General features: G+C 37.6%; 1 long non-coding RNA gene across 1 annotated transcript; it reads right to left on the bottom strand.

The window, feature by feature from the left end:
• Positions 1–14,609: 14,609 nt before the first annotated feature.
• LOC138167301 (uncharacterized) lies at positions 14,610–38,110 on the bottom strand. Its single transcript, XR_011169859.1, has 2 exons — positions 37,828–38,110; positions 14,610–14,955 (listed from the first exon to the last, which is right to left on the bottom strand). It is a non-coding gene; the product is annotated as an uncharacterized lncRNA (long non-coding RNA).
• Positions 38,111–72,089: the final 33,979 nt, after the last annotated feature.

The raw sequence follows: 72,089 nt of genomic DNA, 5'->3' as shown, positions 1-72,089 counted from the left end.
GATCCTCATCGGTAGGGAAGTGATGGATCAAGTTATGGTAGATGCATATAACAGAGTATTACTGTGTAATAAGAAATAATGAAATAAGCAATTTCAGAGGAAGCCAGAAAGATTCCTATGATCTAATGCTGAATGAAGTGAACAGAGCTAGAAGAAGAATTTATTCAACAAGATCATAAAGAAAGACAACTGTGTGAGACTTTAGAATTCCAACCAATGCAGCAATAAAGTCAGAGGGACCCGTGATGAAGGACTCTACCTACTTCCTCAAAGAAAGGTAATAGATTTAAAATGCAGAATGAGATATACATTTTTGGACATGGTCAATGTGGGAATAAGTTTAGCTAGACTGCATATTTGTCATGAGGGCTTTATTTTTCTCCTTTTATATAGTTCAATTGGCAAAGGAGGAAAGGGAAGCAATGTCAGTGAGAACTAATAAAATACTCTCTCATAAATAGACACATAAATAATCAAATAAATAGATTAATATGTAAATATATAAAGGAATAAGCAAATAAATAAACCTAAATAAGCAAGTAAGTAAATGAATGAATGTATAAGTGAATGATTTCTTTAATAGGTGCTATTTTCTGCAACCAAGTTCCTAGGCATTGCCTCATCATATCATGAGATGACTCTGTAATCTTAAAGTATCACAGGCTCTTCCAATTCTTGTTCTTTCCATTTATAATGCTGTGTATCATTTATAATTCTACTTATTTGCATCAGTTCATGTAAGTCTCCCTATGCTTTTCTGTATTCTTAATATTTGTTATTTCTTATAGTACAGTAAGGGCAGGCAGGTGGCACAGTAGACAGAGCACGATGCCTGGGGTCAGGAAGACTCATCTTATTGTGATCAAATCTGGCTTCAGATATTTACTAGCTATGTGACCTTGGACAAGTCACTTAATCGTGTTTGCCTCAGTATTCTCATCTGTAAAATGAACTGGAGAAGGAAATGGCAAACCACTCCAGTATCTCTGCCATGAAAACCCCAAATTGGGTCACAAAGAGCCAGATATGACTGAAATGACAACAACATAGTACAGTAATATTCCATTACACTGATGTATACAATTTGTGTTGCCATTCCCAAATTGTTGGGAATCTACTTTGTTTCCTATCCTTTACTGCAAAAACTGCTGCCATAAAAATTTTGGCATGAGACTTTTCTTTTTACCTTTGACCTCCTTGAGATATTTCTAGCTGTGACATCAAATCTTAAAGATTACGAACATTTCAATCACTTTCTCAGAAAAAAATAAGAGTCTTGGGAATGCAGTGTCCCCCCAGTTCACTGGACTTACTTCTAGCCTAGCCGCACAGACATCATTTGCAGGAGAAATCATTATGGAGTTTCTTTTTCACCTTCAGCCATACATACTGACCAAGCACCACCAATAGATAAATTAAAGATCCACGAGGAGTGGCTGGCAGCACCCCATAGACCACCAGTCCTGCTTTTGTCCCATCTGTAATGGGAATGCAAATTTGGAAGATCTTCCCTGCCCCTAGGCTAAAGTGCACCTGAAGCCTGGGGTGGGAGGCTTGTTTTTCAGTAGATACTTTTTGATTGGCCAGTGTGTCAATAAGGTTGTTACATTCTCTGAGACAGGAGAAGGCTATATAAGCCCTGATGTGAGGCTTTGTTTTGGGGGCTCACTTTGAGAAGTGTTCTGTGATTTGATCTGGATTCTGGGAAGCCGTTGTCCAGAGCCCCCCCCGGCTTTGAAAATCCCAGATGTTGAAAGCTAGATGTTGATTTGGTATGGGTGTAATGGTTGGACAGTTTGAAATCTGTCTACTAGATCTGTTTCTGTCTTGATAATTCTGCCTGTGTACTTTGAAGTTCGGGGTGCTGACCTTTTCCCCTGAACAAGGTAAACGATATGTGTCTGACTGATTAAAGTAAGCTTGTTAACCCATTTTGAGTTGCTTTCCTTTATCAAAGCAGATCCAAGAACCTGTATGGGCAGCAAACCCTGAGGACACTTGGGGTGCTTGCTGCTATACCATCCCTCACAGCAGCCATTTTTGCATGTGTGGGGGGGGAGGGAGCAGTGATTCCTGTGACGAGGGGACTGGTCATGCAGTTGCCATCCAGCTGCTACTCATAGGGAAGGCAAGCCAGACAAGCTGAAGCAGCAGGGGGCCCTGAGGGGAAGAGAGGAGTCCAATAAGTGCCAGGAAAGTCAAATCAGTACCATCACTACCTTGATTACCAACCTGTAAGACTTTGGTTGAGACAATCCAGGACTCTGAATCTAGAAGCTGGTAGTTAGTAGTGGAGTTTCCAGCTCACTGTTGTGTCCGTCATCCTGGGAATCCCCTCCAGTGGAGACACAGACTGGAAGTTGCTCCCACACAATAGCCACATCTATTGAAGACCCAGAAAAGAAAGCTCTTGTCATGAAAGTCCTGGGCATTGCAAAACGGTTCAACATATAGATGTGATTTTATCAATGGAAATACTGTTACAGAAGAGTCATTAACATCTGCTGTGCTTCTGGGCCCTAAGGACCATGGGACAATGAGACCTTTCCATCTGACTTGCAGCTGAAACCTTCCATATGTGTCATCTCCCCTGATAGAATGGGAATTCCTTGACATCAGGAACTGTCTTGACTTTTCTATTCTAGTACTTAGCACAGTTCTTGGCACATAATAAATATATCTTGGATATATTTATATAATATATAAAATGGATAATGCTTTGTCCATTTGTTTATAATTAAAAATTGAGCAAATAAACACATAATTGCATTTCTTCTTGCCCACTACTCCAGATGACCCTTGGTCTGACTTTGTTTTACTGTTCAATGCTCCTTCTGTTTCACTGGCCTAGGTTTAGTATTTCCAGATTAATACCCTGAAGCATGTCGTTAAGTGCCCTGGATGTATAAGGGATGTACTGAAAGTTGGGTACTATAGCAGAATCTGTGAGACCCCAGCTATAACATTTAAGTATGAACATAAGCTCTGGGCCTTCTATCCAACTCCCCCAAAGAAATGAACAGTGATTACATGGAAATTATGAAATTACCTAAATTTAACTTCATGATTTATTGTTGCTGTTGTTTGTTTGTTTTACTTCTGCTTTTTTAAAGTCTGTTGTTATTCCTGGGTTTGGGAAGTCAACTCCATTTATCTTCATCATTTTGACTACTGTCCTGTCAGTTCAATCCAACCAGAAGTCATGGCAGTCAGTTATCAATGGGTTTTTCCCACTGAACTATTTTGATGTTCTCAAGAAGTAACCTTTAAGTCATATTGGCACACAGCTGCACATATATGTGTGTGGGTCTGTCTTTTTATCCTAAGATTGTAGAAAACAGAAGAAAAAGGGCAAGCAGACATAATAGTAAAAAGAATCTCCCATAAATGTATGTTCAACAAAAACATGGTAGTCCTTCCAGAAAAAAACAAACTCACCAAAGAATAAATCCAAGTTGAGTGACTTCAATGTTTCTGTTTTGTTTTGTTTTTGAAAGCTGGTTTTGTTTTGATAGGAGAGAGGTAAGCTTTCACTTAAATAATAGCACTCATCCTTTATTTCATCCTACTATTCATGAAGACATAGTTTATGTGGCAATAAACTGACAGTAAATTTCATAATTAAATCAGAATTCCAAACACTCCGATGCTAAGGAGGCAAAAGCCTATAATGCAACCATGTCTTCCACAAGAATATGTGAAAGGATCTGCTTCTACTAGTCTTTGAGTAGAAAATAAATCAGTAAAATTATAGATTGGATTTAACCCTGGTAGGGCACAATGGTACCACTTATTAAATTATTTTCCAGTAAATTAAATCAATCTGCAGAGCACTGAAAGAGTTAAGATTATCCTTTAAAGTAAGTAATTTATTTATTCCTTTCTCACATATAGGAGCAGGTCAAGAATGTACAGCCTGGCTGGGACCAAAATGGAAATGTTTTAACTACCCTAAACAAGAGTAATCATAGAGGCATGAAGGAACCCTGGATTGGGGTGGGGTGGGGTGGGGAGAAGTACAAAGCAGAATGTTATAGCAAGAAGAGCTCTGGATCTGGAGAAAGAAAATGAGGAATCAAGCCATCCTAGAGCTAAAGCTAGAATACACATTTTTGGGGGGGATGGAGTATCTGGTCCAGTGTCCTCATTTTACAGATGAGGAAACTGAATCCCAATAAAACTCAATGTCTTGGTGAAGGTCACAGGTGGTAAACATCAGAGGTTGGATTTCAAATTTGTGTTCACTGACTTCAAAGCCAATGTTCTTATCATTATGCCCTGCTGCCTGGTTTTGTCAATTCAACTACTTGGTGAGTGACATTTGGCAAACTTCTGGACATCTACAAGACTTATTGGTAAAATAAAGAAAATAATCGTTGTGTGATTTATCTCAAAAAGTTGTTAGAATAAAACGAGATGGTGTATAGCAGTCAATCTTTAAAGCATACTATTCGCTTTATTTTTTTCATGATTTTTTATTTTCCTTTTGGATGACTAATATGGAAATATGTTTTACATGATTGCACATATGTAACCTATATAAAATTGTATTTACTGTTTTAAGGAGGGGTAAAGGAAAGAGAGAGGGAGAAAATTTGAAACTCACAATTTTTAAAAAGTGAATCTTAAAAATTTTCTTCACAAGTAATTGGTTTTGGGTTTTTTTTTTCTTTTTTGGAGATGGGAAGGAAGGGCAATTGGAGTTAAGTGACTTGCCCAAGGTCACACAGCTAGTAAGTGTTAAGTGTCTGAGGCCGGATTTTGAACTCAGCTCCTCCTGACTACAGGGTCAGTGCTCTATTCATTGCATCACCTAGCTGCCCCCTTTACATGTAATTGGGAAAAGCAAAATACTATTTATTAAAAAATAGAACAGAAAAGTGGAATTTTATTTACAGAGTTATATTGTTATTTATAGAGTTATATTGTTATTTACAGCTTGGTTATCCTTTTAAGTATATAATAAATTCGACAAACAACTTTCAAAAGAACCCAATCAATCTACAAGCAATTATCAGTCACACATTATATGTCAAGAGATGTGTGAGGTGCTAGAGATAAAAATGGAACAGTTCCTGCTCTCAAGGACCTTATCATAAAACACTATGGAAACAAATAACTTCTCTGCTTCTTCTAACTTGCGTGGAAAGTAATGAAAATACCAGTTAGGTTATTTCTGAGGAGCTCCGTGCATATTACATCTCAATCCTATCTAATATGAAATTTCATAGGTCATTTGGAATAATGAAAAATTTAATTGGATTTGTATTGACAGTAAAATCTAGATTATCACAAATGTTGCTGTATGATCTTACTCTATTAAATAGCACAAATGTCTGAGAGGATACACAAAAGTGATTTACAAGTGTTAACTAATAACCAAATCTCCAATGGTAGTCTTTGCTCTCAGCCCATTGTCTTGTCAGTAGCCTATTTTTTTTTTAAAGCAATCAGGGTTAAGTACCTTGCTCAAGGTTACACGGCCAGTTATTTCTGGGTGTGGTGCTAAGTATCTGAGCCCGGATTTGATCCCCAGGTCATCCCAACACTGGGGCTGGTGCTCTTACTTGCTGAGCCACGTGGCCACCCCTAAGCAATTGGGGTTAACGTGCTCAAGGTTACACAGCCAGGTGTTTCTGTGTGGGTGCTAAGTATCTGAGCCCGGATTCGATCCCCAGGTCATCCCTACACTGGAGCCGGTGCTCTTACTCGCTGTGCTACCTGGCAGCCCCAGTAGCCTATTAAAAAAAAAAAAAACTTCATGTCTTTTTCCTTTTGGTCACTCATTTTTCAGTCATTCTTGGCAAAGATACTAGATGATTTTGCCATTTCTTTCTCATTTTCTAGATAAGGAAATTGAGGCAAAGAAGGGTAAGTGACTTGCCCAGGGTCAAACAGACAGTAAGTGTTTGAGGCCAGATTTGAACTCATGATGAAGACTCTTCCTGACTCCAGGTCCAGCACTCTTTCCAATGTGCCACTAGCTGCTCTAATTTTTCCTGCGTAGAATTAAAACACATTGTTATAAAAGGATACTTCTGATCAAGCAATTAAAAGGTTCTAATACTACTGTCAACCTCAACATTCCATTCTCATCTGGAAATTATGGAATAAGTGGATGAGAATGTTTGCATTAGAAGCATCTTAGAGATCACAAAGGGCAACATGCTAACACCTGACAAAGCCAGAGAAAACAAGAATGGTTCACATCTGCTTCATGTTTTCAGGGTTACAAAATCTTTTCACTCTATTAGGCAATGCATAAAGCATTTGTTAAGCACCTCTACAAAGACAAAAATGAGACAATTTCTTCATATGGCTTAAAATCTATGGAAAGAGGAAATACGTACATATACATGAGAATATACAGAAGACATGTCTATGTACATATGAATGCATATTGTGAGAATGGGGTTGGCTATAAGAGAAAATCATTGAGGTGTATAAAAAATTTGGCAACTCATTGGACACGGGTGAGGCTAGTGAGAATGAGGACTGGACAATAATGCTAAGATTGCAAATTTGGAAGACAGAAGGATGGTGGTGCTTTGATAAAAATGAGGAAGTTCCAAAGATGGACGAATTTTTCTCTTTTGGGGGGGAGGGAAGGGAGATAATGAGTTCTATTTTGGAAATGTTGAATTTGGGATGTCTATGGAAGAACCAGCTTGAAATGTACATCTCATTACATGGGACTAGAACTAAAGAGAGAACCTAAGACTGGATACACGGATCTGATAATCATTTACATAGAGATGATTAAGCCCTGGGGAGCTGATGAGATCACTTTCCTCCCCTAAATCCTATAGGATTGATAGTACAAGTATTATTACTTTAATTTTACAGATGGGAAAACTAAAGATCAGAGAGACTAAGTGATTAGCAGCAGTCTCATATCTGGTAGGCATCAAAAGTCCAGATTCAAGTCCTGAGCATTTCGGCTCTGTAGCCAGTGGACTTTGTAAAACCAGTTCTGGGGTGATACGTGATAAATCATATAAAATGGTAATGTAGACCTCAGCTTTCCCAGTATTGTAGTTAAATATGACCAGTAAGACCAAATTCAAATTCAGCCTCAGACATTTACTAGCTGTGTGACCCTGGGCAAGTCACATAACTCTGGTTGTCTTAATCCACTGGAGAAGGAAATAGCAAACCACTCCAGTATCTTTGCCAAGAAAACTCTATAGACAGTACTGGAATGTTATGATCCATGGAATCACAAAGAGTTAGACAGACTGAAAAACAGCAATGACCAGGAGCAGGAGAATAGGAAGGAAGAACACATCATTCTTTTGTACACCTTCTTACCAGGTGATAGTTTTCTCAGTATTGTCAATTTGAACTAATTAACAGACATTTATTAAACTGGACCCCTCTCTGCTAGAAAAGGAGCTACTGCTAAAACTAATATCAAGTTTATTTACACAGGTCTCCTGAGAACAAGATGTTATCACTTCACAAGCCATTCCTCCCATTTTGGGCAAGAGGGACACCCTTACTGCTGAAACCACATGCGGGAACAACAATTGCTAAGGTCAGCCTGGGGAGCCTCCCAGACGGGACTCCTTTTGTCCAGGAGACGAGATAGCCCTTGAATGCTGAGAAATCCAGCTTTCAGGAACTCCAAGACACAGCCCAACTACTCTGGTTCACGTAGCAGCAGAGAGAACAATGATGTGAAGCCCGGTGACCTCAGATGCTCAAAAAGCTCATAGGCTATTTATGAATGGAACAGGTGCTCAGAAAGCCTATGCAGGAGAAGGAAACAAACCCCTATCTATAGGAAAGAGCTCCATTTAGCTCCAGTGGGGGCTGGGAGAATGGGGTTGTGCCCAAAGCTCTCATAAGAGAAAACAAATGCATATACAGCAGTAAGCACTTCCAAGGTAGGAGAGAGATTACATTGTTTTGGCTCAGTGGGGCAACTAAAGGATCTCCAGGGATTCTTTGCCACAGGAATGAAATTTAGAGGCACATGTGTTTTTAAGCTCCTTTTCCAATGGACTCTTTTTATAAGCCTCTTTCTCCTAAAGGTGAGAATCTCTCCAATTAATTCTAATTGCAATAAAAAGATACTCTGTTTATCTGCCAAAACATAATCACCTTATCATTAGTTTATCTTCCTGGGCAACGCGTCAAGGGCCACAGGCCCCATTTCCAGCAGCTTGACCACTGGCCACTTTACCCAATCAATCTCATTGCATTTTACCTTTATAACTGGGTGATACTGAGCAAGTGACTTAACCTCTTTCAGACTCAGTTTCCTCAACTGTAAAATGGAGGTAATAGCCCCTACCTCCCAGGGTTGTTGTGAAGGTCAAGTGAAATAATGTTAGTAAAGTATCTAGCTCAAAGTAGGCATTTAATAAATACTTGGTTCTTTTTTTTTCCTGGATTGAATTTAGTCAAGTCAGAGGGCATATATATTTTCTACTAAAATCTTAACTGAAAGATAGCGGAAAAGAGCATAGAGCACATATTCCAGGTTGGATCTCCATTAAAGAAGGATGAGAGAGTCAGGCTCAAAAGGCATGCAGCATCGCCCTAGCAGGCAGGGCGGTGACAAGGGTGGGCCAAGCACTGGTTGTGTTTCTCACTTAAATGCCATCCATGGACAATACTGTTCCAGTAAGAGCTGATTCATCCCTACATGCTAGAGGAGGTACATGGTGTCTCATCAATTAAAACACTCTGAGGCTGACTGAGCTCAGCAGCCAGGGTCTGGCTTCTGAAACTGTCCCATCTTTGGGGAAAGAAATGGAAGTCTTCACTTTGCCTTTTGGGTGATGCTCTGCTTTTGTGTTATAGAAAGGTCTCACACATGTTGTATAGGAACCCTCAGGACAAGAGACTGGTCCCTGAGAAGGTCATCTCTGCTTCCACACTTCTCTTCATGACACAAAGCGTGTGTCCTATCCAATGAAAAGTTGCTATCATTTAATAGGAGCTCTCATTATGAAGTTCTTTAAGGTTTACAAACTTGCATACATTAGCTCATTTTATTCTCACAACCTTGCAAGGGAGATCCTGTTATCATCCCTATTTTACAGATGGGGAAACAAGAGTTTCAGAGAACTTAAATGACTTATCCAGGGTTATCAGAACAACACGTTTGAGGCAGTTTTTTTTTTAATTTTTTTTTAAAGCAGTTGGGGTTAAGTAACTTGCTCAAGGTTACATGGCCAGGTGTTTGAGGCAGTTTTTTAACCCAGATCTTCCCAGACTCGAAGTCCAGCGCATCATCTGTTAACATGGGGACAGTATTTGACAGTTTTCAGACTTTCACTTTCAAATACATTATTTCATCTGATTGTCAGGAAAGTAAAATGCCTTATACATATTATGCAAGGAGGTAGGCAAGAAGTACATTATAATTCCCATTTCGCAGATAAGAGTAAGGTTCATTGAGATTAAGTGACTCGTCCTAAGTCACTCACCAATAAGGGGCAAAGTCAAGACTAGACTCTAGGTCTGCAATCCCCCCAAGCCAAAATACCTTCCATACTGGCGGCCATTGGTACAAGAAAAATGGCTGACATCCTTAGTAGGGGTCTGGCCTTTGTGTACTTTAGAGGGGTGATGCTGGGCCTTTGAGAGTGGTAAAGTTTACCTGCGCATAAAGGTGTTATTTATGAGGTAAACCTGTTAGATGTATGTTCTATACATGTAAATGTGAGAACCTCATTAGAGGCCAACCTTCTATGAATACCACCTCAAAATAAGGAACCCAAATCCTTACTCCAAACCTACAGATAGGTGTATTGAAATGTGGGGGAAATTCAGCTGATTCGAACAAAAACATGCCTTTTGGTACAAAATACATATTTGTGTATTTTGTTTTGTTCAAATGTGTGATTTCTTTATTGTGGGGAACACCGAGTGTTGTGTTTCCTTCCACTGATACAGACTGGTGACTTCTCTGTAACTATGGTCACAATGTGTTGCCTAGGTTGCCAAGAGGCTATGGACTTGTCCAAGAGAACACGAGAATGTTTCAGAGTCAAGAAATGAACCCAAGACTTCCTAACTCTAAGATTGGCTTTCTGCCCACAATGTCATGGTGCCTTTCATATGTTTGTGCATATATGATATAAATACGTGCATATTTACATGGGTAACATTTATATACATACAGATGTATGTTTGTAACACATATGTATACATCATGTATCTATGTCTCGTGTGTGTAATCAAAATTATCATTGCCTAAGGATATTTGCCAAGATAGCATAAAGACTTCCTAGGCACCAAGCATGATAACATTGGGTTTGGATCCAGATTCTTCTACTTACTAACCTGTATGACTCAGAGCCTCAGTTTCTTAATTTGGGAAATCAAAGCACTGGAGTTCTAAGGTGCCTTTTAGCTGTAAATCTATGATCAGGTTGTAATATCTTCTGTTAAATAAAACCCATTCATTCATTGTTCATGCGTTTATTGTCTACCATGTGAAAAACACTACACTATTGTGGTTGCCAGAGATTACACACACACACACACACACACACACACACACACACCCTGCCCTCAAGGAGGTTCTAGTTTCTTGAGAAGTTTACAAAAATCTACCCTTGGAGACTTTGTGTAAACTGAGCATAAATCAATGCTTTTCAACCCTAGTAGTTGGTTCAATTTTACAAGAGAATCAACTCCACCTATCTTTCTCCTCTTTCCTTTCTTTCCCCTTTTCTCTTTTTCCTTTCCCTTCCACTAATAGAGATCAAATCCATGCCCAGTAAATGGAACAATTCTGTGAAACAATCTAATTCATAATAGCACAATGCTCCTTAAAAATAGAGCTTTCCAAGGGAGGAAATGATATCACTTTCAGTTTGGTCAAAGACTTGCTGTTTCATAGGCCATATAGATAAAACTGCATTCCAGAACAAAACAGACTCCAAAGCCACAGTAGGATGTGGTTTGAACATGAAGGAGTGGTCAAAAAAGGGCCTTCTCATTCTTTCACTTACTCTGTATACTCAGAATATTTATTCTGATGGTTTCTAAGGTGATTAATGTCAACAGCGCTAGAAGCTTGACCCACCTCTGATTATTGAGGTATTTGTGAGGGAAGGATTTTTCAAGAGTAAAGACAAGGACTAGAAATGGTCATATTCAAATTAGTAAAAACAATCATAATAATAACAACATTTTAACAGGCACTGCTGAACTGGGGCTATAGAAAGCAGGCAACTATGATGCAACACTCTTTGTTGTTTAACAATTTTAATTGTATCCAGCATTTCACTACCCCATTTTGGGGTTTTATTGGCAAAGATACTAATGTGATTTTCTAATTCCTTCTCTAGCTCATTTTATAGACAAGAAAACTGAGGCAAACAGGGTTAAATGACTTGCCCAAGATCACACAGCTAGCAAGTATCTGATGCCAGATTTGAACTCAGGAAGATGAGTCTTCCTGACTCCAGACCCAATGCTCTATCCATTGCACCATCTAGATGTTCATGTAACACCCACGGAGAAACAAAGAAAGATACCTCTTAATATTTCTTTAGTCATCAGTCCTCTTCACATCCTGAAATTACATTCAATTACTTACAGTTTTCTATGTCTATGTTGAATCCTCTACCAGTAGAATGGGAACAGGGACCAGTCTTTTCTTTTCTTTTTTTTTGTTCTTATATCCACAGCATTTTGTACCATTACACACACAGAATTAAATCAAATTTATGCTATTCACTAAATAGGTACTAGATTCTTTCTAAGAAACAACTTGGAATCCCAATGCTCCTTGTGATTAGGGACACACAAGAGATGTAATTTTCAAATAGGAGGGGATAGACGTAAGGGAGGGAAAAATGAATGTAATAAGCATTTATATAGTGCCACTTTGACCCAAGTACTGTGTGTATATGTGTGTGTGTGCTTTAACAAATATTGTCTCATTTGATCCTCACAACAACCTTTCAAGGTGGGTGCTATGATTATCCATATTTTTAAATTTAAAAAAAAAACCTGAGACAAGATAGAAAATTTTAAACTTTCTCCAAGATTCATAAATGTCTTCTGAGGAAATATTTTAAGATACTTAGTCAAATCAAATGAGTGAATCTTTGATAGAAATGATTGGGATTGGGTCCTAGTAAAGAAAATGGATTTTAAGGGAACCAGTTCATTTTCTTTCATAAAAGGAAATACTTTAAGTATATATTAAAGCATGCCAGAATGATATGAGAGACCTGTAATATCTTGAGAAACAGAGTATTTAACAGATGCCAAGCATCAATGTAAAGCATCCTGAGAAGAGATGGCCATCTACAGCTGTTACAGCCATAAACTGAAAATCAGTTTTCATATGCAGACAGTGTGGAGAAAAACAATGGTCTTTTACTGGTCTTTTCCTGCAAACTTAGATGTTTGGATAACCATTTTGTCCAAGAACCAAAGTCTCTGGACTATGGGGTGAAACTTTATCTTTTATATAGCTAGATTGGCTAGAAAACCAACATTAAACATAATAATGTGCCAGTCACTAGGCTAAGCACTGGGGTTACAACTACAAGCAAAAAGGAATACAGTCCCTGACCTCAAGGAGTTTACATTCTAATTGTGGAAGATAACATACAAAAGAGGTCTGAAAAAGTGAAAGGAGTGAGGAGGAAGGTTGTTGTCCACATCTGGAAAGTCAGAAGCAGAAGTGAATGGGGAAGGAAGGATGGCAGGCCATGTCCTTCCTCAAAACAAAGGTCCAAGGAGGAACTTACCAAGTGGGAGAAGGGGACCAACATGGAGGAGAGATGTTTCAGCGTAAGGAGGCCACAGGTGCTGATGAGATGAGGACCATTTGCCAAATGAAGGCTGTGGGAAGAACTCATCAATGGAAGAAGGGGACCAGCATGGCAGACGGGTATTCCAGTTTCAGATGGCCCCAGGGACAAATGAATATTCTAGGGTGAAGAAGCCCAGGTGCTGAGGGACATTTTGGGGTGAGGCAACTGAAGCATTTTGGCAAAGTCTCAGAAATCAGTAGCAGAACCAGGAGGGGAATCAAACTAGAACTATTCTCTTCCAAGTGGGGAGGAACATTACTGAGTTCATGAATCTGAGTTCTACTTATAGTTCTATTACAAGACCTTGTGCCTTGATTACAAGCATCAACACGTAAAAACTGATTGAGTCTGTGTCCCTCCTGAAAAATGCAAGGAAAGAAAAATTGGGACATCATAATGGAAATTCTAGCATATCATCTTTAACGGAAAGGTACTAATACTTTTTTCAAGAAAAAAATTAACAGTAGAAGATATGTGTAAACAAGGTCCCGTTAATGTTTTATTTCAGAGCACTTAATTGTTTTTAGGAGACATAGGCATCTAAAAGAAAGGGTTGAACTGTATACATGCATATATGGAAACATAAATATGACAAAGATCCACTTACTCTGACAACTTCCTGAGAAAACCATCTATGACTTAGAGAAATCCTAGGGAGTTACATGAAGCTCATAGAGGTTTTAAGTGACTTGCCTAGGGTCAGACACAGAGTTAAAAAATATCAGAAGTGTGATCTGAAACCAGGTCCTGACTCACAGTTTACCCCATCTCACCTCTATACATACATAGAAACAGGCAAATTTGTCTTTGTAATTATTTTTCCCTTGCCTCATGCCCAGGAAGCAATTGGGAACCACTCCATATGTTAGGATGGATGTGTTTTATTTTGTTTTGTTTTGTTTCTCCCGTCTCTCCCCCAAACCCATTCCAAATTTCACTTTTCATAAACCTTTGCCAATCTGAATTGTTACAGAAAGTTTACTCATGTGAAAGTTCCATAGGCTAGTGAAATCACAGGTCAAGTCCTTATCCACTACCATTATATATCTAGGGAAATCATGGCTCCTCGTTTTCTATGTACCCTGTAGAGAGGACTTAACACATTATTTGTCTCATGTTTTATTTTTTTTGTCACTTCCCAGCCAACTCCATGAAAACTGTATTAGATAGATACAAAATGTTACAGAAGGTTTGAGGAGGAAGTGAGTATTGACTTTTCATGGAGGAAGTGGGATTTGAGGTAGATTTCAAGGGACTCAGGGTAGGAATGCAAGGAGCCCATCTTGGGTAGAAATTTAGGCACAGGGACTAGTATGAACAAAGGAGGAAGGGAATACACATTTATTAAGCATTCCAAACATGCCAGACATTTTACAATATTATCTCTTTTGATCCCTTTTGAAAACCCTGGGATATAAGTGCCATTATTATCCTTTTTTGTTGTTTTTTAACAGATGAGGAGACTGAGGCACATAGAGATTAGAATGTTAGTTGTCCAGGGCCTCACAGTTACTAAGTGTCTGTGATCACATTTGAACTCAGATCTTGACTCCAGGCCCAAAACTTTACCCACTTGCTACCTAGCTGCCTCTAAGGCACTGAGGCAGGAGAGTTCAGAGCATATTTGGAGGACAAAGAGGTTCAGTTTCTTATTCTAATTCCAGGGACAAAATTAGGCAATTCTATACTGATGGTGGTAGTGAGAATAGAGAAAAAACGGTGGATGCAAGAGATGTCTGAGATGGTGTCTGATAGGACTTTAGAGTGAGTGAATATAAGAGGAAAAAGAAAATATTTCAATTCTAGAAAGCAGGCTTTTTTCAAATTTGAAAATCTAATGTTATTTTTAATATTTTTAACTTGTTTTTTAATATCCACTTTAAAAATTTTGAGATCCAAATTCTGTCTTGCTCTAGCCCCTCCCCCACTCATTAAGAAGACAAGAATATATCAATTATACATGTGAAATTATGCAAAACATATTTCATATTAGCCATGTTGCAAAAAAGCAAGAAAAATATATATTTCAATCTGCACTTAGAGTCCATTAATTCTCTCTGAAGGTGGATAGCAGTTTTCATCTTTATTTTTTGGAATTGTCATGTATCATTGCATTGATTGGAGTATGAAGCTTCAATTTTCAAGATAAACTTCTGTTTCTCTAGAAAAAAATAAAGAAGAGGTATGACTATTGTGGGCAAATAGTAAAGATTATTACTTTGTCTTTATTTTCTCACTCTTTCTAGGATTGCCAGGAGAACAGAATTAGTCAAATGAAATACGTGCAGAGGTTCAGAACTCATATTTACCTTAGACCACCCAAGGAGAAGCTCAAAGGCCTTCAACTGGGCTCTAAATTTAGAACATGCAGTTTTCCAAGAGGTTCTAATTTTGGTGGAAGGAGTTTTTTTCCTTGTCTGAAAATACACCCTTTCCGTTACACGTTGCAGAGAAATAGATCAGAGGGGACAAGCCGTGTCAACAGTCACAACACTTTGTTGTTATTCAAAGTTGTACTAATTGAGAATTGAATTTTTTTTTCTTTAAAACTGTTTTATAGCTTAATATTAATTCTAAGTCACTGGAATGATTTGTGGATTAGAATGTGTAGAAATTTCGAGAAATTGATTTTAACCCCTGGGAAACCTATAACTTTTCACTTTAGGCTTTATCTTTTTTTCCATAACAGCTTGATTAAACCTTCTCAAAGTCAGATTTTCCTTTCTGACAGTCCTGTTTTCCCTAATGGATGAATTACCTTTTTGTACATTATGGAATAAAGAGGGACAGCTAAGCCAATAGCTACAGATCACTCTAACTTCCTTTGGAAATTACTTCATTGATTTTTAAGATGACGAAGTACCTGTAATGTGCCTATAAATATACTCATTAGGCCATAAATTGTGCATGACAGCATCTGAAATCTCAATGTACTGTCCAGACATCTTCCACTCCAAAATACATTTGGTCCCTGGGGAAGGCAACTTGAATCCATTATCATAAGTGCAAAGGCACACGCTGGAGTCATGAATCAAACCGTGCCTTTTCCAGTTCCTCTTCCTTCCAGTGTTTACTAGAACGGACATATTTTAAGCTGATGAGATAGCTCTGATCCAAGAGCCAGAGTGCTCATTTGTATAAAATAAGAATGTTATGTCACTGAATTTAGCCCTTCTACAAAACACAGGAAAGACTCAGGAGAGACTCAGAGAGAAGTCTCACTTTGAACCAAGAAGGTGCAAGGTGCAAGAATGCAATCAGGTCAGGGAGAGAGGTGCACTCCCAGGATCCAGAGAGTGAAGTTGTCCTGGGCTGTTTATTTCAGGGCTTAGTCCTAAAGATGTCAAGGCTTCTGTCCTCCCATCTCCCCTTCCCCCACAATGGGACTGTTTCACTCTGACCTGTGAAAGCAGGCCTGCCACAGGCTACACCTTTAACTATTGCTAAATTGGAGTTAAACTTGAGAAAATGTGAGTAAATCAATGCAGTTCAAGATAAAATGGATGGAACAAGGCATATAGGCCCCTGATGATGCTGGATATGACCGTTTAAAGCAATAGATACATTGGGCAAGATAGCTGTAATCTCTTCATGAGTAAAGAACGTCCTCATTAAACCACAGGTTGAGAGACAGAAGGGCCCTTAATACTCATCTAACTCAACCCTTTCATTTTACATAGGGGGAAACTGAGGTACAAGGAAATCAGGTGACAGCCAAGATTGTTGTTGTGTAGTTGTTTTTCAATTGTATCTGACTCTTCATGGACCCATTTGCCGTTTTCTTGGCAAAGACACTGGAGTGGTTTACCATTTCCTTCTCCAGCTCATTTTACAGATTAGGAAATTGAGGCAAATAGAGTTAAGTGACTTGCCCAGGGTCACACAGCTGATTGGTATCTGAGCACAGATTTGACCTCAGAAAGATGAGTCTTCCTGACTTCGGGTCTAACACTCTTTCCACTATGTCACCTTACTGCAGCAAAGTATTACCGTGTTTCCCCGATAATAAGACCTATCCCGAAAATAAGCCCTCCCCTTACTGTGTAAGATTCCTCTAAAATAAGCCCTCCCCAAAAAATAAGCCCTATTGAGGTTGCTACTGTAGTAAAGGTTATCCCCTGCACTACACACTACACTTTAGTGCCCCCCCCGTCAACACCCCCCCCCCCCCCCCGGTGAAACGCATGCCGCGCTCCAAGCTGCATCCAATCAGAGCTGCAGCAGTGAGCGCGTCATCCTGTTCTTCCCCAGTGATTTGCTTGCTGGCGCCATTGAGAGCAGTGCCGCGGAGGAGAGCTGAGGCAGGACAACATAAGCCCTCCCCTGAAAATAAGCCCTCTGGTGTTTTTCTTTCCAAAAAAAAATAATAAGACAGTGTCTTATTATCGGGGAAACATGGTATATTGACCTCAAAATGTCTCCAGTCCCTAGCTCTTGTGTAAATTTAATGATCAGAGAAGAATCTTAGTGAACCGATTGGATTTGTGGGCCTCATAACACTTGACACACACTTTGTGGAATCATGCTAGGGTAGAAATGGCTGAACCAAATTTTAGTTTGAACTCATTGACATTTTTAGGGATCTTTAGTCAAATCTTTTTTCCCTTTTTTCCACCCTTTTGGTTGCTTTCCTTTTTTTCCTGATCAGTTTACTTTGTCCAATTCTAGCCTCCCCTCACTCACTCCTCATGGACATCCATGCTCACAAATTTTGGGATCCCCAAGTATATTTCTACTTTGTATAGAGAAAAAGATAGAGTCACTGTAAGAAGAGAAAGGAACACTTGTTTGGAGAAGCAATTGATTTGGAGTCAGAGGACCTGGGTTTGAACCTAATGTTTTATGTGGTCATCTTTGTGGCTTAACCTCTTTCAGTTTTCATCTCATCATCTGTAAAATAAAGAGATGGATCGAATGACTTTGAAAGTCCTTTGGAGTTATGATCCTATAAACTTAAAAAAGTACTCAGTTCCAAGTTCCTATGAATAGACATATTCCTTCCTGTGAGCAATCCCAACAAGGATCTAATCGGGAGGGATTATCCTTATTCTGCTTTTGAAATGTCTTGTGTGAATCCAAAGAGTGTAACTAGGACCAATTGGTAAAATGTAAGAGTAGGTAGATTTTGGCTTAATATAAGGAGTAACTTCCTAAGAATTAAGATTGTTCTGAGGTGGAATGGTTTGCCTCAGGAGGCAGTGAATTAGGTAGAAATTGGAGGGGCATGCATCTTCTGAGAGATAATGTTGAGAATATTCATGGTTTGGTCTCAGGTCACATAGGGTTATTTGATCTCAGAGGTCCCTTCCAATTCTTAAATTCCAAGAAAACTAGTCCATCTGCCAATAGGTTATTGCTTTAACCATAAAGTATTTCACATTGAAAAATAAGGAGGTTACCCAAGCAATGTAACTTGATCCTGCAGGAAGGTTTCTCTTTGATATCTTATATTTATTTTTTTAATGTGCACTATTTGAACTTTTAATCACCTAGAAGGAATGGGGATAAGGATAACCCCTCTTTATTTTTTTTATTTTTTAATTAATTTGTTTGTTTCATTTTAGTTTACAGGATTCAATTCCACAATTTCTTGAGTTTCACATTTTGCCCCCCTCCCTCCCCTCCCCTCCATGGCGGCATATAGTCAAGTAAAGGATCTGTAAATATTTCACATTATACATTAGTCAGGTTATAAAGAGGGATTGTATCAGATGGAATGAAAAATGGTAAAGAAGACATAAAACCAAACAAGAGAAGGAAAAAGATCAGGTATTTTGCTTCCACCTGGATATAAACTCAGTTCTTTCTAGTTCTTTCTCTGGATGCACATATTTCTCTCCATCATGAGTCTTTTGGGATTGATTTATATCACTGCATTGCTGAGAAGAGTCCAGTCTATCAAAGTTGATCATCACACATATGTTGTGTCTGTAATTGTGTACAAATTTCTCCTGGTTCTACTCTTCTCACTCAGCATCAGTTTGTATAAGTCTCTCCAGGTAAATATGAAGACCATCTGCTCCTCGTTTCTTATAGTACAATAATATTCCATAACATGCATATACTACAACTTGTTCAGCCATTCCCCAATTAATGGGCACCCCCTTAATTTCCAATTCTTTGCCACCACAAAAAGAGCTGCTATAAACATTTTTGTACATATGGGTCTTCCTCCCACTTCTATGATCTCTTTGGGATATAACCCTAGGAGTGGTATTGCTGGGTCAAAGGATATGAAAGTATTTATAGCCCTTTGAGCATAATTCCAGATTGCTCTCCAGAAAGGCTGGATCAGTTCACAACTCCACCAGCAATGCATTATTGTTCCAATTTGCCCACATCCTCTCCAGCATTTGTCATTTTCCTGTTTTGTCATCTTAGCCAATCTGACTGGTGAGATGTGGTACCACAGAGCTGTTTTGATTTGCATTTCTCTAATCAATAGTCTTTTAGAGGATTTCTTCATGTGCTTATAGATATCTTTAATTTCTTTCTCTGAAAATTGCCTGTTCATATCCTTTGACCATTTATCAATTGGGGAATGACTTGTATTCTTATAAATTTTACTCAATTCTCTATATATTTTAGAAATGAGTCCTTTGGGGGTGGCCAAGTGGCTCAGCACGTAAGGGCACAGACTCCAGTGTCAGGATGACCAGGGGATCAAATCCAGGCTCAAATACTTAGCACCACACCCAGAAATAACTGGCCGTGTAACCTTGAACAAGTTACTTAACCCCAATTTCTTTAAAAAAAAAAAGAAATGAGTCCTTTGTCAGAGACATAGGTTGTAAAGATTCTTTCCCAATTTCCCACCTCCCTTTTAATCTTGGTTACATTGGCTTTGTTTGTACAGAAGCTTTTCAATTTCATGTAGTCAAAATTATCCATTTTACATTTAATAATGTTCTCTAATTCTTGTTTAGTCATAAAGTCTTTCCCTCTCCACAAGTCTGACAGGTAAACTATTCCTTGTTTTATGAGACTTCTTACACTGTCAACCTTTATACCTAGATCATGCACCCATTTAGACTTGATTTTGGTATATGGTGTTAGATAATGGTCTATGCCCAGTTTCTGCCATACTATATTCCAGTTTTCTAAGCAGTTTTTGTCAAATAGTGAGTTCTTGTCCCCAAAACCAGGGTCTGGGGGTTTATCAAACAATAGATTACTATAGTTGTTGACTTCTGAATCTCGTGTGCCTAATCTATTCCATTGATCCACTCCTCCATTCCTCAGCCAGTACCAAGTAGTTTTGATGACTACTGCTTTATAATACAGATTGAAATCTGGTATAGCTAGTCCACCTTCCCTAACATTTCTTTTCATTAATTCCCTTGATATTCCGGACCATTTATTCTTCCAAATGAATTTTGCTACTATTTTTTCTAGCTCTATAAAGTAGTTTTTTGGTAAATTAATTGGTATGGCACTAAATATATAATTTAATTTAGGTAAAATTGTCATTTTTATTATATTAGCTCGACCCAGCCATGAGCAATTGATATTTTTCAATTAGTTAGATCTGACTTTATTTGTGTGAAAAGTGTTTTGTAGTTGTGGTCATATAGGTCCTGAGTTTGTTTTGGCAGCTAGATTCCCAAATATTTTATAATGTCTACAGTAACTTTAAATGGGATTTCTCTTTCTATCTCTTGCTGTTGAATTTCATTGGAAATATATAGGAATGCCAAGGATTTGAGTGGGTTTATTTTATATCCTGCAACTTTGCCAAATTTATTTATTGTCTCAAATAGTTTTTTACTTGATTCTCTAGGATTCTCTAAGTATATCATCATATTATCTGCAAAGAGTGATAGCTTGGTCTCTTCTTTGCCTAATTTGATTCCTTTGATTTCTTTTTCTTCTCTAATTGCTACTGCTAATATTTCTAGGACCAGATTGAATAAGAGGGGTGATAGTGGACACCCTTGTTTCACCCCTGATCTTATGGGAAATGCTTCTAGCTTCTCCCCATTACACATAATATTTGCTGATGGCTTTAGATAGATGCTACCTATTATTTTAAGGAAGGCTCCATTTATTCCTATACTTTCTAATGTTTTTAATAGGAATGGATGTTGTATTTTGTCAAAAACCTTTTCCGCATCTATTGAGATAATCATGTGGTTTCTGCTAGTTTTATTGTTGATATGATCAATTATACTGATGGTTTTCCTAATATTAAACTATCCTTGCATTCCTGGAATAAATCCTATCTGATCAAAATGTGTTATTCTTGAGGTAAGTTGCTGTAGTCTTTTTGCTAGCATTTTATTTAGAATTTTTGCATCTATATTCATGAGGGAAATTGGTCTATAATTTTCTTTTTCTGTTTTATCTCTTCCTGATTTAAGTATCAGTACCATATTTGTGTCATAAAAAGAATTTTGTAGGACTCCTCCTTCACTAATTTTCCCAAATAGTTTGTAGAGTATTGGAATCAATTGTTCTTTAAATGATTGATAGAATTCACTAGTAAATCCATCTGGCCCTGGAGATTTTTTCCTAGGGAGTTGACTGATGGTTTTTTCAATTTCTTTTTCTGAGATTGGGTTATTTAAGTAATTTACTTCCTCTTCAATTCATCTGGGCAACTTGTATTTTTGTGAATATTCATCCATTTCCCTAAGATTGTCAAATTTATGTGCATACAATTGGGAAAAATAATTCCTAATTATTGTTTTGATTTCCTCTTCATTGGAGGTAGATTCACCCTTTTCATTTTTGATACCCATAATTTGGTTTTCTTCTTTCTTTTTTTTTTTATCATATTGACTAAGGGTCTATCAGTTTTGTTGGCTTTTTCTTAAAACCAGCTCTTAGTTTTATTTATTCAATAATTTTCTTAATTTCAATTTTATTAATCTCTCCTTTGGTTTTCAATATTTCTAATTTAGTATTTAATTGGGGATTTTGAATTTGTTCTTTTTCTAGGTTTTTCAATTGCATGCCCAATTTGTTGAACTCTCTTTTCTCTAATTTAATCATGTATGCACTCAGGGATATAAAACTTCCCCTAAGAACTGCCTTTAATGCATCCCACAAATTTTGGTATGTTGTTTCATTATTATCATTCTCTTGAATGAAATTACTGATTGTTTCTATAATTTCTTGTTTGACCCACTCATTCTTTAGGATTAAATTGTTTAATTTCCAATTAGTTTTTAGCCTGTCTTTCCATGTCCCTTTATTGCATCATGGTCTGAGAAAGATGCATTGAATATTTCTGCCTTTCTGCATAGAATTGTGAGGTTTTTATGCCCTAGAATGTGGTCAGAATGTGGTCAATAACCACTCTTTAGATTGCTTTCGAAACAGCCTGTTGTTCACTTTCTCTGCGCTTAAAGGGGTGCATATTGAATTCCAGCTTTCACTGTCACAATGAGTCCCATTTGAGGAAGGAAAAGATGAAGACTGAGTTGAATCTTGTTTAAACCAATAGTGGCTATCAAGAGAGATCACAGTCTCCTGTGTGTGTGGCCTGTTGAAACCTACAAAAGGGAGGAGGACTCATTATGCATGACCCTGGTGGAGGTGGCTCTTTTCTTTAGAAAGCTTTATCAAGTGTTTTTGCTTGAGGTTTTTCCCTATTTCCTTTGTAGAGGACACACTAGAAGCCTAAACCTGTTCTTCACGCCACTCCCTTGGAACCTGCCCTGAGTATTTCCAGGGATCACTTAATCACTTTACTAAGTGACTCATCAATGAAAATTGATCTGAATGCCAAAGTAAGAGGTAGCTTTTTTTTTTTTTTGGATTGCTATCTTTTCTTATGGTTCCATTTCCCCACCTACATGAATCTTGAAACAACCTCCTCTCACTGGAACTGTGACTCAGGCCTGTCACCACCTGCTCAAAAAATTTCCAGATGGGATGCTAGGTAAATATGCATAGAATTGTATAACTGAGTCGAGAGGTATCCCTTTGCTTTGCCTCATTGTTCTGATCACTAGTTTCTTTCAATAAGTCAGAAAAAAACCATTGTAAATAATAAGTAATATTTTAATACAGAGTTATGAGGTCTGAATGAGAGACTTTGGGAAGCCAGCTAATACATACTTAGAATATTATAATCTACCAATGGATCTGGACATCTTAGAGCATATTTAAGATCGTTGCTTTTTCCACTCAGCCCTTTGTGAGTCTTATTGGGGATTCTCAAAATGGAAGCAAGTTTCCCTGGTAGCCACACTTTCCTCTGTCACCTTTTCACCACCACCCTCAGTCAGTAATTTTAAATTTCATACTGCCTCCCTCCCTCCCCACCAAATGGTGAACCAAAGATTTTCATGATGAGGAAAAAGGTATAAAATTCTGATCTTGCCAATCTCCTTAAGACTGAAATAGTCCTAATAATTCCAGAACATCCATGGCATTACAGAAGTCATCTACTTCCCTTGAACCTGTTTCAGTGTCAAACAATTCTCTCTTTGTAAGAAGATCCTCCTATTTATCCAGCTTAACTCCTTCACCCTGTAGATTGTCCACTTGGATCTGTTAGGAGGTTGGGACAGACCATGGAGTCTTAACCTTTACTGGAGTGCTGGACTCCTTTAGCAGAATAGGAACCCTTCCTCAGAAAAATGTTTTTCAGTGTATGAAACAAAATACACAGAATGACAAAGAAAACCAATTACACTGAAATACAATGATCAAAAAAATTGTGGGCCTTAAGTGAAGAATCCTTGGCTTAGATATCCACCAAGATTCCTTTCACCTTCAAGTTTTATATACTAGACCTGTTTCTCATGGAAATCTTTCTTAAATGTATTTTATATATCCCTGTTTTCTTAAACAGATGTTTTTCTGAATATGAATTAATGTTTTCATGATGACTCAAGGTCCTCAGTTGGAATATAAATTATTATACATATCACCCTCAGACCCCATTGGTTGGTTTGTCTATCATTTCTCTTACTGTCAGACTTTTTCTTTCTTTCTAATTCCAGTGTGGCTGCATCTAATATCCTCTGAATGCCTCTCATAGAGGCCTTTGTGGCTTCCTTTATACTTCAAGGCCATGTTCCAAATAAGTGTGGTTGCCCTGTAACCAGGGTTCTGAATAGATAAGGCTCTGGGGATGTGGGATAAACTATTTAGAACTGGAACAATTAAAGTTATCTGGTGGAATACTCTAGTTTTACAGATATAGAAACTAAGGCCCAGAGGAAGAATTAGAGAGGACGCATGGTGGTACAGTGTATCAGACACTGGGCTGGGAGTCAGGAAGACTTGAGTTCAAATGTGGCCTCAGATACTGACCACCTACATGACCCTAGGCAGGTATTTAACATATATTTGTCTCTCTATCTTCAACTGTAAAACAGGTATAATCATAGCACCTACCTCCCATAGTTGTGAGGATCACTTGAGTTCACTAGTACCTCTCTAAAATGCAGGTCAGTACAAGGAAGGGAAAAAGCTCGACTTTATCCCTCCTGCATCATTTACTGTCCTGATAACTGACAATGCTATCTCCAGCAAGTGATTGGCTACCAGAATTAGCCTTCTTGGGGAAGAGTGTATGTCCTGGACAGGAGCAAGGACCATCATATTATTTGGTTCCCCCTACCAATTATTTTATTTTTATACAGGTGAAATCTAGTTAACTGAATGTCAAGCTAATTTCAAAGAAGAAAAGAAGAGGCTATCACAAAATTACAACTGATATGTATGCAGAGAAAGCTGGCAAGGGAACCAAGTTAATGTAATATATACATACATATATATGCATACATAAAGACACACCTTGGGTCCTTCCTTTCCACAAGTATTTATTATTATAGGCATTCATGATATAAAGCCAAAAATTAAAATTAAAAAAAAAACCCTGCCTTCAAGGAACTTACTTTCTACTGAAGGATGTACATGTAGTTAAGTGAATATAAAATACAGTTGTGTACAAATTAACTGGAACAAAATAAAATAAATGTATTGACATGCAATAAACCTTATATATTTTAGCTTAGTTTAAAAGTTTAATATTTATTATGTGCTCTTTGCTTAGTAATTTATTTTATACAATTTATTTTACACAAAGCATTCAGTTCAAAAGATTTTGAGGGGAAAAAAGAAGGGAATAAGCATTTATTAAGCACCTGCTGGGTGCTAGGTACTAGGCTAAAGGCTTTACAAGTACCATTTAATTTTATTCTCACTGGATTTGAATTCAAGTCTTCCTGACTCCCAATCCAGTACTATGTGCACTGTAGTACTACACACAGTGTTTAATTCTTCCTTGTGAAACCATACCTGTCACCTTGGATATTAAATGCACTTTTGACAAATAGTCTTATTTTTTCCAGGTCTTACTGTAGTTCATAGATTTTCAATGGGGTATAAATTATGTGAGTTCTCAGGCCTTATCTCCAGCTCTCTGAAAAATTTCTTAGCCTTCCAAGATGTATGGCATGGTGCAAAGCCATCTTATATTATTCTAGCTCCATTTGGGAATGTCTCTAATTCTAGAACAATTCTACTTCTCAGGATGTCAATATATTTATCAAACTACATCAAGGGAGACAAACTTCCAGCACCACTGAAAGTAAAACAAAAAAAAATCCCCAAAGCACATTTTGGGTAAATGTTTAGATAAAGATGCCTAGATCTTAAAGGCTTAGCTAGATTTCATTTGACAATGTTTTGGGCATAGTCTTGAATGAAAAAGTACAAGTTAAAAATATATTTTTCCTCAATCATTACTCCAGTCATTATATTGTCTTATCCACGAGAAGTATTTTTTACTTCATTTCAATGATTTAAACTTTTCTTTCTGCCCTTCTTCCAAATTCAAGCAGCCTAGACAATAAAGCAAAACAATCAACAATAACTCCTCCAAATTACAAGTCTCTCTGAAAGGCTTTCCCTATTTCCTAAACATCAATTAGGCTATTTCACATGAACAGATTGTCAACTCTTGTTTTTTGTGTTTTTTTTTTTCTTTTCCTTTGTGCTTTGGCTTGAGAGATCCTTTTTTCATCATAGATTTGAGTGATCCTTGTTGAAATGCTTTATTTCCCCATGCCCACAGTTATTGCAATATCTTTAATAGTCATCAAAGTGTGTTCTTTTAAGGGCTACAACTTTTGCAAATTTCCTTAGAGAAACATATGTACCTAAAAACCATAGAGTTTAAAGCACAAAAAAAGAGCAATGAAACATTTTTTAATGACATGAGTGATTGAAAATGAACTAAAAATAAGGAAACTATTTCATTTGGATTTCATCTAGTCAAGGTCAGACTTCTGATTCAATCTACTATCAACAGAAGCACAGACATTGTGTTTCATTGGTGTCATAAAATGAAATAATCTCTAAATTAATTCTTGTCTTAAGTAATTTGCAAATCACTGTATAAATAAAATAAATGCAAAATAATTGGAGGTGGCAGAAGTAACTAGGGGAGCCCCCACCAAAGGGCATATTCCAACCCTTTCTAATCTACCAGTCACCTCCTTTTGGTTACCATTTCTCAAAGTACTCTATCAAAGTGAAATTCTCATATTACTAGGTGCTTTGCATATAGCCGTTTATAAATATATAGGGTATAGTTGTATATAATGTACAATTGCATTTAAATATTTACAAAGCATACGTAAAGCAGATGCCAGGTAACTTTGGAAGAAAAAGCACTAACTACTACAGGGATTAGGAAAAAGCATCAGGGATAACTAGCAACCTAATAACTTTGCTGAATATGTTCATGTCAGAACACAGATCAAAATATACCCAATGAACACTACTGGTCCTGAAGGGAGACAGGACAGTGTATAAGTAGAACTTCCAATAAATACCACTCATTAGGCTGATTTAATATTTCCTTTAACAGTCTGAAAATTGTTGTACCTACACTTATTACCTGACTGCCCTTTCACTCTCATCAGTTTTGAAGGGTTTGATTTATCTGCCACCCCCATCTAGTCTTCCCTGTCTTAATAGCATAATCACAAGTTAATAATAAATGCAGCAGTCATTCTTGTTCCCATAACTCTTGCTCCTGCTTACAAGGTCACTGCATGGATGTTCTGAGCAAACTTCATTTCTCCCACCGAGCCTTGATATCCTGATGGAAACCTAGAGCCAACATACTTAGCAGATGTAGGGCAGCGAAATATGTGGTTATCCTTTGGGTCATTTGGAACTTACTCTGTTGCATGCATTGGCCAATTTTGAAAAATTCAACTTACTATGAGTGAAAGCTGTCTTATTTTCTGCCTGGTAACAGGAATGAGGAGCTCTTGCCAACTGCAATGTTTATTCATCTAACCCAGTCATATACTCATTTAAGAGACAAACCTTTCCTCTTGTTGACTCATTATTATTATTTCTGGATAATTGCTTCTCTCTTATGATTTCTTTAAGATATGTCCTCTTTAACAAAAGGATTTTTTAAAATGTTGCTCCGTAATAGCCTTTGTCCTCAATTGAGTGGTGAAATACCTTCCCCACCACCTACACAAAAGGAAAAAGATTTTATATTGTACCTACTATGTACAAGGAGTTGGACTTAGTGCTTTTTACAAATATCATCTCATTTGATCCTCACAATAATACTGTGAGGTAGATGCTTTCATTATCCCCATTTTAGGGATAAGGAAACTGAGGGCAAAAGGTTAAGCTGACTTGTCCAGGGTCCCACAACCACTAAGAATCTGAGGCTGAATTTGAACTCAACTTCCTGACTCCAGGACAAATGATCTATCAACTGTACTGCTAGCTGTCTGAAACAAAACCCAGGGATGTGGAGAGAGGGCAGAGGTCATGAAGCAAGGCCTGGGAATTTGAATGGACAGGTAGGGACAGGGAGAGGGAGCAGAGAAAGAAAGGGGCTAATTCTTCTTGGCTGTCATTCCTGTGAGAACATTACTCATAGCACTGTTGGCAGTTGGTACACGTCACAGAGAAGGGTTGCTATGGATGAAGAAATTAAACCTATAGGGAATCATAGGATATGAACTAAGCAAGTGATCAGGGGTGGGGGGTGGGGACAGCTATGGCTTTCTCTTCTCCATCAACACTGTTCCAATGCACAGTGGCATCACTGCTTAAGAACCTGCTCCAGGAAAGCAGACAGAACATGATGGACACATCTGGAGAGTCACATTTCCAAAGGACACAGAGACCACAGCTATTACTTCCTGTCTAAATGGAATGGATATTTATCATCTGACCAGTGGAATCTATTAAAGATGTATTAGCCAAGATAAATAAAATATTATTTAAAATAAATAAATAAATACAAGGTAATAAAAGGAAATAAAAATCAATATCTAATGTCCCACAGCAGGACATTGTTTTGTTGGAATAGATAGAAGAGACCAGGAAGAGAAATTTCTATAAGAAGCGTAGCCAAGTGGGTACCTTCCAGCATGAGGTCTATGATTCTATGATCTATCATAGCATCCTCTCTCTCTCTCTCTCTCTCTCTCTCTCTCTCTCTCTCTCTCTCTCTCTCTCTCTCTCTCTCTCTCTTTCTCTCTCTCTCATTCTCTCTCAAACAAAAAAATTGGGGAGGTGGCACTTAGGGTGAAAGTGCACATAGCAGTTGAGGAAGGCTTAATATTTGCCAAAATTAAAGGCATATAATTCCATATTCAAGGATAAAGTCTATAAGGATGAGAGAAGAGGAAAGAATGTGAAAATTCTTAAAGATAGACAAGTGCAGATTTTCATAAAAGCTTTCTTTTCATACTTTGAAAAATCCATGATTTGATCCCTCCATTAAAGGAGATCATACCTATTAGATTGAATTTGTGGTGATGAACATTTTTGCACTTAGATTGGTACTCTGAGGATAGGCCTGTAGCCTTGAAGAGACTAGGGTCACTTCCATACCCATGATTAGGTGAAGGAGTAGGAATTTAATGGTAAATAATAATATTATATATTTGACTTCACTCTCCTAGGAGGTTAATGTTTTTCTTAGTTTTCTTCCCATGAAAATAGTCATTTTGAACTCTTCTAGCTTCAAATTCTGAGGAAGAATAGATAATGCTCTAAAACACATGGCCGTAAATTAGGAGAATAGGTGCCAAACATTTAACTTACATTTCAAAGACCTTCAATTAAATAAACAATTATTAGACAACCACAACATGTCAGGCACTATATTATGAACTGCATTTCTGTGAAGAGTGCCTCCATCCTTAGGGCCCCACAGGTTCACGTACTCACTCTCCCTTATCCCACTTGGTCTGAGTAGTGGCAAAATTCTGTCATTTCTGATTCTACCACATCTGTTACATCCATCCTCTTCCTCCTCTCCCAACCCAGCCACCACCCTAGTTCAGACACTCATCACCTCTCACCTGGACTATTGTGGTGGTCTCCTAATTGCTCTCTTTTTTTTCTTGCTCTTTGGAGGGGGGGAGGCAAGGCATTTGGGGTTAAGTGACTTGGCCAAGGTCACACAGTTAGTGTTAAGTGTCTGAGGCCAGATTTGAACTCAGGTCCTCCTGACTCCAGGGCTGGTGTTCTATTCACTGTGCCACATAGCCACCCCCAATTGCTCTTTCTGCTTCCAGTCATTCTTGTCTCTGATACATCGTCCAAGCAAAATTCAAATGGATATTCCTGAAGCCTAGAGCTGCTCACATTACCTTTCTGCTAAGTATCTCTAGTGGCTTTGTGATCAAATATAAAATCCTCTTTGGGGCACTTAAAGCCCTTCACAACCTGACAGTAATATACTTCTTCAGGCTTATTCTGCATTACTTCCTTTGATGAACTCTTGTGATGTGAACAAACTGGTCTTCTTGCTATTATTCATATGATATTTCCTCCTGCCCCATCTCTGTGACTTTGCACAGGCAGCCCTCCTCCCCAACTATGCTAAGCATGTGTTTCCTCCTTTCTTTTAACTCATAGAGTCCCTGGACTCCTTTGAAGCTAACTCAAGTGTTACCTTCCACCTGAATCCTTTTCTGATGCCCTAGCTGTTAAGAGTCCTTGGGTCCCACATATAACCTTGTATTTATTTTTGTGTATGTATGTTAGCATGCAGGTGTGTATGTGTGTGTGCATGTATACACACATATATACAAGTGAGCCTGCATTACTACATAGAGAGTCAGTGCCTCTGAGCTAGGAAGAAGTGGGTTCATGTCCCATGTTGGACAATACCAGCTACGTGACATTGGACAAGTCGTTTTTAACTTTTCAGGGTGCTAGGCAACTCTCTAAGACTAAGTAAGTTTCAGAGACGGTTTTCACACTGGCAAAAGGAATTTCCTCACTGGAGAATTTCCTAAACAAACAAAATCACAGGTCCTGACCCCCTCCTTAAATTTTGTGTACTTTTTTGGATACACATTGTTTCCTCTGATCCTGGAGGGCAACGACAACATTATATATGTTTTTGTATCCTTGGCACAGCACCTGACACATAATATGTGCTCTAAAAATACTTATTGATTAAGTCTGCTTTTATTATCCATGTGCAAAATGCAATAACTGTGTGTATAATGAAGAAGAAACCTAAACTCTTCTGAAACACCTTGTTTATTGCATCTGGTGCACATGAAAGAAAATCACTTTTTTTTTCCTTGCAAAACAATCAACAAGCATTTATTAAGTACTTACCACATACACCATATGGTGTTAATCTCTAGGGATACAAAGTAGCCTGAAGAATAAAGAACTGTTCACTCTCTCCTCTCAGTACAAAAGATCGTTACAGAATAGAATCCTAGAATGCCACATATTATCATCTATTTTTAGAACTTTAAAAAAAGTTTTTAAAAAGTCATTAAGAAGAAAATGTTATGATCATCCTATTAAAAAAAAAAAACATTATCTGGGGCGGTTAGGTGGCACAGTGAATAGAGCACTGTCCCTGGAGTCAGGAGGACCTGAATTCAAATCCGGCCTCAGACACTTAACACAAAAACTAGCCGTGTGACCTTGGGCAAGTCACTTAACCCCAATTGACCTTCAAAAAACAACCAAAAAAAAATACATTATATGGATTCACAAGCTAGCTTTAGACATATTCAATTGATTATTGAAGGTTCAACCTGGAGACCCATACAAGTGTCAATCAAAGAAGTAATTCACCAGTAGGCTGGTCTAAAAATGGGAATATCTAGCATTTCTCTTATGCAATAATAAAGAATGATATGTATCCCCATCAAAATGGCCAACTCCTTAAGAAATAATAATTGTTGTATAACACCCAGAAAATATGAATCTTCTTTAGAATTTTAAAAATCATTTGAATAGATATCAGCAGTAAAAAGCAAAAAAACAAACAAACAAAAAACTTCTTTCCCCCAGGAATTAAATGCGTATAAATAACTGATACAAAATAAATAATCATCAGCATTCTTCTGCTAATCTCTGTTTTGTTGGCACTCATTGCCATATACACATGCATTATATATATGCATATATATATACACACCACACACACATATATGTGTATGTGTGTGTGCATGTATGTATGTGTATATTTATGTGTGGAGATCTATCTATCTATCTATCTATCTATCTATCTATCTGTGTGTGTGTGTGTGCATGTATGCTTACTTCCAGGGACCAGTAAGAAATTTTATCCCAACGCATAAAGTAAAGGATAGAGCATTGAACTTGGGGTTTAGAAGACCTGGGTTTAAATCCTGCCTCCGTTGTGCTGTATGATTATGATGAAATACTACTGTGCTATAAGAAATGATGAGCTCAATGATCTTAGAAAGTCATGGAAAGGCTTGCAGGAAATGAAGAATGAAGTTAGCAGAACGAAGAAAACATTGTATACAGTGATAGCAATAGTGTTTTGAGAATGACTTTGAGCGACTAAGTCATTTTGACTATTGTAAATACACAAACTAAAAAAAAGGATGTATGAAGAAAAACTATCTGCATCCATAGAAAGAACTGATAAATAGAAGTATTATAGAATAATTTAACATAGGTGTGTGTGTGTGTATACACACCTACTATTTGTGTCTAATGGTAGCCATCTCCAGGACAGGGGAAAGGGAGGACAGGAAAAAAAATAAAGAAATTTACATGATAACTTTGTTGAATATTTGGAGGGAATAGCAAGTTGTACATAGTAGATAGGCAGTTTCATGTGCAATCATCATTTCTATTGCACTGCATTGTGGAAATGTTTGATTTGTTTCCTTAACTGAAAATTTTAAAAAAAGAATAAAAAAAATAAATCCTGCCTCAGACATTCACTAGCTAAGTGACCCTGGGCAAGTTACTTAAATTCTATAAAATAAAGAAATTTGATTCAATGCCTTTTAAGGTCCTGTACAGCTCCAAATCTATTTTCCTCTTATCCTGTATCTTTGAGTGGTGAGCCAAAGCACATCCCTCTCCATAAATGGCCTCAGATGCAGGACCCTCCGTATAGATGACCCATGGGATGATCCCCATAGGACCCAATGTTACTTCTATTACATGTACAAGAATAGATGAATTTGAAAAAGAAAGAAAGAAAGAGACAGAGAGAGAAGGGTAAGGGTAGCATGACCTGGGCTACCAAATTTCAGCAATCTGTCTCTACTATAAGGAGAGATTTTATTTAGAGATTCTTTATTTGAAAACAAGGCAACAATGTAGGCACTGATTGAAAAAGAATGTGGAGTTAGGAAACCTACATGGACACTTAATAGGCATGGAACCTTGAAGAAATCACCAAATCACTTGGAACCTCTGTTTCCTAATTTGTAAGAAAAAAAAAAAGCTGAGCCTAACAATATTTGTTTTCTCTGACCTGCAGCTCTATGTCCAAGTCCCACTTGTTCATACTTGCTTCTCAAATAACACTATTCTCCTTGATTTTGATTTTGATTCCTCCTGGTTCCTATCTATGTCCTTGTCATTTTTTTTTTCCTTTTCTTTTCATTATACCTGTTCCAAAATTCCTCCCTTCCTTCCCAAGTCCATAAAGTACATACTTATTCACACTTCTGATTTCCCACAGCTTGACCACAACCAACTTTCCTGAAATTCCCTAAAGCCCAATACTGTGATTACAAAAACAAAGAGCTACACTGTGAGTGCATGCAAACAGATCATACTATTACTGCTTGAAAAGACCCATCCAGCAATCACTGTCATATCTGTATAAATAGACACAATTGTGAGCCAAGTCCAACCAGGGCCATCTCAAATGGTGTTTTTTCACATGAGCTCTTAGCTAAGGATACTAAGAATGTGTTCCATTTTGCCCCATTGTTAAAGTCAGGGGAAATCATTTCCTCTACATCTATTTTCATCAGTTCTAGCTAATCTCCTCTATTCCCTTTGGGGGTGGCTGGTGTTTAATTTATAGTTTAAATATGGTATGATAATCCAGGAGGAGGAACTACTTCTCTCCTACCCTCCAAGAGGAATTTCTCTTATCTCTCCAGTTTTACCATGCTCCCCTTCCCCATTCCTATAAATTCCAGGTTTCTGCCAGAGCAAACTTTCCTCATGGAAAACCCGTAACTTGGACAGCCCTAGTGGGCCCCACAGTAAAGTAAATAGTCAAATTCAAGGCCTATTAAATTAAAGTGTGCCTTCATCATTAAAGCAACAAAATGGAAAGGCTCCACTAATGTTGTCCAACTGGCTTCAGGTTACACTGTGTATGTACTCTGGAAACAAGTTGGCTGAGATACTGCTATTCTACCTGGAAGCTTTGATATGTACTTGATAAGCATAGAGTGGTCATGGAAGGGGGGTGGGGAAAGGGCTTCGTTTTATAGATGTTATAGACAGTGTCCCACTCACACTAGGGTTCCAGAGAGAACCAAATCTTGGCATATTGTCTTTAGCATGAGTTCTTAACTGGCTCCCAGAGGGCATCAAAAGGTAAGAAGGAGTGGAAAGGATTCTCAATCATTCCTCCATTAAAGAAATTGAATGACAGTATCTCGGCTATAAGTAGACAATCTAGGAATTTTAAAATCAATAAGCCATAGCTTTATTTCCACATCTGTCTCCATGCCTTTCCTATTCTTTGCTGTTTGCCAGCAAACACACAGAAGAAACCACCTCCTTGAGGGTCTCATCACATCTTTAGGGAAAAATATTGAGTCATAAGTTGCAACCCATTGGTATCACAACCCAACAGGCTTGAAGTTCAAATAATATCTAGGTATTGCTGAAGGCTGGTCACTATAACCTAGTAGACTATAATCAAGTTGGTTATAGTGATTGTCCATGTGCTCTTTAATCTTAGAGTACAATATTTAATTGCACTAATACCATCACTTTCAAAAGTTCATAGAGAACTTTCCATTACACAGGGAGTAATATCCAAGGGAGAAGGTCCTTAGCCACAGGGGGTTGATATGGAAAGACTCCATGGAGGAGGTGATAGTTGTGTTGAGATTTAGAAGGTGGGAATGAGTTTAAAAGGTGAAGAGAGAAGCTAGGACATTGCAGGCATGAGGAACCATGTTAGGGAAGGCACTGGGAAAAAAAATGTACTGGTCATGTTTGGAGAATAAAGAGTTACCTATTTTGGCTGGAGCTTAGAGTGCCAAATTATCAAGGAAGTCCTTGAATGTCAGGCAAGAAACCTATTCAGAATGTAGCAGGAAGCTACTAAAGCAGAGAAGTAATATGATTGTTTATAGACCTAGATCAGTTTATAAGGAAGATTAGTCTGGGAATCATAAAAAAGAATAGCTTGGAGTAGGGAAAAAAAGAGAGATGGAAAAATTGATCAGGGGTCTATTACAATAGGCCACTTGGAATGAACAAACCATTCCTTTAAATCCAATTCCATCCCCATCCCCTTTACCACTCTGCTACCTTCAAACAAACAAATAAACCAATCTCCCCAAGGGTTTTAGGTCTACGCTAGTGTGATAGTGATGGAAACAGAATGGAGGAGGTAGAAGGAAGTGTATGTTCTGGAAATAGTATTGATAGAACTTGATATCCTATGCTGTAGTGGATGTGTGCCTGCAGCTCAGAAAAGACAACATGGGTGAAGATGTAGATTTGCTGAGCATCTGTTCAGGTTTATACGGGAAATAGGGCCAAAGACAAAACTGACACATTAAAGTGTTTCCAAAGTATTATGCATTGATCTAACGATGTTATCTGACACTAGGTTTTTACAAATATTATAGTCATCTCATTTTTCATATAGCTAGGCCTAGAAAGATGGACTCTCCAGAATAAAGTGGGTCAGATTATTAAGTTTAGTGAATGAGATCCATTAAGTATTAAATGATTTTTAAGATTACCTGTGGAAGCAAATATTAAAAAAAAAACAACTCCATCCATGCTGAGAAATTAGTAGCTTAAATGCTAATATGACTTTTCATAGACCATGATTATATTTCACAGTATAAGCAAACGGGCTTAAGTCTCCATTTTGAAAATCATTTTCAATGGTCACATCATCCATTCATTCATTCAATAAATATTTATCAAGCATCTATTATATACAAAGCATTGAGTGAGATACAAATAAATCAGAATTGGTCCCTGCTCTTACAGGGCTTATTATCCAGGAGGGAACATAAGGCTCGTGCACAAACAGCCTTGAATAGAAATAAGAATATGATAAACTCACAACAGAGACATGATCAAAGTGAGAAGAGGGTTCACAGAAGGGAGAGATCACTTCCAGCTGGAGGGACCAGGGAAGCCTTAGATAGAATTGATGAGGTGAAGCTGTAGGAGTAGATGAAATCAGCAGAAGAGAGGGTGTAAAGGAGAAGGGGCCTAAAGAAAGAACTTGAGACACACCTACATTAAGGATGCAAGAGAAGGAATTCATAGCTAACCCTAAATCAGGAGGTGGTAGGTAGTATGTTTGCTTCATGTTATAGAGCCAAGCCTCATAAACTTCCATTATCCGATTAAGCTGCTCATTATTTAGTCCCAGGCTACCCAGGATCCTTTGATTCTAATGTGGTGAGGAAATAGACTTCTTTCTTGTCCTCAACCTCCCTTTTACTGGCAATCTCAACATATTGAGGGAATCAAGGTTTCTACTACTTTTAAACAGAGTTCTTCTTTGGATGTAGTAGGAATGAGAGCAAGCTCGAGGGTCCTCATACTTACCTACAACTTGGGTGTGCTCTCTCTCCCTCTTTGAAGTTAGGAACAAAACCAATATCAAGAAAACTGGCTGCCTCTGCTCATAATAGGAATGCCTCTGCTCAAAAGAGGAAGGAGAAAGGTTCAGAGGAAAGTGATCTTATGTTGTACAGGTTGGTGCTTAGAGGTTTCCTCTACTGTTATCCAGACCTTGAGACATCTATGAGACATCTCTCCATTTTGAAAGACATTTTCAATGGTCATAACATTTACTAAGCATCTATTATATACAAACCACTGAGATACAAATAAATCAGAATTGGTCCCTGCTCTTACTGGGCTTATTATCCAGAGGGAAACATCAGGCTCATGCACAAACAACTTTGAATACAAATAAGAATATGATAAAACTCACAACAGAAATATGATCAAAGTGAGAAGAGGGTTCACAAAAGGGAAAGATAGATCCAAATATTTTCTTCCTAAATACAATGGAGGCTGAAAGTTTGGGCTGAGATCATCATTAGCAAAAAGTAGGAAAATAAAGAGATAGTCCCAGTTACCCAAAATCTTTCAGAAGCAAAACAGACTCATTTTGTGTTTGCTCTTGAGCATATATGTAAGTGCTGGTGTGTATGTGTAGATGTGTGTGTATAAATGGGGATGCAATTTAAGAAGATTAGAGGAAAAGTAAATTTGAGGTCAAGTGGTCACTAGCATTCAGCTAAGCTCTTTGGAAAATATGCATGGAGTTGGCTGGTTTTCTGGCTTTCATCAGAGAAGTCTTGTGGTGCTCTAATAGCAAATATGGGAACATAAAAAAGACATGAACCTGGCATCCATTTAAATGGGTCCAAATGGCTGAATGTTTCAAATTTCTTGAAAACTCCTCAATATTAATACCCCAGAATCTTAGTGAGGTTTTCATCAGCTGATAAGTCAGTTTGTATAGGGGAAATACAGTCTGAACTGGTTTTCAGCTGATTCCTGCCCAAGCCTAAATCCAGAGAAGAGGTGTGGCTGTTTTCTACTTGCCAACTTGTTTCTAAATAGTCCCTGACTGTCAAAGGGTCTTTGCACTGTTCATCCCTACATGACAACAGCATTGTCCCGGTTTATTTGCTGGATCCATGGGCCAGGCATAAAATGTGTGTAGCCCTTCAAGCTGTCAGTGAAAAAGTCTTTATTAAGGACCTACTATATGCCAGGTGATGGAATAGGTGCTAAGGATATCCCCAAGCCTCAAACCATCCTGTGGGAGCTGTGCAATTAAGCATCTTCTAGTTTTCTCTTTGGGGGAGAGTGAAGGAAAATCCCTAAGGCCGTGTTCTATTTGATCATTTGGCTGTATGTAGCTTTGAGATATTTCAGGATGAAAGAACCATTGGAAGGTAAGATGTTATTATAAACACGGTTTGGTAATAATAGTAATTAGCATTCTAATAAAACATAAACAAAGGAAATGGGAGAATGCATCTTAATTATCTTTATTTTAAAGTTTGATGCCAAACAAAATAAACAAATGAAAAGGTCCAGTTCGCTTTTGTCCTCTTTCAAAATGTCAACAAGTTGCTCACTGAATAGATTTCTGACTTCACAAGGAAATAGTTGGACCTATCAAAAGTCAGCCATAAATGAAGGTTAGGGCATGAGATGAGAGAAGGGAAATATGACCATATTACATAGTTATAGTTAGAGGAAAGAAAGAGAGAGCAAGACAGAGGAAGGAAGGCAGGAGGGCAGGAAGGAAAGGAGGGAGGGAGGGAGGGAGAAAAGAAGGAAGAAAGGAAGGAAGGAAGGAAGGAAGGAAGGAAGGAAGGAAGGAAGGAAGGAAGGAAGGAAGGAAGGAAGGAAGGAAGGAAGGAAGGGAGAGAGGGAGGGAAGAAGGGAGGGAGGAAGGGAGAGAGGGAGGCTAAGAGGGAGGAAAGAAAAGAAAGAACAAGCTAAAAATGCTTCCACAAATTCCAGCTTCTTCTCCCTTCCCCCACACCAACAAAAGCATGTTTCCCAAACCATTTTTCCCACTTACATTTGAAAGGTCACTGAGGAGAGGCAACATCAATGGGCCACCTAGATCTGAGAATTTATAACCTCCTTTCTGACTCTGCACTGGTTTGAACCTCAAAGAGGAAACAGGTTTTCCTTCAAAATCTCCACAAACTTCTCTTTGGTGAAATTCTGTCAAGTGATCACTGCCAAGTAGAGTTCAGTGCCCCCTGTCTAATTGGTGTCCCCAAGGACACTTAGAGGCTTTGGTATTGTCTGATCCTCTACAAGGCAGAAAGAAGTTGTGCTACTGGAATGTCCCAGGTCATTATGAATACACTTAAGGAATAACACCCTGTGTTTGCCATAAATTAAGGGCCTGGTCCTTTCACGTCACAGAGGAAGGAGGTACTCCCAGGTTTCCTTCCTCTGACACATGTGTGTGTATGAGTATATGTGTGTAGTGTCCCTCTCCCATGTGACCAGCTGCACAGACATCCCCAACAGGAAATGCAAGACCTTCATGTCCAGAGAAGGTTGGGTTGGAACTTCACAGAGTGAAGCTGTGAGAAGCAGGAACCTTTTTCAGGAAGATCCTGGGGGGAAATGCTCTGACCTCTTTATTATTCTGTTTGTAAACTGCTATCTTGGAACATCCCTCTTTGGAGTTTTTGTCCTGGGGGAGGAAAGAGTCTATTCAGAAAAGGGCTAATTCCATTACTTTGTTCTGAGGGGCCAGAGGAAAATCTTTGGTCTCAGAGATAAAGGGCTTGGCCCATATCTCATTTGCCTCTATAAGTGAGGATGATTTTTTTTTTCAATTTTTCATTTGGGATTGGGATATTTATCTCTCCAAAAGGATGACAGAACTTTACAATGAAAAACCACCTTGAAAACCATCTAATTGAACTCCCTTAACTTCACAAATGAAGAAGCTGAGGAATAAGGGGCCAAGTGACTTGGCCAAGATTACAAAGTTAGTACCTGGAAATAGATACAGTGGCATCCTGCTTTGTAGAAAGTATGAGTAAAATTACTTGTAGGAATAAAGAAACTATATGTTGCTTTATAAATTGATTTGTCATTTTGCTATTCTTGTTCAGTTATCTTCAGTTGTGTCTGACCTCATGACCTATTTGTGTTTTCTTGGCAAAGATATTGAAGTGGTTTGTCATTCCCTTCTTCAATCATTTTACAGGTAAGGAAACTGAGGGAAACAGGGCTAAATGACTTGTTCAGGGTCACACAGCTCAGGAAGATGAGTCTTCTTGACTCCTGGCCCAGCACTTTATCCATTGTACCACCTAGTTATTTTACTTAAATGTAAAAATAAATAAATAAGATACTCTCTCTGAAGTATTTCCTGTACCTTGTCAAATTGATTGATGCCATATTGATGATGAATTAATTAATCAACAAATATTTATTAAATACCTCCCATGTTCCAGGAACTGTACTAGGTACTAGGAATACAAAGACAAAAAGAAAATCAGCCTTGCCCTCAAGAAATATCTTCTATCAGAAGAGACATGTACCCATACAATTATATATCAATTATTTAAAAATAAACATAAATGATGATGGTGATGATAATGATGGTCTTAGTATTACAAAATACAGCATTTCATTGTTCTAAGGATTCATGGAATTTATCTCCATAAAGTCTAGCTAAAGGCGTATTACAATCCCCTCCAAAACACCCTGACAAGTAATCATCCAGCTTCTTCTTACAGACCTTCAGGAATGAGCAACTCACTGCCACTCAAGGCAGACCATTTCGTTTCTGGACAGCTCTAATGCTTTTGAGGATAATTACACTTTCTATTAATAAATCACAAAGCTAAAAGTATTAAGCAAATCTGGAGTTCATAACCAGGTCTGCTATACCTAACTGATGTTCTGTCACACTCTGAAGAAAAGTATAAAAAGGACCACATTTACCATAAGAAGCAAGAAATAGGACCTTTTGTATCCTAGATGTAGGGCTTAAAGGAACCTCAGAGTTCTTGAAGCAGTAAGATAAGGTCCTGATGGTCATCTTACCATTAGTAGTTGAGAAAACTGGACTGGATTTAAGAGATTAGGGTGACCTGGTATTAACTCTGCCTCTAACTAGCTGAATGATCTTAGGTAAATTAGTGGTTTGCCTCAGTTTCCTCATCTGTAAAAATTAGATGGAGAAGGAAATGGCAGGCAACTCCAGTATCCTTGCCAAGAAAACCCCATTTGGGGTCACAGAGTCAAACACGAATAAAATGACTGAACAACAGGTCTGTTTCTTCACCCATAAAGTGAGTGAGGGGGGGTGGCTAGGTGGCACAGTGAATAGAGCACTGGTCCTAGAGTCAGGAGCACCTGGGTTCAAATCCAGCCTCAGACACTTTATACACTTACTAGCAGTGTGACCTTGGGCAAGTCACTTAACCCCAATTGCCCTCCAAAAAGCAAAAAAACAAACAAAAAACCCAAAACATAAAGGGAGTGAGAGTAAAAGAGATGTTAGCTAAATTCCCTTCTGACTCTAAAATTCTATGATTCCTAATGAAGTTATTTAAAAACTAAATTGATTGAAGGTGTTTGAGGGTATTCTGAATCTACTAAAACTTGACCAAGAAGCTTAAATATAAGACTAGAAGAGTAAAATGACCTGAGCAATTCTTTAGGCTCTGTGTAGTGCAGATAATCCTGAAGTAATAAGTCCCAGTCCTTTGGGTGCCATGGTGTCCCTTCCTTTCTTTGTGTTTCCCAAATTATTGTTGTCTCCAGCTCAACTTCAGAATTTCATTGTGATTTAGCTCTTGTTTGTCTAGTGCTTTTGAGTGCAGGACTTGTTGACTCAAAGCTAGTATTTAATTGAACATTGCTTCTTCTTTGTGGTCTTTTCTTCAACAATCATTTATAGGAATCTCTTCTGTGTAGAACAAGATGTAGATGACAAAGAGAGTAGAGAGATGGCCTTAGAGAGAGGAAAACCTGCCCTCAAATCACATTTCTGACATATACAGGTTGTAAGACTGTGGGTAAATCACTTAACTTCCAAGTGCTCCAAATCATCTCTCTGAGGTTATATGTGTTAGTTCTGTTATTGATTTGCATCATTAGAGGGAATTTCCACACTAGGACACTCATAAAAGCAAAGGTCAGGAACATTTCTTTTTACAAAAAGAAAAAAAAGAGCAAAACACTTTGTTACAATATGATGCAAAGATGAGATATAGTCTTTTGTCCTCACAGAACTTGCAGTCTAATAGGGAGAGATAAGACCCAGGTAAATATAAAACAAGTCAGAAAATGATTGAATGCATAAATTTAATAGAAAGATTCAATTTATCTTTTTAAATGAACTAATAATAATGTGGGATCTTTGCAAACTGATTGAAATAGAGTGGTGTAGTGAGAAAAAAACCACTGAATTGGAAAGGCATGGTTTCTAGCTCCAATGATGGCACTAACTGGCTATATCTCACAAATTTGTTCACTGTGTGACCTTAAGCAATTTACTTCATCTCTGTTTACCAAACAATTCCTAATTTATAATGGGGATAATAGTAGCACCCGCCTCCCAGGGTTATTGTAAGGATCAAAGGATATTATAATTGTAAAGAGCTTAGTATAGTACAGTACCTGGCCCATGGTAAGCACTATATAAATGTTAGTAAGTATAAGTACACTGTATTGGTCACAAAGGCAATAAGTATGGAATGCCAAAAGTGATCAAATGAATGATTTTCTACTAAGAAAATTTGGAAACTCCTTTGACTGAATTGATGTCATATGATTAGTAATGGTTTTGTTTCATTTTTAAAATACATGATATTATGTGTGTTAATAGTGTGTTTCTAATTCTTTTCTTATATTGTGAAATTTGGGAAACCGATGAACTAGAAATGCTAATAGAATCTGAATGCTGTCAGATTATGAACTTGGCTATTAAAAGAATTGGTCAAAATGTTTGAAAACTGTTAAATATTTAATGGGGCATATTTTGCTTTGAAATGGATAATTTGGCCATCACTTATGAAAATAATGAAATTTTATCTGTTAATCAATAGTATGTATTGAAGTTTTATCTTTGAACCAACTTAGCACCAATAGACCTTAATTTATATTCAAAGATTTCAATTTTGTATGAGGGGTTAACAGGCAATAGAGATTGGAGGTTTACAGTGGCCAGAGTTTTTCTTGGGTTTTGAGTGGACTATGATGTATTTACCATATGTGTGAAGCTCCAGATTGTGGTTATTCTTAATTTATAAAGAAATGTGATGTCCCTATATGTGTTCATTGTTGTTATTAAAACATGAAAAAATAACCTAGTCCTAAACTGTGATTAGTGAAATTTCACTATTTGTGATAAAATCTCTTGGGACTGTAATTTGATATCATTTTAAGTTTTTATTTCAGGTATGATTGCCTGAATTGTCATGAAGACAATAGTCCACCATTCAAGGAGAATGCTATGTGCTGCCCAAAAGAAATGCTGTCTGACAACTGCTAAATTTGGATGTTTGTCCCTGGGAAAAGTTGAGGGGAAATCTTGCAAAATCAAAAGTGAAATCATCTTGACTTAGTTTCACATTGTGCTGTGTCCTTTCTGAACAGGAAATTTTTTCACCTGATTAATCCTGAGCCTGGCTATGATACCCTCTGGAAAACATGGAACTTTGCTGTATGACTGGCTTGCCTGGAACCAAGAAGAGGTAAGGGATGCTTGTTTTCCCCTCTGTTATGGCTTATGGCAGGTCAGTCTGTGCTCTTGAGGAGTCACTCTTGATATTGCCATAACTATGACCCTTCTTTTTCCTTTCATAGCAAATTTCTATAATCAGGGCAGGTGAACAGAGGAAGCTTTTTCATTGCAATACTAAGTCTATTAACTAACACTAAAATTAATACTAAAACTTCTCAACTACCATAATGGGACACAAGTTTAAAAGATCTTAGTATTTCTCATTTGTATTTGTGGTCAACTCCATATCCTATGCAACTAGGTAAATCAGATCTCAGGCTTGCCATCTTCTTGCTAATTGCATATTCATGTATAAGATTAGGTCCTTAAGATCATTAGGTCCTTCATCCTTCAAGATCAGATCTATCTCTCTATCTCCTCAAAAAAGGGAACCTAAAACAAAGTTTTAAAAGTTTGTTTGTTTTTAATTTAATGGAGTAGTAAACTTTTGGAAAGTAACAATATTTTACTTAGAAATCTAAGAAGTAGGATGTGTGTGTGTATAAAATTGGTTTCCGAATATGTCTAATGGGAAATGCAGGCTTGAGCATGTTTTAGTAGCATTTTCAAAATTTAATTTGTAAATTATTTTAAATCATGTCCTTGCCCCATTTTGATGTATATGTGCAATAATATTAAGATATTGGAGGGCTCATTTTCCAAGTCAAGCCTTCTTCCTTCAGTATGAGGATGGGCATTGGATGGTACAGAGTTTGGGTAAAGCTAGAAAGAGCAAGTGATATGTAAAAATTTTCTGGATTTTCAGATTAATTTGGGGTTTGCAATTTCTTGTTCTTATAACTGTTGTCAGTAGGGTTAGATCCATAAGATTTGGGTTAGTTTTCACCACATGAACTGGTTATAGGAAAAGCAAGTTTAAGGGACTGTACTAAATTATACTGAGTTTTGCTACTGGCAGATTTTAGTATAATTACCCAGGAATCTCTGCAAGTGAATTGGAATCAGAGAAGCAGGTCTATTTGGAGGAGCTTCCTTCAGAACTGTCATGAGTATCCAAAGGAAGATGTTTTCAAGGACCATATGCTTACATGGGACATCTGAGACTCATGAAAAATTTGTTAATTAAATAAACATTGAGGGGTGGCTGATTGGCACAGTAGAAACAGCACTGACCCTGGATTCAGGAGAATCTGGTTTCAAATTCAGCCTCACACACTTGACATTTCCTAGCTATTTGATCCTGGGCAAGTTACTTAACCCTGATTGCCTCCCCACGCCAAAAAAAAAAAAAAAACATGGGGAGTGGGTTATCAGGTTGCAAGGAGATTTGCTATTATTTAATATTAATGATAGCTATTGGATTTTTAAAAATGAAAGATAGTATCTTTCTGAGATACAATTTAAGACTGCTGTGATTTCAACTGGTCACAAACCCATCATCCTCTCTACTAAATAGAAGTGAGTAGAGCTTGCAGGTTAAAGATGGATCAGGTTCAAAATATCTTCTTAATAAATCACTAGACATTCAAGAATGACAATTTATATGACTTCATCAAAAAAACATATTAGCCAGTTTATCCACTTCATGGAATTTTTCTCCATGTTATCAAAATGGCATCTCCAAGGTTATCAAAATAATATTTGAACTTAAATATAGAACTCTATTGTTGGGATATTTTATTTGGGTCCAAACTGGCTTGCTTTGCTATTATACATAAAACCAGAAGTTCATCTGATTGTTTCAGCCAATCACAATTTATTGCTTAATGCCATCTGTTTTTCATACAATGATCCAAAACCCCTATACTCCTTTCAAATTGAATAAGAATTTATTCACAATTAGTTCATTTTTCATTAATTGATTGAATAGAATTGTCTGAACTTTCAGTGATTACATAAGATTCCCTCCCTGTTAATACTAGCTTTAAATTAGTTTTCAGAACTGTAAAATTGACTATAATGGATTATAGATGTATTAAGGCATCAGGATTTGATCAATGGAAATTATGCCAGGAAAGACAGAAATAGTGCACCATATCACTGTAGGCTGCATAAAAATTCAGCATTGACTTAATCCCTGGTGAGACACTACTTAGGGGCTAGGATCATACATGAGAAACTTTCTTTCATTCATAAATTAGCATATTATAAATTCCCATACTACTACATAAATACAGTCATCAAAATCTCCTTGACATTTCAACTAATAAACACTATTGGAACTAGACCAGTATCACAGAGAAAACCATTGTACACAATCTCCTGAACATAAAACTGATATATAAAAAGTTTATGAACAATATTTTAAATAAATACCACCATGCCAATAATTTTAATTTTTAAGCTATTCCCATCAAAGTTTTCTAAATATATGGAAGTCTAGCAGAAGAAATTAAAATCATGAGAGAAAGATAAGGGACATATCATCCCCATCATCTTTTCTACTATGGGAGTTGTACCAAAGGTACTTACACTGAACCAATAGAAGGTAAGTTTATATCCCAATACATTTATTCAGTCATAAAAGGAGTCATTTTATCTGCCTGAGAAACAGTCCAAAGAACATTAAAGAAATAGGAATAATAGTAGATTATTGACCTGTCCCCAGGACCATTTCAATCTGACTCACATGGACCCAAGGTGAGAAGAATGAGATAAATACAATAACAACAACATTTGTATTTATAGAAAACTTTAAGTTTGTATTTTCTGCACAATTCAGGTCATGCAGGAATTGTTACCCTTATTTTGTAGGTGAAGAAACTCAGATTATTGATGCAGGGTGATGTGAGTAGAATCAGTATACGATGAACAACTGTGAATGACTTCACCCTTCTTGGCAATATGAGGATTCATATTGAAAATGCTCTCTACCTCCAGAGAAAGAAGACATGGAATCTGAATGTAGGTCAATACATACCATTTTTCACTTTATTTTTTCATGTTTTCCCCCTTTGGGTCTGTGTCTTCTTTTACAACATGATTAATATGGAAATATGTTTTGCATGATTGCACACATATAATCTATATAAAATTGCTTACCATCTCAGGGAGCGTGGATTTGAGGGGAAAAAATTTGGAAATCATTTTTAAATGAATGTTAAAAAATGTCTTTACATATATTTGGAGAAAAAAATGAAAGAGACAGACAGAGGAAGGAAGGAAGGAAGGAAGGAAGGAAGGAAGGAAGGAAGGAAGGAAGGAAGGAAGAAAAACCTGAGGTTCTGAAAGGTTCAGAAACTGGCTGATGATTGCAATGTCCTTTCAGGTATATTGCTCGAATTTCAGAACATGAAATTTCACATTTAGTGCTGTAACAGATCTTCTTAGGGATCATCTGACCCAAGCACCCCCTCCTCATTTTACAACTGAGGTCACAGACACAAGGAGGTTAAGTGATTACATGATGATGACAGAACACTTCTTCTCTTAGTCAGGATTTGCACCTAGTTCTCCAAATTCCAAATTTCAAGCAGGATCCATGTGAGTATGAAATTCAAATCAATTCTAACATTCTGTGCATATCTCCAGGTAGTCCTTGCTCAATCCAGGTATCACACTGAGCCCTAACCAGACTACACACTTTCCCAGGGAGAGTTAGCTGTACTCTCCTGATCAAAGCTACCCATTACAATGGGGAATAGAGCAATCCCTCTCAGGACTGTCTTTTTCTTTTAATTGGTAAAAGGGGAAGTTGCCTGGGGGAAAGTACCAGGTGGCACTTAAATAATAATCTCCAAAGGCTTATCCAGGAAGCTAAATGGGTCTGCAAATATTCACACAATAGGAATGTTAAACCTTTCACCTTGAAACAGCTTAAACTTGAAAGGACTTCCCCTCAGGATAAACCCAGGTTGGGTTCTCTCCCTTTCTACCCCCAAACAAAACTCTAGTCATTTCCCTAAATTTTAAACTGGAGATTTCTTAGAAGATTGCTGCTCTTCATACTGTACATTCATCCACCTGCAAGACAATGTTAGTTTTAGGTGCTTGTTTCTCTTTGAAGTTGTTCAGTGGAATTGAATATTTTTATATTAATGGGAATACATTTTGGAAATTATTATGAGAGTGTGATCTCAGCAGCCATTACTAAATCAGGCAGTTAGAGAAAGGGAAGTGGTTAGAAAACAGCAAGATGATAATTTTGAGGGTCCACACTGGGCACTACCTTCTGACTCTCAAAGAGTATATTTGGGCCAAGAGGAAGAAATGCTAAATTTCCCTCAATAAAAATTCAACATTATTCCTCCCAAGAGTTTATTTATATATTCAAATATCTCTACTTGTTAATAGAAATGAAAACAAATTTATTTTTAAAGAAAATATTTTATTTCAATGTGGTTTAAAAAAAAAGTATCAACAAAAGATTGTAGAAAGTTAGGTGAGATAGAATGGATAGAGTGCCAGACTTGGAGACGGGGAGAACTGGGTTTAAATCACAGCTCTGACACCAGCTCAAAAGCTGTGAGCAATAAGTTAAAATTTCTGAGTCTCACTTTTCTTGAGACAGAGAGAAACAGAGAGAGAGAGGGGGGGGGGAAGGGGGAGAGGGACAGGGAGAGGGAGAGAGAATAATAGTTGCAGTACATGCCTCATGGAGTTTTTAGCAGAATCATAGATTCACCTTTGGAAGGAATTTTAGAGATTATCCAGTCTAACCCCTTCCTTTCACAGATAAGGAAACTGAGGCCTAGAGGGGTAAAAACTTATTAAAAGACATATAAATAGTTTGCGAAGGCCTAGAATTTGAATCTAGATCCTCTCACTTAAATTAGAGCTCAGTATATGTATGCGTGTGCGTATTTCAGTGTATACATGTGTATATATATATACATATTTTATAAGTATCATATAAGTAAATGCATATAATGTAAAACACTTTGAGAACATTAAAACGCCATGCTAATCATTATTATTGTTATTATTGCTATGATTATTAGCAACATCAAGGAGAAAGTGAATTTCATTTGATCTGCAAAATACAAACAGGCTTAAATTGCACGTTTTTGGAGCTTGAATTCTTTCTACACATTCCTGCCTCTTGACTTTAATGGAATAATACGTTTTACGATTGATGTAGCTCATTTTCTCAGTAGTGAACTATTTTACACGGATGTTGTGGGAATTAATGAGATACAATTTGTGTAAGTTTCTTTTTTGTATCCCTCAGAATAAAGTTATTTTATAATTAATTAGTATTCATTTCATGGGAATAGAGCTTAAGGTGACCACAGTTACGCTTACTTTCAGAGACAGAGTTTTTCAACTCCAGCTCCTTACTGCAGTGGTTACACAGTGACATTTTACATCTTTCTCATAGGCAGTTTTGTCTAAAATAGAGGTAAGGAATCATCATATATCTTCTGTTGATTTATGCTGACTTCAGAAAGCTAATCCAGGTGTAGCACTTGCATTAAGGATGTGTACAGGATGTGTGCAGGTGTTTTTTTTTAACACTGTTGTGTTGTTTGTTGAGTGATGAAAGGTCATCATTTTCCCAAAAGTTTATTATCCCCTCCCTTCTCAAACTTTAAATCTTGAATGACTCAGGGGCCTTCCAAGAAATCCAAGTGCTCTAACAGCAGCAAAAGACAAAATGTCTAGAGCATCTTCTCTTGGGTTCTTTATATCTTTCCCCCAAATATTCCTTAGGGAAAAACATCCAGGAACCAGGTTTAAGATGGTAAACGCTGCACAGACAGATAGCCCTATCAAAGCTGAACATACACTGGAAAAATCATTCATTTGACTTCTGTTTGTCTCTTTCTTTATCCTGCACTGTGTTTGGTTTTCCACTCTACCCACAGAGTTATCTGAGCCCATATAATTCACTCTGTTAGCACTTGAAAGGCCTGGCCTATTTGCTTTCTAAAGAAGACCTTATGGTTGAGGAAATTAAAGCAAATGGAGGAGAAGTGACTTGCTCAAGGTCACACATCCAAATGTCTAAGGCCATATTTGAACTCAAGGCTTTCTGACTCCAGACTTTGCACACTATCCATTGTACTACATTGCTGCCCTAAAATGGGGTTTGTCTTTTAAAATGACATAATAAATCCACTAATACAATTAATCAATAATACTAATAATAAATTCTAAATCAAATATAATGAATCAATTAATAAATTTATTTTTCTCTCCCTTCTAACTCTTTTCCACCCCTCCCTCTCACTCCAAAATGCTTGCAACAAATAAGTATAGCAAAATTAATTCCTAATTTAAATCCTCAATACTTCTTAACTAGACTATTGAGACAACTTCCTAGTTCATGTGGCCTTACCTGATCCCCTTAACTGCTAATGTGTCTCCATTGAAATGACCCTGTATTTTTTTTAATTTTATTTGTCCCAATGGAATGTAAGCTCCTTAAGAGTAGGAGACAGCTTATTTTTCTCTTTAAATCCTTGTCACTTAGCCCAGTGACTGATAGATAGTAGGTGCTTAATAGATGCATGTTGATTGATTGGTCTCCCTCTTTCTAATCTCTTATTTTTCCAGTTCCCTTCTTAAACTCCAGTCTCATCTCTTCTCTGCATAGCTAACAAATTAATATTCTTAAAGCACAGATTTGACTGTAGCACTGCCCTATTCAGAAAATGATCAGTAGTTCTCTATTGCTTCTAGGATAAAACATAGTATCTTCAGCTTGGCATCTAAAGCCCTCCACAATTCTTCTCCCACCTCTCTTTCCAATCTTATACATTGTTACTGCCATTAAGCTCTCCCAGTACTGTTGAACTGGCCTAGAAGCTGTTTCCTATCCATAATAGCCCACCACATCCTCTCAGTCTTTATGGTTTGTCCCCAAGTCTAGGACTGGTCTCTCATCTTACCTTGGATTCTGAGAACACTGACCTCTCTTACATCAAGTATAATCCAGGTGCTACCTCTGACACTCATCCTTTTCTGTGTCCCATATCATCCCCACTTCACTCCCTCTTAGTGTTCCATCAATCATGAAATTGCTTTGTATTACTTTTTCTATATTTTGTATTTACTTAGTGCAGACAAAATTCCTCTGGGAGAATAGAAGCTCCTTCTAAGAAGAGCCAATGATAATTTAAAGTGTAACCTCCTTGAGAGCAGGAGAGTTCTTTATTTGGCTTTGTCTCTCTAATACCTACTAGACTTGTACCTAGCAGAGCTTTGATAAATTGTTACTGAGTTTAATATCTCTATGGCAAATTAATGAATCCTGACCACCTTTCTCTGGGCTCCAACTTTAATCATTATCTCTCTCTTGCTCCATGACAGAAAATGTTAAGGTTAAAGCATGAGTTATCTTAGACATCCCAGGCTATATTTCTTAGCCCCTCAATTTTTAGTCAAAGATTGAGTCATTATTTTACATCATGTTTCTCCTATACAAGACTTCCCACACTGTTGTAATTTTCTTATTTCCTCCATGTTCTATTTCTCTCTTACCTTCCTAATATTCAAACCAGTAAAGTTCAGATCCAAGAATAGATGCTTTGGGGGCATCTGATTTTCATGTATCTTCTTCCTCTTAAGTAATGTGTTTTTATGTAATAGACCCCTTATTTCACCCCTGATGAAACCTACATAGTTTTCTTGGAATAATGCATGATGTATAATAAATGGGACTAAAGAGGAAATATTAAAATTACTATAAAAATTTTTTTAAAACATTTATGGATCACAGATTAAGAATACTTGCAAAGTGATTTATTCCTTGGCAGTATCATTATGGCTGGATTTCACTTTAATATGATTCTTTTTTTAAAGCATGATAGCAGGTTGCTATTATAGAATGAGGAAAATTATTTTGAGAATTAGTTTAAAAATTATGGTCTGTCTGCCATATTTTTTTAGTTTTGAGTTCTACAGAAGAAAAGCTTTCTTTTAAATATAAGTGGTGCTAGTACTGCTCATAAAATGAAAGATGGCTTTCATAGTACTGTCTTCTTGACCCAGCCCAAGCAGGTTTTTCAGCAGAGGCTACTGTTCACTTTTCTTCATGATTCTAGAAATCCATTCTAGTAAGTCCTTAGCCCATGGGAAGTTTTCATATCCTGAGAGTCTTGAGGTCACCAGTCACTGGATGGAGATTGGCTCAGGGTCAAAGGAATCCATGTCTCCTAAAAAGGTTCATCTTTTTCATAATATTCTGAACTCTCTCTTGCTCCCTGCTAGGGAACCTTCCTCTCCCCACTCCCATAAGCACCCCCATCTGCTCCTTTGCCAATTTAGCTTTTCATTAACAAAACTATGAATCGACAGGTTACCCCTGCTAGGAAGGTATAATTTAATTAAAGATTTGGAGCTAGATGTTTAAAGATATGGAAACTGAAGGGTAGAGTAGCTAACTAATCAATCAAGCAATAGATATTTATCAAGTGTCTACTATGATAAATGGCAGGCACTGTGCTAGACAGTAGAATGCAGGTACAGAGAATAAAGCAATCCCTTCTCACTAGGAACTCATATTATAATGGAGGAGACAACTGCATATATAAATCAATACAATATAAATGAAAAAATCCAAAATAGTTAAATTATAAGATAGTTTGAGAATGAAAGCACTAGCATTTGGGGGGGGAGGGGTTGTGGGGGGGTGGAGAAGGGGTTTGGAAAAGCTGCTTGAAAAAGATAATGTTTTTAATTTTTTAAATTGTATCTTAAAGCCAAAGAGGGATTTTCTGAGGTAGAATAAAGGAGAAAATACATTCTAGGCATGGTGGATGGTCAGTACAAAGACACAAAGAAAAGAAATGGAGTGTTAGGTGAGGAACAGAGAGAAGGCCAGTTTATCAGAATCACAGAGGGTGGGAGGGGGGGAATAATGTTTTATGAGATTGAAAAGATAAGTTGAGGCCAGATTGTACAGGGCTTTAAAAGCTAAAAAGGTGAGTTCATACTTCATCCTAGAGACAATAGGAAGGCACTTGAGTTGGTTGAGTGGGAGAGTCACATGGTTAGATCTGTACTTAAGGAAAATTGCTTTAGTAGCACTGTGTAGTACAGACTGGAGTGGTGAGAGACTTGAATCAGGGAGATCAATTATGGGGCGTTTGCAAGGAAGTAAAAGGTTACAAGAGCCTGAATCAAGTTGGTAGCTGTCTAAATGAAAAAAAAAAATTGTTTGGATGTGAGTGATGTTTTGAAGATAGAAACAGTAAAATTTGGCAGCTGATTAGATATGGGGAGTAATAGGAAGAAAGGAGTCATAGATAATGCCAAGGACGTGATCCTGGGACATTGTGCTCAGTGGAAGAAGCATAGGTTTGGGGGTGAAAGATAAGTTGAGTTTTAGATGTCTTGAGTTTTAAGATTTCTCTCAAACATCTATTTTGAAATGTTTTCTAGACAACTTGAGATATGGAACTAAAGCTCAGGAGAGTTAGGCTGGGTCTGGATAAATAGATCCATGAATCATCTTCATCAAGATGAACCTATGTAAGTTGATGAGGTTACCCAGAGATAAAGTACAGAGGGAGAAGAAATTATGACCTAGGAGAGAAGTGAAAGGAACAGCCACAGTTAAAGGGTGAAATATGGATGGTCAGATAGCAAAAAAGTCTTAGAAGGAATGGTCAGACAGGGAAGAGGAAAACCAGGAGAAATACTTGTTCCAAAAACCTATAGAGAAGAGAGCATCCAGGAGGACAGTGGGTCAAGATTGTAAATTTGGCAGATAGGTTAAGAAAGATGAGGACTAAGGAAAGACTATCAGCTTTAGGAATTAAGAGATGCTGGGCAATTTTGGAGAGAGTGGTTCTAGTTGAGTGATGAGGTCAGAAGTCAGAGCTAAAGAGCTAGTAAGGGAATGGTAAATCAAGGCTGTGAGTGTAAATGGCTTTTTTCAAGTAGTTTGACTGAGAAAGGAAGAAGAACTATAGGATGATAGCTTAAGATGATGGTAGCATCTAGTGAATTTTTTTTGTCATTTTGGTTTTTTTAATAATGGGAGGAGATTTTGGTATATTTGAACACACTAGGTAAGGATTAAGTAGAGATTAAAGATCTGAGAGAGGGGGAATAATTGAGGACACAATCTACTGAGAATATGGGAAGATATGGAATCAAGTGCACAGAATATTTGGCCTTTGCAAGAAAGATCAATCTCTATGTTAGAGACTGGGAAAAAGAGGGGAGAATGGAAGATGATCTCAAGAGATTTTATGACAATATCAAGAGATATCAAGATGATATCAAAAGATGAAGAGAACAGGAGAAGAGGGAATTTATATTATAAATGGTTCTGATTTTCTCAGTAAATTAAGAACATGGTCCTAGAGTCAGGAGGACCTGAGCGCAAATTTGGTCTCAGACACTTGGCATTTATTAACTGTGTGACCTTGGACAAGTCACTTAACCCCAATTGCCTTGCCTTTCCCCTCCAAAAAATAAAAAATAAAATATTTCCCTTATAATTTATTCTAGTTCTAGAGATACTTAAGAGTATTACAGCCTGCAATTTTTAAATACTTCTGGTTTAGAGGAGTGTAGAAATGCTTCTTCATACAAACCTTGATTTTATTGGGAGTAAGAAGCAAACTGTATAATCTCTGTTTATAATGGCAAGCATAGAAGGAGTTCACACCTTGCTTCAGCTATTGAATTAACACCTTGTTTCAGTTCTAGTTTCTTTTGAGCCTTGTATCAAGTTTGTTAAGAAACAGAATGTATGAACCCCACAACTTGTAAACCCTAGAACTCAGGAACTCCTGCAACAGGAAGGGAAGGGGCTAATGACCACATATAAGGAGAGGCTCAGGGCTTGAGACAGCAGAACTGAAAAGAGGACTCTTGTGGTGGCAGAGTCAAGAAGGAGAAAACTTTTCGTATCCGTCACTCTGTTTGTTCTATCTGTGATGATGTGTGTTTGTGATACTTTGTACAGGAGACGTAGGACCTTACTGGAAGCCCTGAAAGAGGATTTTCTGGTTGTATGTTTACAGAAGTCCTGAAGGAGGGTTTTGGAGGTCCTGGGACTTTACTGGTGATTTGTGCTGACCTCTTGGACCTTGTTTGTGGGTCTGTGTTGATTTCTATGTTGATGATTTGTGTTGAGTTCTCAGACTTTGTTGGTGGGTCTGAGTTGATTTCACAGGCAGAGAGTGAATTGATGATGGTGGCAGCAATGTGTGTGAATATTATTGTGGCTCTGTCAAGCTTTGTCTTCCCAGAAACAGGAACTGTGAAGGACTTGAGGTGGACTGGACACTGTAAACTTCAATATGGAATGGGAACTGAATGAAGAACTGGACAAGGAGCTGGACAAGGAACTGGGAGCTGCCTGCCTTTGAACCTGGTGACAGTTGGAGCTAGGACCATGGAAGAGAAACCATGGAAGCTGAAAGACTTTACTTGGATACTGTGTGCTAAGATTATGATTTACTGTGACCTAGGGGTGGAGAACTTTGACTTTTGTACTTTGTAATGAATTAAGGATTTTGTGACTGACTAAATGAATGTGCTTTGCTTAAAACTATGTGACCACTCTGGTAAAAACTGTGTGGCCATTTTAGTGTTAAGTTGTGAAAATTGTGAATGAATATGCTTTGTTTTCTGCAAATGTTTTGCTCTGATTTATTATTGAATAGAGAGCTCACTATACTATGTAATCAGAACCTTGAAAGCTATTCACAGAAGCAGTCCTCTGGAAAACTGCTCATGCTTGGCTTTACACTGTGTCATAGAGCACATATGTATTCCTGAGTTGCCATAGTCACCATAATCTAGTCACTGATATCCACTGATAGACTTCTGCTAACATGCCTCTCCCAACTGAGTCAACCTGGTCTCAAAATGAAAGGTATGCTGTCTCCCTGGACCTATATTGTGTACTCTTTGGTTTGGATCTATGATGCCATAGGTGTCAGGTACTCCCAGGGAGGAGCTCCCCCCTCAGTTTAAGAGTTGCCTGGAGCACTGAAGATCAAACAATTTGCCCAAGGTTTTACAGCTGTATGTATCAGAAGGAAGATATTAAGTGCTGCAATTCCTAAGAGACTGATAATTCTCCTTGATAACCAGGTAGGTTTGTAAAATACTTAAGACTCCACCATTTTTGTTGTCTGAGAAATTTGCAAATGACAATGACATATTTGAATTAAGATCTTAGCAGAGAACTATACTAATACATAGCTGACAAAAACAACTTGTCTCCTTACAGTGCTAGTAACAGATATTATTGTGTTGCAGCACTTTAGCCTCTAATAAACTGTAAACTATTTGAGAGTAAATATTACCATGTAGGAGGCAGCTAGGTGGCACAATGGACAGAGTACTGGGCTTGGAATCAGGAAGACTCATCTTCATGGGTTCAAATCTGGCCTCAGGTACTTAATATCTGTGTGACCCTGGGCAAATCACTTAACCCTGTTTGCCTCAGTTTCTTCATCTGTAAAATGAGATGGAGAAGGAAATGGCAAAGTACTCTAGTATCTTTGTCAAGAAAACCCCAAATGGGGTCACAAAGAGTCAGAACTAAACAATGACCACATAGTAGTATCTCATTCTTGTAATGGACCATTTGAGGTCCTTTCAAAGGCAATAATTATGTGACAGCTAAGTATCTCATCCCACAACCCCTCTCCCCCAAATACCTAGCACAGAACTCTTCACACAATAGGTGACTTAAAAGGTCTGTTGTTATTATTAATCCATTGTGTTTATAGGAAAATAAAAACAACAAAGTATCACCTAGTTTTCAGAATGTGGGAAAGTCAGTAAGGAACCAAGAAAAGAAACTCAAATTTCTTGCTATCCCACCTATAAGCTTTGCTAGGTTATCATTCCCAAGTTATAGGATGGAAGACCCTGATCTCTAAAGAGTCAGAGTACTTCTTCTTTTTTTAGTAATTTTAATTTTTTTAACAGTTGTTTTTAAGACTTCGAGTTCCAAATTCTCTTCCTTCTTCCCACCCTACCCAACATCATTGAGAAGGCAAGCAATTCAATATAGGTTATACATGTGTAGTTATGCAAAACACTTCCATAATGGTCATGTTGTAAAAGACATGACCATATTTTCCTACATCCTATCCTGCCCCACCGCAGTGATTCTATTTCCTCCTTTGACCCTGTCCCTTTTCAAAAGTGTTTGCTTCTGACTACCCTCTCCCCCAATCTGCCCTCCTTTCTATCATTCCCCTTCCCCCCCCCAGCCATCTCTTTCCCCCTTACTTACCAGTAGGGCAAGGAACCCAATTGACTGTGCATGTTATTCCATCCTTTTGCCAAATCCCCAAATCCAATGAGAGTAAGATTCATTCATTCCCTTTCACCTCCCCCCCCTTCCCCTCCATTGTGAAACCTTTTATTGCCTCTTTTATGTGAGATAATTTAGTTCATTCTATCTCTCCCTTTCTGCTTCTCCCAACATGTTCCTCTCTCACACCTTAATTTTATTTTTCAGATATCATCCCTTCATATTCAACTCACTCTGGGGTGCTTCTTAATGAGGATCTTGAAATGGCCTGTTTTGAAAAAGAAATTCAATTTAACAACAACAACAAAAAAAATCTTCCCTTTCTCCCAGGTTCCAGGAACTGTGTCAGGACTAGAGATACAAAAATGAAAAGAATAGCAGTCCCTGTCCTCAAGAAGCTTGAAATTTAATAGGACAAGAAGCTGAATATACAATTTCAAATAACACATTCAGGCTAATCCTCCTCATCCTCTTCAAAATGGCCTGGGACATGGGATTTTTTTAATGCAAAAATTACCCATATTCTTTAGCACATTCAGAAAAATGAATGGTGGGAGACAAAACAAAGCTTGGAGTCCTTTTTTTCTATGTACAATAAGCTTCTCAAAGTATTGCTGCCCCAGAAAGGATTCAAATTTAATAAACTTATGCCAGGATTATACCCTAGACCTCTGGGGGCAGGGTCATAAGAAGAACTTGGCCTAGGTGGAAAACTGATGGTAACCCAAGTACCCTGATTTCTGGACATTGCTTTGGAATGTTATTAGAAAGATTTGGTTTAAGCCAGTGAATTTTTCTTGTTTTCTATCATGTAGAAGACATTCAGTCAGTTCCTCCTTCAAGGCAGCCCAACACTATTGAGATCTTACTTATCTTCCTGAATAGAAATGAACAGGAAGTCAACAATAATATCTCTCAAGGTTTCTTCACTGTTTGCACAAAACAAGCTTCTATTTTACTAGTCTTTAAATGGAATTTCCTTTTAAATCCCCTTTAGATATTTTAAAACACTCCTTTGAAGGATCTAAAGGAATCCTAAGGTGTTTTTTTTTTTTTTTTTGCCTATCCTTGCAGACATTTTCTCTTTAATGTAGCAACAAGAGCTATAGATTCTTACTCAATGATCACTGCTGAAAACAGTTTAGGAGTATTTTCCCCACACAGGCATTGAAATGTGTTAACACATTTAGCCTTAATTCACTGTTGGGTCTGCTAGTCAGAAAAGGAAGGTAAGGGAAAAGGAAAGGGAAGGGGGAAGAACGAAGAGGAAGAGGAAGCAGGGAGAGACAAGGGAAAGGAAAAGAGAAGAGGATATTGATAGAGAAGGGAAAAGGAAAAGCTTGAGTTTTTTCTTTTTCTCTCCCTTTGTCTTTCTGTCTGTCTGTCTCCTCAAATTCTGTCTTGCTATCTTGGCCTCTGTCTCTCTAACTGTCCCCCTCTGACTCTGTCTTTCTTTCTCTCTCTGACTTTAGTGTTTTTTTTCCTATCTCTGTCTTTGTTCCTCTGCCTGTCTCTTTATCTCTTTCTGTCTTTCTCTTTCTCCTCCTTCCCTACTGCTCAGGTATCAGGTCTCATCTATGCCCTCTATTGGTCCTGCTGTGCCCTCAAATTAATTTCACTTCTTTTCTCTTTGCAACCATACTTAAAGAAAGAATAATTTATATAAAATTTCTCAAATACTTTACCACACACTGACTATAATCTCATCTTCCATCCCATCACTTTATATACATTGAAAAAAGCAACAACGCTATCATATCCATTTTATAAATGAGGAAACTGAGGTTCTAAGGCATGTTCATGGTCACATGGTGTCTACTAGAGCCAATATTTCATCCCAGGAATTCCCTTCTTATAAATCTCAGACTCTTTCTGCTAACCATGCTATCTCTAATAAAACTTGTCTTTATAACCTTGCTCATTAACCACCAAGAAAGCACTCACTTCGTATCTAACTCTTTCTTAAAACCCCTTAAGACCTGCAAAATTTAGTCCCATTCTGTCTCTATACCTTTCTTTGTACATTCGAGGAAGTTTATTCACCCCCATGACTTTAATTCTCACTCCAAGGTACATGACTAGAGAATCTTTATCTCCAACACTGAATTTCAGACATACATGTCCAGCTGACTAATAAATATCTCCACTTGGAGGTTATGCTATTGCCCCATCCCATCACCTTAAACTCAACATGATGAAAATGGAGTCCGTTGTCTTCACTTAGCCCACTTGCACCATTTGTTCTTGTTCATGCTTTTCAGTCACATCCAACTCTTCATGATTCCTTTTGGGGTTTTCTTTGGCAATGATACTGGAGACGTTTGCCATTTCCTCCTCCAGTTTGTTTTACAGAAGAGGAAACGGAGGTAAACAGGGACTTACTTTTATTTACTTAAGGGATTCGCCAAGGGTCACAAAGCTAGTGTCTGGGGCCATATTTGAACTCAGGTCTTCCTGACTCCAGGCCTGGCATTGTATCTCCTAGATGAACCACCTTATACAATACCCCATCAAAAAATCCCAGTCTCTCTCATTTCTGTTATTAACACTATGATTCTCCTGGTCACTCTGACTCAAAATCTGGGCTTAGTCATGTGTCAGAAAATGTCTCAGTCATATGAGACGTCTAAGCAACCTTAAATTTCATCTAATCCAAATTTCTCATTTTACAAATAAGAAAACTGAAGGCTACAAGGAGTAAATTATTTTCCCAAGGTTAGAAAGGCAGAATTTAGCACAGGTAGGGTTTGAACCCATGGCCTCTTGCTCCAAACTAAGTGCCAGAGTCACTTCATCAATTTGCCATCCTCATCCCAGCTCTCATTCATGTTGCCTATAAAAATTCACTTGCCCAGGAGAGAAAATGGTTAAACATCTTTCATGTCCTAGAATAACATTTATACAGTTTTTTTTTTTAATTTTTAGTTTACAACATTCATTTCCACAAGATTTTGAGTGAGAAATTTTCTCCCCGTCTTTCCCCTAGCCACCACCCAAAACAGCAATACCACTAAATAACCCCTCCTCAGTCTTCTCTGTCCTATATCCTACCCCATCCCCCCTCCAACTTTCCAATAGGGCAAGATGGATCTCCATAACCCAGTGCCTATATATCTTATTTCCCAGTTGCATGTAAAATAATAATAACAATAATTTTTAAACATTTGATTTTAAAACTTTGAATTCCAGATTCTTTCCCTTCTTTCCTCATCACCCACCCTTACTAGGAAGACAAGCAATTCAACATAGGTTGTGCATGTGTAGTTGCACAAAACATTTCCATAGTGGATATATTGTGAAAGACTGACTGTATTTCCCTCCTTCCTATTCTGCCTCCAACTTGTTCTATATTCTACTTGGATCCTGTCCCTTTTCAAAGGTATTTGCTTCTAACTACCCTCCCCCCACAATCTGCCCTCCCATCTATCATCTCTCCTCTTATCCCCTTCCTGCCTACTTTTCTGTAGGGTAAGATACCCAATTTAGTGTATATATTGTACCCTCTTTAAGCCAAATTCAATGAGAGTAAGCCTGACCCAATTCCCTTTTGCCTTCCTGTTCTTCCCCTCCATTGTAAGAGTTTTCTCTTGGATCTTTTGTATGAGATAATTTAACTATTCTGTCTCTCTTTATCTCCTCTCATTATATTCTTCTCTTACCTCTTAATTTAATTTTATAGATATCATCCCTTCCTATTCAACTGATCCTGTACTCTCTATCTTTGTATATGTGTACACATATATACACACACTCACATATATATTTATATGCACATATAACCTCCTATATAAACATTTATATATATATGTATATATATGTGTGTATATATATATATGTCTACATATATACATTTATATTCCCTTCAACTATCCTCATACTGAGAAAATTTTCGTTTAAGTAACAATTATCGTTTTTCCATGTAGGAATATAAATAGTTCAACTTTAATAAGTTCCTTATGATTTCTTTTCCCTGTTTACCTTCTCATGCTTCTCTTGCTTCTTGTATTTGAAAGTCAAATTTTCTATTCAGCTCTAATTTTTTCATCAAGAATGCTTGAAATTCCTCCATTTAATTAAATGCCTGTATTTTCCTCTGAAACATGATACTCAGTTTTGCTGGGTAGGTGATTCTTGGTTTTAATCTTAGCTCCTTTGCCCTCCAGTATATCATTCCAAACCCTTTGATCCCCTAATGTAGAAACTGATAGATCTTGTGTCATCCTGGTTCTGTTTCCACAATATTAAAATTGTTTCTTCTTAGATGCTTATAATATTTTCTCTTTGACCTGGGAACTCTGGAATTTGGCTTTAATATTCTTAGGAGTTTTCTTTTAGGGATCTTTCTCAAGAGGTGATTGGTGAATTCTTTTAATTTCTATTTTGCCCTCTGGTTATAAAATATCAAAGCAATTTTCCTTGAGAATTTCTTGAAGGATGATTTCTATGTTCTTTTTTTTTTATTGTGGCTTTCAGGTAGTCCAATAATTTTTAAATGATCTCTCCTGGATCTATTTTCCAGGTCAGTGTGTTTTCCAATGAGATATTTCACATAGCCTTCCATTTTTTTCATTTGTTTGGATCTGTTATCTTGATTTTTCATAAAGTCCTTAGCTTCCATTTTCTCTAATCTAATTCTGAAGGACTTATTCTCTTCAGTGAGTTTTTGAAATTCCTTTTCCATCTGGCAAATTCAGCTTTTTAAAGCATTCTTCTCCTCATTGGCTTTTGGGGCCTCTTTTGCCATTTGAGTTAGTCTATTTTTAAGGTGTTATTTTCTTCTGTCAGGTTTTTGACTTGCTTTTCATGATTTTCCTGCATCATTCTCATTTCTCTTCCCAATTTTTCTTCCACTTCTCTTATTTGATTTTCAAAATCCTTCTTAAGCTCCTCTATGACTTGTAACTAGTTCATATTTTTCTTCAAAGTTTTTAATGCAGGAGTTCTGACTTCGTTTTCTTCCTCCCATTCCATGCATTGATCCTTTTTGTCCCCAAAAAAGGAATCTAAGGTTTGCTTGCTGTATTTGCTTTGCTTCCTCTCCTCACTCATGTTGCCACTCAATTAATTGACTTTTAAGCTCTTTGCCATAGTAGAACTCTACTTCCAGAGAGGAGAGCTTTGTCCCAAATCACTGGGGTTTTCATAGTTACCAGAGCTATTAGTTGGGTGCTCTCTCTGAAGTCCCTACTGGCCACACACCCCAGGACCTCCACCCAAGACAGCAATCCAGATCTAAGCAGGTTAAAGCAAGAGCGTTTACCCTCTGAATGGTCACTTGGTTCCCCTACAATCTGCAGGCCAGGAGCTCTGGAAGTAGCCACATAGACATACAGCCGCCATGCCTCTGCTACTTCTAGCCCCAGGGGCTGAGGCTGGACCCAAACCACTCTCCTCTGTCTCCCCCAGTTCCAACAGAGTTCCACACTGACCTTTTACTTGCTCTTTGGCATTTCTGGGTTGATAAGTCTGGAAACTGCCACAGCTGCTGGTGCTTGATTCTTCTGAAGTCTGCTGTGGCCATTGCTGGTTGGGGCCACCCTGAGGCTAAAACTGCAGCTCAATAGGGTCTGGGCTCAGCTCCCAGCAAGCTGCAATAGACCCTTCCTGTTGGTCTCTCAGGCTTCTTTTAGTGGGAGATTTGTTTCTCTCTGTCACTTTGTGGGTTCTGTAGCTCTAAAATTTCTTTAGAGTCATATTTTATAGGTATTTGAGGTGGTTGTGGGGGAAGCTCACAGAATTTTTCTCTTTCTATGCTGCCATCTTGACTCTACCCTATACAGGTTTTTTAAAGTGGGGGTTCTCCCCTTTTGAGTACACAATAAATGCTAAATTCAACTGAAGAGAGAATCTAAGTTTTCTTAATGAGATTAGTTTGTGATATAGTTCTGAAGCCTCTTGTACCTAGAAAGAGCTAAGTATAAGCTACTTGTGCAAGTAGCTAAGTTCTTGCTTAATCTTTAAAAGGGGCAGAAAGGTGGCTCCTCTTCTTGAGTTCATCTCTGGCCTCAGACACATTCTCTGTGACCCTGGGCAAGTCAGTTAATCCTGTTTGCCTCAGTTTACTTATTTATAAAATGAGCTGAAGGAGAATATGGTGAACCACTCCAGTATCTTTGCCAATAAAACCTCAAAATGGGGCACTAATTCAGACATTACTGAAAAAAAGAGACTAAACAAATATTTAAAATCAGATGAAGACAATTAATTCTCTCCAAGCAGGGAAAAATTAATCCAGTCCTATGTACACAAAGAATTAACAAGTCAAAATAATGTTTCCTCTTGTACTTCTAGATTCATGACTAATTTGGCCACTGTTAATCCAATCTGATCCAATGAGCATTTATTTATTGTGTGCCAATTATGATCAAGGGATTGTACTAGGCTTTGCGGTACTGGGGACATAAAGGGAAGGGGAAGAGAAGAAGGTACAATAATAAGTGTCTCCACAGTTGTTTGCGGAATGAGAGAACATTAATAATAAGGGGGATTGGAAGAGATTTCCTGTAGGAGAGAGAACAGAGACTGAGTCTTGAAGGAAAGGAGGGATTCTAAGATGCATGCAGGAGGCACGTGGGAGAGCCTAGGCAAAGATGAGGAAGGTGGGAGACAGAAAACCAAGTTCAAGGAACATCAAGTGGCCAGTTTGACAGACATGGATTAATGTTTCATCAGTCCTCTTGAAAATGTGTGCATTCATCATCAGGGGCACTCCTTGCTCTTATACAGCCCCTGAGCTTTCTAATAGACAGTTTCATGAGCAGCTTTGACCAAAGGCACACTCATCTCTGGGTGGCCAGTCTTTTAGCACTGAGCTTCTCTTATTTTAGCTAAAATGGTTCTTAATCACAAGGCTCAGATCCTGGAGTTCACGATCTACTAGAATAGCTGTTAAGAGCCCAAAGTTCAGAGGCAGCATGGTAGAATGGGCAGAGAGATGGCCTCAGAATCCAGAAGACTTGGGCTCAGGTCCCTCTGAAATATACTAGCTGTACCAACCTTGACAAATCACCCAATCTCTGAAAGCCCCAGATAGGCTATAAATCCAAAGTAATTGCCAGTCCACACTGGTAAAAGTATGACCTTCTTACCAGAGCTCCCTCTTTGCCCCTCCCCCCAAAAAATTACAGTCCTAGTTAAAAAATGAAAGAACTTAGAGTCATCTCTATACCACAGTGTGGTACCAGAGTAGGTATTTAGTGGAGAAGATACTTTAATAAATTTTACTAATTATTGTGATAAAGGAGAAAAGATGAGCTTGATTAAAAATATAATTTGTTATTCTAAATTACCTCATGTGGTGATTTTAATAGATTAAAATAACCTCTACATAATTGGTGCCACAGCAACAGAAGTGTTCTTCTCTCTTTCCCTTGAATGTTCTGATAATCTGGCATATTCCAAACTTCCCTTTCCTCCTTGAGTCTAATGAATTTTGAAAATAAATTCACATTTAGTCATGTTAATGATATTTTTCTGTGTGTTTCCTTGGAAATATCACTACTCTGCTACTATACTGGGAATTGACCTGGCAGGTGGGCTGTCAAGATACCCTTAAGCTTGGGAACTGATATTAAGGTATTATGTAAACGAATTTTTTTTTAACCTCTATGATTGGGTGAAGGGAGGCTGTTACAGAACTCTACCTAGAATACTCACATACATGCCATGGAACAATGTACTTAGAATCCAAGAATCTTTAACTAGAACTGGCCCCAGACAGCAAGCCTACATCATGTATCCTACCTCATACAAGAGTAACCTCCAGAGACTTGCATGAAAAATGTCCACAAAACCCCTGCTCAAACACCCAATAAGATGGGAAATTCTGTACTTCATAATTCAATCCAATACAACTCAACAAGCATTCATTAAGTATCTGCTTTGCACAAATCATTTGGCAGAAAGACAAAATAAAAGATAGCCCTGGCCCTAGGAAGTTTACATTCTATTTTTTTGTTCAGTTGTGTGCTACTCTTCATGACTCCACTTACGGTTTTCTTGGAAGAGATACTGGGATGATTCATCATTTCCTTCTCTAACACATTTTGCAGATGAGGAAACTGAGGCAAACAGGGTGACATGACTTGCCCAGGGTCATATAACCAGTAAGTGTCTTAGGCTGGATTTGAACTCAAGAAGAATAGTCTTTCTGATTCCAATCCTAGTGATCTATCCTAATTGTCTACTATTATTCTCGCCTTTTCACTAACCTTCATTCCTTTTCTGTGTGCTCCTTCTCTGCTGCCTACACCTCCCCACCTCCCCAAACTCTCTCATACTTAAAAAAAAAAACCACTCTCTAGGTCCAACTATACTTGGTAGCCATTGTCCTGTTATCTCTTCTTGTGTGAAGCTAAACTCTTTGAGAAATCCAATTCCTCCCCCTCCTCTTGAAGGATAGCAGAGAAGGAAAAGCCTTCAGGGAATTGAGTAAGTGACAAAAAGACCTGGATGGTAGCAGTGTCCAAATTAACCTTGGCTACCACTCTGACCTCTCAGACACATTTCCTCTGCTCAATGGATCTATCACCTCCTCAGGGTGGATTCTTCTTCCTCCACTGGGGCCGAGCATGCTCTGCCATGCCTTCTCCCTCCATGTCATGCTTTCCTGTGTCTTTCTAGAAATTTTACATATTCACTCAATACATTAGAGGCTTCCCTTTAATTCCCTTGTTGCTTTGTGTATGATAGTGTAGCGCTCAAAGTGTCCATCTGTTACTCCTCATTTTTGCCATGGGCCTTTGCTAACCTCTCCTTTGATCATACTTGTCTTTGATGGCGTCTCCTACCATCCATTAGCACATAAACTGCAATTATTTTCATGGTGACATTTTTAGAAATTCCACTCTTGCATACTACAATATGTTATTTTTGGATATTAATAACAATAGCTAACATTTATATGGTGTTTTAAGGTTTGCAAAGCACTTTGCAAGTATTATTTCATTTTGTCCTAACAACCCTGAGAGATAAATGCCATTATTACATTTTCTTACTGTTTAGAGAAATGAGGCAAAAAGTTAAATGATATAGCTAGAAAGTGTTTTAGCCTGGATGTGAACCCAAATCTTCCTGAGCAAACACTGCCTCTACTCCATCTCCTCACCATAAAATTTCCTTTATTTGTGTCCTCGAGGAGAAATAGTTACTCTTCCATTTGTATGCAATTCCATTTTGTCTTCCAGTTTCATAATTTCATGGACCATTCCTCCACTTACCAGGCTACTCCATGCCAGGCTGACTCTACTGGTATCATCACACCTACCTCTTCCTCACTGGTAACATGAACTCTATTCCCTGGTTCCCTCAGCTCCAATAGATCAACTTTTGCCTTGCCTTAGACTCCCATCTCCACTCCATTTCCTTGATTGCTCCATGTCAGGCCACTTCCTCCTCCCACTTTTCAGTGCCTCTTCATGTATTATCTACCCCCATTAGAATATGCTTTGAGATTAAGATATTTCTTCTGGTATTTTTAGCCTTTGTACTTAGCACAGTCCCTGACACATAGTGAGAACTTAAAAACTCTATTGATCTGTCTGTCTCTCCTCTCCTTTTCTCTCTCTCTCTCTCTCTCTCTCTGTATATATATATCTCAATGGAAGCATCTATCTATATATCACATTTATTTATTGTGAGAATGTCAAGATTGGTATTATTCAGTTTCTCTAGTAAGATGCCAATCGAGGAATCAATGGACAAGGATTTCACATGTGTAAAATCAACAGATAAGCTAGGAAAAAGAGCAAAAACTAAGACCACCAAGAATCTTCCTGTGTAAATATTGATTACAATGCATTTGAAGTGGAACATACAAGAGGATGCCATCTTGTGAGAAATATGTATCTATTCTTCATGCTTCACCACCGCATATAATGGTTCTCTTTCTATGCCAGCTAAGCTTGTGCTTCCAGGAATTAGGGAACAGGCTAATTAACCTCAGATGCTTTTAGGAATCTAATCAAGTGAGCCTTCAGGTTAAATGTAAGCACATTTTCCTACTGACTTCCCAAGATGCAGCTGACCAAGCAACTCATTAACAGAAGCCATTTACAAGCATGTCTGCATATCCTAGCAACAACCTGATACTGATAAGCAAATGAGAGTTAAGAAATAAGTCTCCAGAAATATGTGTAAATAAAATCTCCCTTCTTGATAATATTGAAATAGCTTGGGGGGGGGGGTGGTAGTGGGGAGGAGCCAAGGAAGGTTTTCTTCTCCTAGGTCCCCACACCATACACTGTGGAATCTGAGATTTCACCTCCTACCATACAAATGGGAAAAGATGACCAAAATAAAAAAATGATAACAGTCAACATTGGAGGAACTATGAAAGACAGGTACAATTAATACATCCTTGTTGGAGCTGTGACTTCACCACATCATATTGTCATTGATTTAAAGCTGGATGGGCTCTTGGAGAGCATCAAGTACATATCATTTGTTTTACAGAGGAAGGAACTGAGGCAGCAGAGGTTAAATGACTTGCCCAGGGTCACACAACTAGTAAAAGTAAGGATTTTAATTCAGGTCTTCCTAAGCCAAGACCAATACTTTATTCACTATTCAGAGGTATCAAACATAGGATCTTCCAGCTACATGCTGAAACAGCACTATATACTATGCAGAACCAGATTAATATGTTATTGGAAAACATTTAACAAAAATAAAAATGCAACAGAACTGCACCATACTACCTCATTTTGGATATGAAATAGGTAGTGCAAACCCTTTGGATAGGAGACAAAGATTGGAAAACCATTCTGGATAGTAATTTGGAATTATACAAGAAAAGTGATAAATGTATTCACATTCTTCAATGAAACAAACTCATTAATAACCCATTATGATTAAAAATATATTTCCAAGGCACTCAAAGACACAAAAGTTCAGGATACACCAAAATATTCATAGCAGTTCTCTTTAAATTAGCAAAAAACTGTAAAGCAAAATGGCAACTACTGGGAAATGACTGAAAAAAATTGGAGCATAATCATTTAATGGAACATGATTGTACATTAAGAAATGATTAATGTGAGAAATTCAGTCAAACCTGGGAATATTCTCATGAATTGATACAGAGGGAAGTAAGCAAAAACAAAAGAATGACTACAGTAATGTGAATGAAACAATAACGACCTCAATAAAGTACAAGAAAAGATCATAAAATGAAAGCCAAATTTGTTAAATTATAAACACACAACTCTCTTCTCAGCAAGAGGTTGGGTACTACTAAGGCTTAATGTTGTATAAATTGCCAGGTGTGGTCACTGTTTCATGATGTTTTGTTTAACTGTATTTCTTTGTTACATTGGAGGATTCAATAGTGAAGAGGGGAGAAGAGTAGAAATTTCTAGAAATTGTTCTAAGGTAAAAAGAAAAAGTAGATAACAATTTAAAGTCCAGTAAGCAACCTGGTTTATAATTGTAGTATACCTATCCTTGTATACTGTTCTTTAGCCTCATTGAAAGTGTTGATATATTTATGATAAGGAGGAGGATGAAATATGAATAATCTACTCACCACCTAGGACTGCAGAGAATTATATCTAAATTTTAGGGAACGAAAGGAAAGAACATTGACAAGACAGAACAGGGATGGGGAACTGATGTCGAACTCTATATGGGGAGATGGTGAAAGAAGGGGAAAATAATATATGGAAAGCATCAGTTTTTATAAACAGGCAATTATAGGAAAGAAGCTATGTCAGGTACATTAGGTAGGAATTTCAAATGTATTATTCACAAGAAAATGTGAGACCAGTTACCAAGGACTTGGTTGTAATTTCTCCCATTCCAGTATTTTCCTACATTTAATATTCATCTCTTACCTCTGAGAGATCCTAAGAGCACTATTACTTATGCACATAAAATAATTTATTATTTGGAGTATTTGAAACGTTGCTATGCCATAGAAAAAAATGGAATAGAATTCTCACTGTAAAATGTTAGGACACATGCAGCTGAAATTTAAACCTGCAACCTAAGACTATACGGGAGCTGATTTTTTTTTAATAACCTCTCTTTAATGTGACCCTATAGTTTAAATGGCATCATCTACACAAATAGCAATGATAACATTATGCTATAGGTGATGGAATTTTACATTTGTCTGTAAAACATATGTATACGTACGTATGTGTATATATTTATACAGATCAAGGATACACATACAAACATGTATGTTTACCTATATTTTTATACATATGTTGGAAAACCAAGGTTATGTGTGGTTATGTTAAAGTCTGAATAGAAAAGATACATGCACATGTATATCTAATACTATGTATATATCTCTAACATGTCACCATGATATCTATGGAAAGTGACAGGCTAGGTTGCTATGGAGACAAAAGGAAAGACACTAGCTACTACATCTGAATGTCAATTAACAAGCAGCCCTTCTATCTGGGACTTTTAAATCAGTTGCCACAGTAACTCATAGGCCTGGCCCAGGTTATCAAAATTATTTACAAATGGAATTTTTTAAAAAGTCAGAATCTGTTAGATTTTAGCTATCTTGTCCTAGTCACAAGAAACAATGTGAACAGTTTGGATGAGGGTCCTTCCCTTAGCTTGGTGGTAAACACACACTGTCACAGCCACGTCAGTGTTTGCTGTCTGTTTGCCTCCCTTCCTCATGCTGTAATTTTCTCTGTGATTTATTTTTAAAAAACACCAGAGGCATTAGCAGGTAGATACCTCCTAGTGTTACCATTTGCATTTCTGATTAGCCTTAACTGAATGGTGCAAAATGGCTTTCTAACAAGTCCTTTTGATTCCAGGAAACGTGGGCTGTGTCTACACACTAAGACTGGTCCAACAGCTTTAACTGAACTCATCAGCTTAGACAAACAACCATTTAGTTGTCCTGTTATTGACCATCCAATTTAGTCAAAACACTGAACTTATTTGTGGATCACCTTATTTATATCATTCCCACAATTAATGATTTCCTGCTTATGATGTTTTCCTTTCAGCTAAAATAACAATGTGATGGCATGTGGAAAATGTTTGCCCACAGTGCTGTTTAATATATCTTGCTGGAGATAATAAAGAAAAAAAATCTCTGCTGGCATGGCCAAGGGAGGCCTTTCTAAACTTTTAAATGCCAAAGACCTCAAAACAATAGAGTAGCAGCTGAACTTGGCAGTGTGTGTAACTGTGGTGTGTTACACTCCAACTCTATGTGTCTCCAAGGATCAGTCTGTGTCTTTAATAAAAGATGGAACATTTGTGTCATTTTGCTCCCAATGACCAGTCCCAACATTTAAAATACCCAAGGACATTCCTACTCCTTTACATGTCCTGCTCCCAGATCCTTTACAGGTCTTGGTTCTCATTCTGTAAATGAAATAAACCAACAGGGAATATGTGAAGTGTGAAATGAAAACTTCCAGAGACTTGAACCAACTACAAAGAGCTCCTGCATCTTATCTTAGGAACCCCAGACTTTCAGGGTACAGCTTCTAGAAACTGAACTCCCTGATGGGCCTTTTCCTTCTGAAAGTGTTAACATCAACAAACATTAGGTAATCACCTTCTGTGTATAAGTCACTGTGATGGGCACTGGCAGGGTAGGAGGGTGAGAGTGGGGAGGGAAATGCAAAATGGGATAGCCTCTACTCAGGAAGAATTTATATGCTACTGCAGGATGCAGCATGAAACAAATAAATAAGTACACATATGGACAGAGAAAGATAAAGCAATTTCAAGAGGGAGGAAGCTCATCTTAAAGCAAGGTATTTTGCTGGTAACATAGTCCTCACAAAACGGTTATAAAATATTGTGAGATCGGGTATAACATGGATCACATAGATAGCCAACTTCTGACTAATGAATTCTGGTCTTGGAATGCTTTGTGAAGAACGGAGTCACAAAATATTAGATCTAAAGGGAGTAGAGACCTTCCAGCAACCCCAGAATTTTACAGATGAGAAAAAAAACCAACTGTTTGTTGGTTTTAATTGACTTTAAGTGGCCACACATTTATGTACACTCCAGCTCAAAGCATTATCTTTGGTAAACTCACCTTTTTGAAGAGCAAATATAGTCTATACTATAATTATCAAAGAGGGCCCATACCCTTTTTGTGATGTAACATGTAGGAAATGATGTCATTTTGATAATTATTTATCTTTGTTGTTAGTGAGTTAAGATCAGATAACTCATTTCATCTCAGCAACTAAGGTGATTATTAAGGGCACCATAGGTCCGTGTGTGTGTGTGTGTGTGTGTGTGTGTGTGTATGTACATGCCCAAATACAAAAGGTTGAATGGCATAATGGATAGGGAGTTGGCCTTGGAGTGTAAAAGATCTGGATTCAAGTGCTTGCCAGAACATACCGACTCTGTGACCAGGAAAGCCATATAAACTCTCAGTGGGCCTGGTCAGTTCTCTAAACCTCCAAGCTGAAGGCGAGGTGCTGTTCTATATCAGTAGAACTCCCTACATCAGTGACTCATAGCCTCTCTCTCTCTCTCTCCTTATAAATATATCAGAGTGGAACATACTCTTGCTTAGAGTACTTCCTGAGTTCCATGTTATTGAATTAATATTAAATTACATATATTAAATTTTATTTAATATGTTAGATTTAGATGAATAAAAATGATTAATATATGCTGAATATATTATACATATCTTGATATGTACATATAAATATAGATATATGTATATATACATACCTGTGTGCATATTTGTGTATATGGTCTACACTTGTGATTTCACCGAAGCTTCATCTATCTATGCAGATCAATTACTCAACTGTAGCTTTTAGTCTCAGAGAGCTACCTAGAACTCTGGGAAAAACAAGGAAATTGTCCATGGTATCATGATCAATATGAGTAAACATTCACATGCACATACATGTATATATGCATGTTTCATTATATAGAATTTATATAGTGTATATATAATTTATATGGTGTAAATATATCATATTATTACATAGTTTATGCAATATAACTATTTTAATGGGGAAGGTAGGTGATGCAGTGGATGGAGTGATGGACCTGATGGTAGGAAGACCCATTTTTTTGAGTTCAAATGTGGCCTGAGACCCTAGCTACATGACCCTGGGCAAGTCATGTAACCCTGTTTGCCTCCGTTTCCTCATCTGTAAAATGAACTGAAGGAGGAAATGGCAAACTATTCCAGTATCTTTGCCAAGAAAATCCCAAATGGGGTCATGAATGTCAGGATTGAAACAACTCTCTCTCTCTCTCTCACCCTCTGTCTCTCTCCATCTTTCCATATATACACACACATATATAGTATTACATGTATATATTTATGTATATATATATATGTATTCATAGATGTAGATATATAATGTCTGACTAATTAATTCCTGTCTTGGAGTGCTTTGTAAAAAATGGAGTCACAAAATATTAGATCTAAAGGGAGTGGAGATCTTCCAGCAACCCCAGCATTTTACAGATGAGAAATAATTGACTGTGTGTGGTAGCTGTTATCTTTGTTGTTACACAGTAATCTGAGGATTCCAAATAAAACTTGCTGGCTGAGCACTGTTCTCAACCATACATGTTTGCTCTGAAGTTGGCCAAGAAGAAAATGAAAAGCAGACTTAGGAGAGTCAGGACTTTCTGGAATTTATTATCATTTGTCCATCTCAGTCATTCAGATTGCTAGTATAACCCTCAACTGGAAATTGTCCAATCTTCTGAACAAACTGTGGATAGGAAACACACATTACAGAAAGGTTCCAGAAGTATGACAATAATTAAACTAAATGGTTTTTGAGACAAATAGGCAAGTTAATGGAAGTCGAGGGTACTTAAATTAGATGTAATTTTTAAAAGATGAAAGGTTTGTTTTTTATTTGTTTTGGTAGAATTTTTCCCCAAAACCAGCTTACCTCTATTATTAAATGTGGCTAGGGAAATTGGGAATTCTATAAAATGGTCTTAAGACTTACAATAGAGAGCTGGCCTTGGAATCAGGGGGGTTGGGGTTCAAGTTTGACAGCTCACATATATTGATCATGAGACCATGGACAATTTACTTATTTTTCTCTGTGTTCTAGATAGCTCCCTGAGACTAAAAGCTACAGTTGAGTTACTGATCTGCATAGATAGTTGGAGCTTCAATGAAATCATAAGTCTAGACCATACACACAAAAATATGCATACATGTGTGTATACACACACATAGGTCTATATTTATATGTACATATCAAGATATGTATATTATAAATATCATATATTATATATAAATATATCCAGCACATGTTAATACTTTTTATTCGTCTAAATCTAACATCATATTAAATACAATTTAATACCAATTCAATAACATGAAACTCAGGAAGCATAGTATTCTAGATAGAGATGGGGTCAGAGCACCTAGACTTAAATCCCATCTCAGCCAGTTCTTTACTGTGGGATCATACTCTCTCTAAGCTTGCTAAAACTC

The sequence above is a fragment of the Petaurus breviceps genome, unplaced genomic scaffold, assembly GCF_028583685.1.
Source record: "Petaurus breviceps papuanus isolate PSGF00001 unplaced genomic scaffold, PetGlider_PUasm1.0 229, whole genome shotgun sequence".
Taxonomy (NCBI): Eukaryota; Metazoa; Chordata; class Mammalia; order Diprotodontia; family Petauridae; genus Petaurus; species Petaurus breviceps.
Note: the sequence above shows the minus strand (reverse complement) of the source record. Positions and strands in the feature narration are given on the sequence as shown.